The sequence below is a fragment of the Canis aureus genome, chromosome 5 (genome assembly GCF_053574225.1).
Source record: "Canis aureus isolate CA01 chromosome 5, VMU_Caureus_v.1.0, whole genome shotgun sequence".
Classification (NCBI taxonomy): Eukaryota; Metazoa; Chordata; class Mammalia; order Carnivora; family Canidae; genus Canis; species Canis aureus.
Window position 1 is genome coordinate 31,853,783 of NC_135615.1, and position 72,089 is coordinate 31,925,871.

The following is a 72,089-nucleotide window of genomic DNA, read 5'->3' on the forward strand; positions in this document are numbered from 1 at the left end:
GAAGATGAGACTGGCCTGAGCCAGAGCTCAGATGAGTGATTCACAGAAAAGAAGGCGAACGTCCATAGACTATCTAGAGCTGACCGTGTGCCCCGGCCCGGGCTCCTCAGCCTGCCCAGCTATAGTGATGTGGTGGGAAGCACTACAATAGCAGAAGCACTTCTGCTATATTTGAATAGTTACAGAAATGAAAGTCTAGCTTCTTGAGATCCAGAAATAAATCACTGCAAAGCTGCCCACATCCTGCTCTTTGCAAGGCATTATAAGATATGGAACACAGCCCACTTAAAAAACAGAGCAAGTAAACGAGTCAGTGGACGTAGGCTGTCAAGAGAGTTGTTTGCATTCTCTTTTGGGATTTGTCAACCCAAACTCGGCCCTGGTTGTGGAAAACTGGGACAGAATCTGTGTGGCTTTCGACAGGATCCCAAAGGCAACTAGTCTCATATACCTGGGCCATATCGGCAGCAGGCTTTCATAAATTCAGTGCTTTGGGGTCACTGTTAGTTGCATGTGTGTGGGGTGGAGATGAGGGGGGCAGGACTCATCATTTTTATTTTTATCTGGAGCACAAGCTTATTAGTTATTGGTGCAGACAGCGTGAGTGCTGGGAGCACACAGAGGGTTTGCACTTGCTCAGCCAGCTACCAGCAGTGTGACCTGGGTGAGTCCCCAGCCTCTGCAGGCCAAGGTTTTGTCCCCCCCACCCCCCGGGGTGGGGGGAGATGATAATGGCTTGACCCCCACACTGTTGGGCTGTTGTGCCAGTGAAGAAGAGAGCATGTCAAATGTATCATATGGGGTCTGATAGGTCAGGAGGACTCAGCATATTCTCACTGTTTCCACCACCATGTTCCAGACCATAGTCTTTGCAGATGTTGCCTCTAATCCTCAATACCTTACAGGATCGTTGCTCTTTTTAAAGATATTTATTTATCTATTTTAGAGAAAGAATGAGTGAGAGGGACAGAGGGAGATGGAGAGAGAATCTGACTCTGTGCTGATTGCAGAGCCCGATGCAAGACTTGATCTCATGACCCTGAGATCATGACCTGAGCTGAAAAGAGGAGTTGGATGCTTAACCAACTGTACCACCCAGGCGCCCCTAGCTAGTTACTCCTATTCTCTTTACCATAGAGATAACTAAGGTTCTGACAAGCTAGTTTGCCAAAAGTCCCCAAGATCAGCAAAAGTGGAGTCTGTACTCGAGCCCAGTGTGTGGCAGGTGAGGTGAAGCCCTCCTGGGAGTAGCCCTGAGAGCCCATGGCTCAAAACACCCTTCAGTTGCAGACAGAGCAGGACACTTGATCACCTTAGATTCGGCTCCAACTCCTTTTGTTTCCCACTCTGCCATAGCTGGCATCATCATACTCCTGTCTTAGGGTCTGTCCATTAAATTTTCTTTTCTGTTTCTGTCTTGAGCCACAAATATATCAACCAATGATAAGAAGAGGTACAAAAATGCTTTGGGACAAAGTTATATTAAAACACATAAATCTGTGTTTCTTATAGACTTACTCTAATGCACAGATTTAGCAAAGGCGGTGTGTAAGCTACGTCTACATCATTCAAGACTATGCACTCCTGTCTTATTTTTTTTAAGAGATCAAGATCATTTATTTTCATTTACATAATGAGACAAAGGGAGTGGCCACTTACTACCAGACATTTTTATGGGGAAAAATTCAAAGGAGTAAAAACATATGTTTTTAAAGGTCACACTACTCCGAGTTGAACTTGTCAGTATTCCAAAGCTGAAGTTATGGGCATGGATCATTAGGAAGGGTCACAAAGGTTAGTGATACAATCTGTGACTATTTAAAGGGAAAATGGCCTTGTCCCCACCCTTTGAGCACAGGGAGCAGAAACAGTGTGTTCACTTTGTCCTAAAAGTTCCATCACGAGTCGGAAAGGGCCACTCAGCATAGATACGTCCCAAATATTTGCTTTAAGGGTGGGCAACATTACCTAAAATAGAAATTTAGGCAGCTGAAAATTTCAGCCAAAATTCTCCCTGATTTCTAGCATCAACCTGTACATACAAAATATGTAGCCACAAAATATGATTTTGATAGTTCACATCCAGACAAAAGGACTAACATCTGTGAAAACACACAAAAGCTTAATGACATCATGCTTTCATTCCATGGAAAAAATGTGGCGTTGATTCATTCTCAAGCTGGAATATATTTCCACATTAAAGAAAATTTTGCCTTCAATTTTAGAGGGAGTTTTTATTATGAGAAAAACATATCCAAAGGGGAAAAAATAATTTTTCCCCTCGGCATGTGAAAAGTCATCAAACAGCATAAGAGAATGTGTCCAGCCCAATGTCACCACATCTAGTGAAAGAGCGCTCTTGGTGATGCAGCGTTCGCTTTGACCTAGACCAGGGAAGCATCAGGATGACCTCTGTCTGTCTGTGATTTAGTATGTTAACAAACATAAGTCAAATTTGGCTAGTACTCGGAAAATGTAATGTATTTCCTGCATATTATTATGGGAAAAAATAAACATATACATGAGTAAAGTCTCAAAGACAAGGGGAATTATGATGTGGTATTATTTTGACCATCGTCCCTTGGGAGCAAACCAGTGTCTTGTCTTTTCTTTTCTTTTCTTTTCTTTTCTTTTCTTTTCTTTTCTTTTCTTTTCTTTTCTTTCTTTCTTTTCTTTTCTTTCTTTTCTTTTTTCTTTTCTTTTCTTCTTTCTTTTCTTTTCTTTTCTTTTCTTTCTTTTCTTTTCTATTTTCTTTTTCCTTTTCTTTCTTTTCTTCTTTCTTTTCTTTTCTTTTTTTTTTCTTTTCTTTTTTTTCCCTTTCTTTCTTTTCTTTTCTTTTCTTTTTTTTTTTTTTTAAAGATTTTTATTTATGGAGGCACCTGGGAGGCTCAGTGATTGCACATTCGCCTTTGGCTCAGGTTGTGATCCTGGGGCCCTGGGATGGCAACGAACATGCTTCTCTCTCTCTCTCTCTCTCTCTCTCTCCCTGAGGGAGGAGCCGGACACGAGACTGGATCCCAGGACCTGAGCCAAAGGCAGACGCTCAACCCTGGAGCCACTCAAGTGCCTCCAGTTTGTTCTTTTCGAAGCCAAGGAAGACTTGTAGTGTGTATTGAATGCCCCCTGCTTCTCATTGTCTGTGATTTCTCATTTTCGAGTGGAATCGCAGGTGATTTTGCAAATCACGCCTGAGTAGTGAGTGCTGCTATTCCTATTTGCAAGTGAGGCATCTGGGCCGGGGTGCCCAGCTAGGCTCCCAGGACCAGGCTTCCAACTCAGACCTCCCGCCTCCTGCTCGCAGCTCTGCCGCAGCGCCACCCCCGCCAGTCAAGCCGCCGCCCCGTGGGCGAGCAGCAGGTGCACCGCTGGGAACCCGTTAAAATGCTCAGCATCAGCCCCCACCTGACCTCCTGCTTGGAATGTGCACCTGCCCCGGCCCCGGGTGGTGCGTGCGTGTGTGCACTTGCCTCTGCCACCTGTGTGCACCTGCCCCTGCCCCAGTGGGTGCGCGTGTGTGCACCTGCCCCCACCCGGGTGGTGCGCGTGTGTGCACAGGTCCCGGCCCCGGGTGGTGCGCGCGCACACACACGTGCGAGAGCTCCTGCACAGCAGCCCCCGGGGCATTTCAGGTTAGATACCCGCGAGGCCCCGAGTCCAGGCCTCCAGCACCCCCTGCCCCGCCGCCCGCCCGCCCCCCCCAGGCCTGGGAAGCCGAGCCGAGGAAGTCAGCCCTGCGCGGCTGCACCATTTCTCCAGCTCGGGGCCGCCGTGGGCATCACGCGTCTGCTCCGAATCTAGGTGTCGCAGACATTTAATCAAGTACGAGGATTCTGCCAAAATCCCGGCTACATTTGAAGTTGGCTGGAGGTGGCACCTGCCGCAGCCCGCGGGGTCCTGGGCGGGAGAGGGGCCAAGTCCTCGCGGGCCTCAGCCCGGCCGCCTGCTGCGGAGGGAGGACGAGTCTGCACGTCCTTCCCAGGCCCGCTGGTGCCACCCGCCCCAACCACTGGGCAGCTATGTTCTTGCCCACAGCTAGGAGACAGACCTCTTCCATTAATGCATTTTTTTTATTAATGTATTTTTTAACCAAACAGCCTTTGGGTACAGAAGGCGTCCTGTATCCCGAAATATAACTAATTCACTCTGTTGGTATTTAAAATGTTGCTTCAATTTGTCAAACACTGAGATTAATTTTCATAGCACACAATTTGCCTATAATGCACATTAGTAGGTTACATTTTAATTATCAAAATCGACTTGAGTGAAATTCCTTCTTTACCGATGCTTTACCTTCTAAACTGTGTCATTACTTTATTTCTAAAAAGGCTGGGTGAAATTTCCCAAACTCTGACAGCCTACTTCTAGTTTTTAGTCTTATGAAGATAGTTTTTTTTAATTATTATTATTTTTTATGAAGATAGTTGATTATTGCTGAGGAATGACCTGAGGATCAACATCCATAAGATATGTAAATACAAGCATTAGCCCAATTGGCAAATTTGCTTTTTTTTTTTTTTTTTTTTTTGCTACTGTACAGTTTTTTAGAAAAGGTATTTACTTTTTTTAGGACTGTACTATTATCAATCTCTGTCTTATCTAGCAGTTCTGACACATTAATATTTAGAATCTATCAGATAATGGCATAAAAATACAATAAAGCCAAATTATGGGGGATCACGTGTTCCTAGAAATGTTCTTTTTTTTTTTTTAAAGGAACAGAATACCTGTGGTCAATTCTCACCTCCAGTGGTGAAGCTGGAGAATCCCTCCTCCTGTTCTTTCCATTGGACCTGCTTAGTTGTGTTTTGATGCAATTGGAGATTTAGAAAATAGAATCTGCATTTTTCTTCTGTTGTTAATGTATATTTCAGTTCAAGAATGTTCTGCAGTGACCCTATGTCTATAGGAGCCCCGCTGTCTGTGGGAGAACTTGAATGGACAATGAGTTCATCTTCCCGTTATCTTCTATGTAATCGGACACTTAAAACTTTTCCTATTGCCTTGGATAAAGTTTTAATGACAGATTAATTAAGGGCTGAAAAGAAACTAAGTCTTTTTTTTTAAACAAGTTGCATGAAAAAATAAAAAAATAAAACAAGTTGCATGTTTTATTAGCTTCTTAGAAACTTGTTAAGTCTCCCATAAATTTTTTTAAAGATTTTATTTATTTATTCATGAGAGACACAGAGAGAGAGAGAGAGAAGCAGAGACACAGGCAGAGGGAGAAGCAGGTTCCATGCAGGGAGCCTGATGCGGGATTCGATCCTGGGACCCCAGGATCACACCCTGGGCTTAAGGCAGATGCTAAACCGCTGAGCCACCCAGGGATCCCCAAGAAACTCATTCTTAATTTTTATGGAGACACTAAGTATTCACTTACTGTAAAGGGCAACATTTAATAGACCCAAGATCAAAGGGTCAGTGGGCTTGACGGTCGGTCTTCCCACCTCAGACTCACCATGTAGGTAGAAGGGAAGCAGTTCTTTTTGGTAAATTGTGGCCTTGATTCCTGCGATGGACCTGTTCTCTCTGCCCAGGCAATCCTACAGTGGACTTCAAAGCCTTGTGGGCCCACAGAGCTGTGAGCCCTCGGGCGGTCACAGCCCCAGGGGCTTGAAATCCCTTTGATCCCATAGTGTAGTCACAAGGGCTTTGAAGTGAGAAGAGGAAGTGAATTAGAGCGAGTCTCTTTGTCTCTCTGGCTGGGGATCTGCAGATGGCACCCCTAGACACTCACCAGGGGTTATCATCAGCTGCACTTCATAATTCCCCAGGACAGCTTTTAAAGCACACCGGCCCCCACCGATTCTGCTTTAATTGGTCTAGGGTGTGGCAATTGAAAAAAAAAAAAAGCTCTCCAAGTGATGCTAGAATCAAAGTGCCTGAACTTCCAGGATGGAATGATAAGCACACCCAAGAGACCAAGACATAAAATCCCCCCTCTTGGGGAAGAATAAAGGAACACATTTATTCTAGCTCATGATGTGTTGGCGCAACCCCCTTCCCCCCCGCCCCCCCCCAAAAAAAAAAAACAAAACAGCAGCAGCAACAACAATAAAACATCAAAACCAGACAGAGAGAAAGATAGACACAGCCTTGCAGGGCTTAAATTGAAGATGGAAACCCTGACACGTGAGTAAATTAGTAATTTACTAATTACAGGGGGAGCAAACAGGGTGAGTTAGTCCTTCTCTGGTACTTGTGCCAGGGCCCTGTTACCACCGAGAGGTGATGCCTGCAGCTTGAAGGAAGGAGCCTTTCCAACACGCACGTGTGACTGAAGGGAATGGACATAACCCAATCTAGACAAACACCAAGAAACATAGATATCTGGAAGAAAATAGCAAAAAGCTGATACTCCGTCTATGTAATGATTTATCTATGTGGGGCCAGTTAAGTTTTAGGAAAGCTGTGTGCAGTTAGGTGGTGGCAGCTTGAATTAGTTACTTGAAATAATGACAGTTTCTAAATTCCAGTGGAAGAGGCTCACCCAGTAATTTTGGAAAGATCATAAATATATATATATATATATATATACACACACACACATACATATACATATATATGTACATATATACATATATGTACATAAATATATAAATACATGTATATGTATATGTATGTGTGTGTATATATATATATATATATATATATATTTATAAACCCAGATAGTTCTGATAATCTTCAAGTCATTCCCAAGGAGATTGCTCAGAGGCGACTACTCAATGGGCCTTCCCCAACAGAACGGTTAGAGAAATTATACCTGTATCGTTATGAAACCAGAAACCCTCCTCTCCAACCTCCTACCCGATGGCGTGCAATTGGCTTTCTTCCTTAAGACACAGAACACCCACGCCGTTGTGTCCTGCCTTCATCCAATCTCTGTTTCCACATCAAGCCATGCAGACAGCTTCCACTCTAGTTCCAGCACGGCGCATTGTTCTCAAATTCCACCTTGCATGAGTCATTCCTTACTACCCTATTGGTTGGCAGAGAGAACTGACTTTGATTGATTCCTGTGATTCAAATGTACAGACAGCTAGACAAATAGAACGACTTTCGGACACCTGATGTCAATAGGTACAGCAGAAGAAATAGCGAAAAAAAAAAAGGAAGCCAAATGTATATTCCATATTCCGAGTTTCCCTAATTTACTGTCTGCCTTAATTCTCTCTGCTTCTACTTTCCTAGGAGAGAAGCATGCTCCTCATCTCATTTTCTTTGATCTTTAAAAGACCTAGAGGGTCAGTGTTGGCCATGAGCACCTCATGCTTCTTGTATCACAAGGATTTCAAGGAAGAGGAACTTATTCAGGACAGCAATTTGGGGAGGCAAAGCCAGTGGGATGACCCCCTGACTGCTTGCTGTCCACTTTGCTTCATCCCCTCTCACAGAGCATCCCCTCTGATCTAGGGGCCTGGCTCCTTCTCGTGCTTCCTCACTGCCTCCTTCCCATCAGAGGCCCCTGCCTATGCCAGAGCCTCCCATCCTCCCATCCCGCTTTTAGGAATATAAGCCAAATCTGCCAAGAAAATGAGTCAGTGTTGGTGGTGGGTGGCATCTTGGTTTGATCTTCTCTATCTGATGAGTGTGTTAAGGGAAATGATCACATTGTAGACAACTTGGCATAGAGCATAGCCTCCATACAAGGTAAAGGGCTCACTGCTTAGTCTCCCAGGTTCCCCAATTTCGTGTTTCCCCTTCTCTTTTTCCATTTTGTTTCTTGTGATAGCTTCGGATGCTTATCAAAGTCACGGTCACAAATTAAAAAAAAAAATTTCCAACTGAGGGTTATCGCGTCAGCCAGTTCAGTAAAATAACATGAGAAGAGAAAATGGTTTGGGTCCAATTCAAAATATCATCTGGTCTGGAATTCCTGTGAAGTGCCAAGTGTATAACAAATGTTAAATACATAAGAAATGAGGGAAGGCGCCAATCTATTAAATATGGATGCTGTACTCCTTTATTCCTCTCAGAAGAAGCTCCACATTTTGTTTGTTTGTTCATTTTCAGACATTATTTTGGGGCTCTGGCTCAATCACAGTCCCATTTCTTTACCAAAATAGCCAAGTTGTACATTCTCTACTGGCTGACTACAAGTCCAAAGTCTTCTGGAAAGTCATTATTAACCATTCTGGACTGCCTCCTTTAATGCTTCGTGTGTGTATTTTCTAAAAAAAAATAAATTACTTGGTGACATCTTCTCATACTTCATCTAACACTTCACAGGACACATAATAAACATGTTGAATAAACTCTTCAGTTAAAAGGGGTGTGTGTGTGTGTATGTGAGTAGGGTGATGTCAAGTGAAAAGAAATCTAGACCAAAGTGAAGAGAGACATATTAGAAAACACTATCACAATAAGGAGAACACATCAATCTGCAAGTGTCTCAAAATCAAACAGGCACCTGTTTTAGGGAGAGTAAGGAGGACCGTAGGACTTGGTAGGGCAGGGGATGTGGACAGCAGACCGCACAATCAGGGTGGTTTCATTGGAGATCTTTTTGTGCTCAGTTGGTTCCAGACTCTCAGGATGAGCAGTTGAGGGGGATTTCTGTGTCCTTAGTTCTTAGTCCTTGCTCACTCATGCAGGCTACCCAAAGTTTGGGGCTCTGTGGGGAGAAGAGAAACCTCTTTGCTTTGGTCAAGCCAAGTCAATGGTAAGTGACAGATGATAGTGAACCCTTGGTCAACGTGCAGTCCTATATTCTAATAAATCCATGGACATGAGCCACCAAACACACTCATCATACTGTGGATGCCACGGAAATAAATACTCTGCTTTCAAATATGACGCCAAAGCAACTGGATGAACAGATAGCATGTATTTACACGTATCAACTTGTTATTCAACCAAAGCCTGCCAAAATTTTATTTTAAAGTCCTTAATTACTGCATGTGGACAGCTTTCAATACGCTCTAATATTTTCATGAATTCTTATAAATATTTGTGAAAATCTAGTTTATATATATGTATAAAATGCATATAACTTCTTTTAGTATTATAATTATAGTGAATTTTTGTTGAAGTATCAGGAAATTTTTCTGTGTTAAACAGTGGGTAGGGAACTCTTTGAAGGAAGGAATCAGTGTCCTTATGGAAGATCATTTGAATCGTTTTCATTACTCACTACAACAGAATCAGGTACCATAAAAACATGCATTACAGAAAAGCCTGCTATTTGTTTGACTGATCGACCCTCTTCCCCTCCTGTGGGAAATAGCTGACCTTTCGAAAAACAGATTTTTCCTTTCACATTACCCAATGTTTTGAACAAGAGTTTCAGCCTGAAAAAAAAAAATAGAAAAAAAAACATATAAAACTGTATACTTTTACAGATATTTATATGTTTACCTCAAATATTATCAAGACTTAGGTGACAATTGTTCTTAAAAACCATGCAAATGTGTTCAGAAACATTAGCTTGTCTGTCTTTCTAATTATGAACTATCTTGTCTTCACTATATAGATAGAATATAGTTCATGGCACTGTTTCCTAAGTGGGGTTTCATGTTATCAAAATGTTAAAAGTGGTGTTAGTGAGATACTGAAAATAGTTTTTTTAACATTAAAAAATTATTTCATAGTAAAAGGACCCCATGGTCAAATATGCCTATTTCCTAAGCTGTGGTACCTTTTGATGCCTCATTTATACTAATGCAGATTGAGAAGTTCTAGTGTGGGGATAGATGATACAAATGTCTTGAAAATTATTTAACAATGCAGAGTATAGCAATTGTGAAAACCTTGTCATCTTTCATAATGAGCCTGAATTACTACATTTTAAAACCAGAAAAGACCAAAAATATTAAATGTAACTTTAGACTATGTCAAAACACCTTAGTAGTAGATGAGGAAGGTATAGCTTGAGTTTCAAAAATACTCAGGGAGTGTTTCTTACCAATAATGTCCCAATCAGAAGTAAGGGGCTGTGTTTTAGGAGCAGGGAATTTTTCAAATAATGGAGAGGTTTAACTGAAATGTAACAATCTACATGTTCCCTTGATCTTCAAAGAAGAGATTTTCTGGACATATTTTCTCAGCAAAGAACTTCTGGGTGTCACTTTGTGTCACACTTTCTCCTGGTTGTCACTTCTAGTGCAACTGCCACGTTGGTCCCCAAGGGAAAGGTTAATTTGAGAAAGAATTTGGATTCTTCAGTGTGTTATTTCTTCCCAGTTCTCTCCATTCTAAAACTCTCATTTTAATAAAAATAATCCAGTGTCTTTGCTGAGAGCATAGAAGCCTGCAGTGTACTTTGGAAGTGCCAAGATAAATTTGAGAAAGTACTCTAGGATATTTCCCAAACTCCTGGTAATAGCAATCAGAGTGAGACTTTCCTTGCTTTTCTGGAATTGATGGCTAGGACTAGAAGCTGGGGGTCCATGTGAAGTCTTAAGAATCCCACATGGTAAAGCAAGTCCTCCATGAGTGAGGCCACAAACCTCTTGAGAATGAACCAGCCTCCTGTTCTCAATCATCACCCCAAGGTCCATTTTATAAAAGGAGAGGGGAGAGGGGATCTTTGTTGTAGGTTTTATTTATTTATTTATTTATTTATTTATTTATTTATTTATTTATAGGTCTTTTGGCAAAAAAGAGTTAGCAAGAAGTGAGTGCTTCTTTTGCTTCCCTATAGCAAGGGAGAGGGGCTTCTAGATTCTTCCAGAGAAATTTCAGGGCCTCCTTGCCCTGGAGAGCCAGTAGTCAGCAGCCTGGCCAGCCTATCTGGACCTGAGAAAGGGAACTGTCATGGCTGGGCTGGGAGGCATAGGTGCAGCTGTGCTCTCACCTGCCGTGGCAGGGGTTCGGGGCATCGCTGCCTGTCCACACTTGCATTGTCTCACTGGAACTGCACTCAGGAGGCCCTGAGATGTACTGAGCAGCTGTGAGCCGTGCCAGCAGGAGCAGAGAGGGTACAAGAGGACATGCCAGCACCAGCCATGGGGTCCTGCAGCAGAGTCACATGAAGGCCCCCGTCGGCCCATCAGTGCTACAGGGCAGATAGCAAGTAAGAGAAGAGACTCCCCAGTGAGCAGTGAACGAAGAGACATTTGCCTTTCCTCCTCTGAACAAGCCCCTTTCGAGTCTCAACACAAGAGTTAGGCAGCTGAGTTGATAAAACAACTGTGATGTACCCACACAAATGCAGGCCTCTCAGCTTCTGAACAGGAGGGGCCCCTGCAGTAGGTGACCACACAGATGAACGTTGAGGACCTTGTGCTGAGTGAGGTGAGCCAGACACAGAAGGACAAATTCTGCATGACTCCTCCTATAGGAGGTATCTTTAAATAGTTGGACTCATAAAATCAAAGACTGGAATGGTGGTTAACAGGGGCTGGGGAGGAGGCAATGGGGAGTCATTAATCAGTAGGCAAAATGTTTCAATTAAGTAAGATGAGAAAGTTCTAGCCATCTGCTGCGTCACAGTGCACCTATAGTCAGCGGTGATGTATGGTGCCCTTAAAATTTGTTAAGAGGGTAGAGCTCACATTAAGTGTTCTTACTACAATTAAATTTTCTTTTCAAGAGGAGTTGGGGCGGGAGAGCACATATCTCATGACTCCTTTTATGGGCTGGATTGTGTCCCCTCTTAAAATTCATGTTGAAATCCTAACCCCTAGGAGTTCAAAGTGGCTTGAACTACTGTGTTTGGAGACAGTGTCTGAGGGAGTCCAGGACGTGCCACCCCAAATGTGTAGCGGTGACCTACTGGTTATTTGAGTGGGGAGGCACTTGAAACACAGCAGGTGCAGGGAGAGGCTTTCTCTGAATTCCCTTCATTGGCCTGAAGATGGATCCTCCAGAGAGACCTCAACCTCAATGTCCTTGGTCCCCTCTCTGAGAGCTTCACCAACCAGGAAGATGGACACTCATTGCACAAGAACTGAGAGGTCAACTGCGCACCCACATAGACTGTCACAAACTGTCACCCTCCCCTCTGTTCTTCTATGGACCCAGCCATCTTCCTGGACCTGATCACATCCCCCTGAGATGCCTTCACTCCCTCCAGTCACCTACAAGGATGGTATGTGAGTTTTCAGCTCTCATCTCCTTTTGGGTATTTATTTTTTGGCCTGTGATGCCCTTGCACACATAATATTAAAAATTAATAAATGTGTCTGTCTTTCTGCTGTTATCAGAAGAGGGACTGCCCTTCCATCCTAGCATGTCTTCACAGAGATCATCAGGTTGAAATGAGGCCATTAGCATGAGTCCTAATCCAGTGTGGCTGGGGAACTATCGGGAAGAGGAAATTTAGACACAAAGATATACACAGAGGGAGACCAAGTGAGGACACAGGGAAAACACTGTCATCTCTATGCCAGGGACAGAAGCTTCCGAAGGGACGAGTCCTGCCAACACCCTGACTTCCAGCCTGCAGAGCTGGGGGATCGTGTGCTTCTGTTATGTCACTTGGTCACCAGCTTTGTCATAGAAGCTCTGGCAGGTAACCCACCTTCCCTCCCCACACTCCCTGGTGTCAAGGTGGTTGGAGGGTTGGAGAGTGGGGGATGGTGGTGGTGGGAGGAAGCAGAGCACATGCCCCTCTTCCCTAAACCCTAGAACTCAGACTCCCCTATGTTAGGGGGAAGGAGGGTAGGATGACAACCAGCTGAGATGAAAATCACATATAAGATGGGAACCTGCAGGTCAACCCACTTAAAAATGACTTGAGAAGTTAAAAAAAGATGATAAAAGGGATTTAGCAAAAACACAACAGAACACCATCACCGGAAAACTCACCTTATTACCTTCTATGGTTTGAGATTGCAAAATACACCATCCACGTACGTCAACATATCAGAACAGTGAGAAACTAAGGAAAGAATGATTCCTTGAGAGCCACGGTGTGCTCGTCAGGCCTGTGGTGTCAGGAGTGCAGGGTGTTGAGAGCACTGACCTCGTCCCCATCCTGTGAGTGCTCCTGTCCCTCAAGAGAACCCACTGTAGGTCTCAGTTGAGGCTTCTGGTACATACTGAGATCTGATTTGTGTAGCTTTTGTTTTATTTCCCATACCCGGGATGCACATATCAGGCAGGCTTGCTCTTCTGATTTGTTCTCGTGGTTAGAATGGTTATGACTCAGACATTCCAGAAGGGAGAACATGGAGGCCTGGGTTGGGTTGGGGGGGGAGGGGGGCAATGTCTGTGCAGAAGGCGCTGACCTCCTTCTTTCCCTCCGTTGGCTTATACCAGCCCTTAGCCTTCTGGATAGCTTCCTCCTCAGAGGCCTCCCTCTCTGCTCTTACACCTTGACTGGCCCTAACGTGATATTAAAAATGTAGTTCAGAGCTCTATTTCCTGCTCTCAGTCACATGGTGAATTGACTGTTCAAGAACCTGTTGGTTTGGGGGTTTGGTTGTTCATTACTGTTTTTCTCCCCATCCTCTTTATATAATTAGTCCACAGGGTTTGTTCATTCCATGGCTAGTTTTTGTAACTCAACTGACTTCTTGTCAAACCGGTCAGCAGTTCTTGGTAGGAAAAGTATATATTCTCCACCTTGGGTGTGTTGACACTCCTCCCAGGGTGCGGTTCTAAGTGCTAGGGACGTTATAGGACATTGCTAATAATGCAGACTGCGATGTTTTTACTCCTCCATCTACTCCCCAGCGGAGCCTGTGCGTGTCTTTTCCCAAAATGTGGATGAGAGGGTGCTCACGGACACAGTCCTGGCTGGCGGGGCAGAGGGAACTCCGCATACCTCTTTCTGTTTGTGTCCCTGAGCAGGGCTCTCCAACCTAACTTTTTTTTTAATAGGATTTCTGCCAAATTCAACTTGTTGGAAGGAGTGGTTTACTATTCTGAGCATAAATGTTAACAAATTGTGGCGTGAAGCTACACTTTTCATGACATTTGCCAAGAACATGTTTCAACCATGAAGTCTCTCTGTCTCCACCCATGAAAGCCTCCAGGGAAAAGCCATTTCATTTCTGGAAACAATTTAGCATCAAGCATGAGGCTGCAACTGGTATCTCTTCGTTCAGCTAGTTATTTCCTTCTTTCCAATAACACAAATCCATTATTATTCTAATTTAAGAGCAAAATGAATTCTCAAGTGGTATCTGACCACTTCCAACTAAAAATATAATTCTACTCGAGCCAAATTTTAGGTCAATAAATGAAGTTCGCTGTGTTAACAATTAAAAGAAACAAAGTGGGGAGGGGAAGTATGTAATTGGATCAGGTTCAAGGCCTTTTTAAACTCGTTTGTGTTCTTAGGGCCGAGTTATAATGTCTTGGGGAAATATATAAGGTCCAAGGCAATTACTGAATTTTGTTTATAGTGGAGAATGAAAGATCCTTTTGTGAATAAATGTATTTTCAAAGAAACAGCTATTCTAAGCCTTTTAACTTGGTGTTTCTTTTAGAAAAGAGGTTTAGGATACAAGAAGCAAGAGAACCCAAATTTGACATCATTTTCTTTCTTTGCAAGAATTTCCTAAGATACTCAAGTAGATAACTACACTCTCCTCCTCCTCCTCCCCCTTCTTAACTTTCATCTCATTCCTTATTCTCCTACTACTCAAGTTTGCTCCACATCACAGACTAAAATAGGATATTTAACCGGGGAGTTCCTTTTTTTAGTTTGGAATTCAGCTGTTTTCTTTGAAAATGGGAACTGAGAAATGTATTGACAATGGACAAAAGGGAACCTTATTACCATTCCTTAAGCTTGGGATATAGATTCTCACCTTTGTACCTACATTTCTAGTCATCTGCTTCCCTTGATCAAGAGCTCTTATTATTCAGGTACATGTCTTCGGTGACTTGAGTCTGAAGTCACGATTTTACAATAGCATCGGTCCCAGGGCTCAGCTAATGGTTCCCAGATTGTGCATCTTAGCGGATACATCAAAGATGAGAAAGTCATCTCTCTGGGCATAGGCAATTTTTCCCACCTAAATCCTGTTTGGAATTCCAGTATTCACAGCAAGATGGTGTTCCTCTCCATTCCTATTTACTTCCTACACTCTTATCCACAGCCAAGAAAATCGAAAGGATAGTATTTGTATAGTTATTTATAAAAACAGCACAGTGTTCCCTGAAAGCGCCACCCTACCCCCAGCTTATTATTTTGATGCTCTTCTTTTTAAAGCCTTGAAAAGAAAAAAAAAACTGTCTAATTTGAGGCTCCTGCTGGAAATGACACAAGTCTTTTGGACTGGCCCCCCTCCCACCCATGCCTTTCCTTCGGGCTTCCTGAGGGTGATGTCATCTGGACACATGGAAACTTATTGTTCCAAGGACACTCTCTGAAGTGTCCTTTGTTGGGATGCCCAGGCCCATGGTTCACAAGCCAAGGGGATTGGGTGGTGATGGCATTCTGTGGTTGGACCCGCTTCCCCGGCTGAACAGGATCGCACAGAAACATCTCCACGGGATGCTGTCGCTCAGGAGCCACATGCATGACATTCAGCCACTGGGTTTTTGTCTGGTTCCATTCCCATAAATGTTACACTGACCAATATTATGACAAATACCATTTTTTCCCCTCCCTCGACCACCGCCTCCCACGGCCCCATGCCAGCTTGCCACATGCTGGCTCAGCTGCCTGAATGTTCAAATGCTCAGAGGACAAAGGGAGTCTGTGTGGCACACACGTAGCTCAACTCCCTTCCTCCCCAGACTTACTACACCATTGCCCTGTAGATGCTGTCCTGCCTTAGAGCTACTTCTGCTATTTACTTTTTTTTTTTGTAATTTTTTTTTTTGAAAGAGATCATCTATTTCTTAGAAAATTCTCCTTAGGTCAAGAAAGATTGTCTGTCCTCTGAGACTTGCCTTTTAGCAGAGGCCACAGGAAAGAGAAGAGCCTGTAGATTTTAAGTGTAAGAACTGCAAATGGAAATATTTTTTACTTCCCGCATATTACACTAGAAGTAGCGACAGGCCTCAAGGGACAGGAGTTAGTGTCCCACGGCCAGGTTCAAAGAGGCTGAGTGGTCTCCCCCACCTAACCCGTAGCTCAGAACACCCAAACAATACAAGGGCTAGCAGACTCTTTAGCTGTAAAGGGATTTTCATTGTTTCTCATAATAATTCTTTTTGTTTTTATTCTTTCAACTGGAAAATTAGTCCCATTGAAAATTTTCAATCATTACGCATAAAAAGATGTTTAGCAAGAACTGTTCAGCACTTGGAAGCTGTGAAAATCTACTTGCACTCTCAAAACATCTGTAACCCCCAGTGGAGTTTTGGCTCTCACTCCTCTACTTGCCTTCCAGTAAAAACACAGGAGAATGGCAGTTTCCCATCGACGCTGCCGTGCAAAGACATAATCTTGGGAAGAAATGAGTAAACACATCACTGAACAGCAGCATGAAAGGAGAGACACAATTGCCTGGTTGTTTCAGTAAAAAAACAAAACAAAACAAAAACAAACAAAAAAACAAAAACAAAAACACAGGGAATTAGCTGACTGCTTGTGTAGATTTGGATTTATGCACCTCTGCCCCACCCCCATGCACACTAATAAATATCTTTAAGAATAAAATCATTATCTCTGTTCTTATAGGGGAAAAAAATGCTAGGCTCAGAGAAGTGAATAGCTTCTCCAAGGTCATGTAGATTTATACAAGTATCGGGATATTTATATTATATTTATATTATCTCCAGATAGCCTGAGATAGTGTATGTGGATGGGAAGAACAGAGGGAGGACTCATCACAGGTTTTGCACTAAGTAAGACTGACGACAGTCTGCTCTGACACAGTGACTATTAGTCTTTAGATTTACAGATCAGTGAATTAGCTAGAAAAAAAAAATCCATGTAATAATGTTTGTCATATTTAAAGTCCTATTTTTCTAGATATTTTAATGTGACCACATATTAATTTTATGTTTTAAAAATATTTCAAGACATAACTTGTGGTTAGGTAATGAATATTAATTTTACATCAATTACATAATAAGGTGATTCTGAAGTAAAGCCAAAATGTAGAAAACCTTCACTCTATCACATAGTGAAGTTGAAGCTAATATCTTGTTAAACTTGTACAAGGATGAGTGACAAAAGGGTTTTAAATGGCCAATTGCAGGTTGATGGCATAGGTTTGAAATTCTTTCAATAATCTCTGAACAAGAATGAATATTGATGTTTCGTCAGATGGTTTTGCACGCTCTGACCGAAGCCAATTAATGCTTCAGAACTCAACAAACAATGAAATTGTTTGCAAACACCATTGCAAGAGAAGACTGTCTATGTCTTAGACTCTGTGTATGCCTAAAGATTCAATTATTAAAAAGGGGGAATGCTTAGCGGACATTCAAAATATGCACTGTGGTGACATTGGGAATCCATAATGAAGCAAATCTGAGGTGCAAGTCATGAAAGAACCATACGTCGTTGGGATGTGGTCTGGGATTGCCTAGGAGCTGAGACCTGTGTACTATGAAGCACGTTCAGCTTAAGCCCCCAACAGATTTCCAGACAATTCCCTTTCTCATCTTCTTTCTCTCCTGGACCATTCTCCTGCAACCTGCTTCTTCCACTCAGGAGAATGATCCAAGGATCGAGTTCCACTTGTAGTGGAGAGCAAGAGAGGACACACACATTAATTAAGGATTCCCTTTTTAACAGGCATTTTATATATATTATCCTATTTAGCAACAAATCAGATCCACAATAACGGATAATGTAATAATCTCCCCCCTTTTATGCGTGGCCCAGGCAAGGCTGATGTCACTTAAGTAAATACTAGAGAAAGCCTTTAAAACATACTTGTGTTTTTTTGTTTGTTTGTTTGTTTTTTCTCTCCAGTGCTTAACCTCTTTCCACCGCATCACCCAATTTGACATAAATCATACAGGATTGTTTAGGACCACATGGAGAGAGCAGTATTTGACCAAAGGGAAACCATTGCTCAGAATAAAAATTCAGTCTTTGGGACAACAATCTGTTTTGGGAGAACTTGGATGGTCAGAGGTTAAAGCTTTTTCCAACTAATCATTTGGCCACTGTCTCCTTTTATATGCTGTCATTCTTAAAATGTGTGTGCGCTGAAACTCCTTTACGCTCTTTAAATTTATAGACGACCTCAGAGAGGCTTTGTTGGTATGATTTGTATCTATCAATATGTACTGTATTAGAAATTAAAACAGAATTTTAGAAATATATTGTAATGTGAATATTGTATATTGTAATCCATTTAAAAATTACCATAATAAACTAATTACAGGTTAACATAAATCACATTTTAGTCTGTTTTCTAAGATACAAAAACAAATGCAGTAAGAAGAGTGGCACTATCTGAAGTCTGTGAATTTCTTGAGTGATAGCAGATAGCTGGATTTTCCTACCTGCTTCAGCATTCCACCTGTAGAATACATTCTTTTCATTGGAGTATATGAAGAAAATTCTGCCCCCAGAGACATGTAGTTGGAAATGCAAGAAGTATTTTAATAACTAATCTATATATTTGTGAATATTCTTCTTTGATATTACACCAAAGTTTCACAAGTGGTCATTTCTTAGCGATTAGTTCTGATGCAGAAATAGAAGCCATAATGGGATGGACTTTTCACCCTCTTTATGTGAAAATCCCCTAGAACTTGATTGTGCGATAGCCTGCTTTACTCATTTATAAGGTATTGGCTCACTGGCTTACAAGGGTTTTCCCAGTGATGAAATAATCCTGTTAGTCATTCTCCAAGTAAAAGTGGTGTCTCTCGGAAGAAGTGCCCACTGAGCTGGCCACTCAGTTGCACAGGTGACCTGCCTCGTGACAACCATTATATTTTGACACAGCAGGAGTGCTTTATATGCGTTTCCTAACTTTTAGTCCCAGATAATGAAAAGACATACTCAAGAATGAAGGTTTAATTAACTCAATATTTTGTTCTGATTCATCAGGAGCATTCTGAAACACAACTGGCTTTTTCTACTTCTATGAGTACACCAGTGGAGAGAATACAATGACCACCCAAAGAATTCAATGCACTGTCTTGATTTTATTCTCCACTGGCGTTGAATTTTAGCGAACATTTGTAAAACCACTGTGGCAAGGACTCAATGTCTGTTCTTTAAAAATTTACTTATTTTATTTTTTTATGAGGGAATGAATACAAAATACTTAGGTGTGTACTTCAGCCAATGATCTCACAAGTGTTACTATGGGATCTCAAGAAAAAAAAAATTATAAGCGGCAAATAAAAGGACACAAATGTAAAATACTTGAAAGTTGGTCCTGTGTAATCATTCAAGTTCCTTTTGATAATATTCAGGAAATATCTGGGATCAAAAGTAGCACATTTCATGCTTTTCATTTGTTTTATATGCATTCCGTTTCCCACCCCCTACTTCTGCTCTTGGTTGTGTGGGTTGAAGTACTTTTCCTACTTATTCCGTGAAATGTTTTGAACATTGAGTGAATGCAGAGCCACAAAAGCACTCTTGCAACATATCTTTGGATCCGTTTACTGAATCCAAAATATTATATGATTTTAGACAATGGTAATAATGAAGAATAGTGTTAAAATGATGAAATTGGGGAAAAGAACTCATAAAAGATAAGGCGTTTGAACTTTTTGAGACTTAAGATACTAGCAAAGTCAAAGACGTGTGATCATAAGTAGCAATGTAGGATCTGGATTTTAGGGGTGGTTGCACCCAGGTGATATCGGCAAGGGAGGACTTAAGTTGACGCAACCTTGACAGATTTAGGATAGCAGTCATGGAGAGATGATCATATGATCCAATGTGTTTTTCATGATGCTTCCCTTCTTGGTAGTGTGGGTAACAGATGAAAGACATTTGGTAAAAGGCAATAAAGAAAATATATTCCATACATGAAAGGATGGAGACACGGTAAATGAAAAATATTAAAGTATTTTAACTTAGGAAGAAAATTATTATTGTGACCACTGGAAAACAGAAACACTACAATAATAGCCTTTCTAGATGAAGTAATAACTGGTACCTTTAGGGTGTTTGATTTATGGGACTGCACTACACACATCTGGGCTCTGATGGGGTTTTTGGTAGGCTAGAAGAAGAAACAGAAGTAGTAGTTCCTAGTCACAGACGACGGACGCCCCCAGAAGACAAATGGGAAATCGTGTGTCTTTTTGAGCAAACACCTTCACTTGCTCACTAGCAAATGAGAAGTGCATTCCATCCCTGTTCTCGACCCCTGCACATAACAGCAACAATAATTTCAAGATGCAAGGCTTCACACTGCGGGATCTTAATCCATGTTTGTTGTTAGCCGATTGTGTTCCCTCACTGGATGGAGAGCGCTCTGATTAGCATAACACTCCACAGCATGTCTTCAGCTTCAGATCACTGTCAGGTTCAGAATAATCATAGCAGCTATTTTTAAAATGCTGTAATTAAAAATAGTCTTGCAGTTGGACTACTGATTGTCCTAATGCCTCTTCCTTTTAGACATTCATCAATATTGCTGTTTAGATTACATACATAGTGCATTTATGATTATGATATTTAAAATATCTCATATTTATCATTTTGTAGGCATTAGGCACTGGGCTGAAGACTTTAAGGCCATTGTCTTATATGACTTTCATGAAAAGCCTAGGAGTTTGCAGAGGAGGACATTTGTAATGTGGAGGTTAAATAACTTGTCTGACATATCACAGAACTGTGTTCAGGTTTCTGATCCCAACAACTGTGTGTGCCCTTCTAGAGAGGATATTTATGCTATTTGTAACAAGGCATGTGTGCAAAATGCAGATGATGTAATGTCTAAACCTCAAGAACATGGCATATATATTTTCACATTCTTTTAAATAAAGTTAAATAATTATATATATTCAATGAGTTAGATCAGTATAGTCCACAATAAAAAGAGACCATATTTAAATAATTGTTGAGGACCTACTCTATGTCAGGCACTGTGGAAGTGACTTTGCCTCTTTCATGTCACTTAATACATGTGCAGTGGAGATCTTTGTCATTCTTTTCTGAACAGGAAAATCTACACTCAAGTGCTCACAGCAGAGCCAGAGTTTGAACACAGATGCGTTGACACCAAGTCTCTGTCATGTAAATGATATTAGTATAAGCCATTTTAGGAACTGGCTTTATTTCTATAACCATCTTCATCATCTTTAAAAAGTGCTACCATTAGGGTTGGCTTTATACATTATCACAAAAATTAATAAAAGAGTTTATTAATAAGAAAGACAACTGGGAAGATCTGAAGCTTCATAAGGTGCAGGCACATGGGACATAATAGGGATTCTCTTCTGAATTTGCCCATTTGGCCTTTGCCAACTTTCTGCAAATGATCCATGTTCTTTGGGGGCAAGAGAGAAAGAAAGAGAGATTTAACAGTTAAGTTAATGATCACCGTGTCTCCAGAACAAGCACTCCTCATAATGACCCTCTGGAGTAGAAAAAATAATTCTGTCCAATTTACAGTGGAGGAAAATTAAACACGTTAAAATCAGGAACTCACTGGGCACTCCATCAATGAGGAAGTCATTCATCATGGTGAATCAGGCCAGAAAATGTACATCTTGATTTTGCTTAAGACAAGATTTACATTTTATTTGCCAGGACATAGGAAGTTATTGTTAAATATTGAAAATAAGCAAGTGAAGTACACTGAGTTTTTCAGGGAGAAAGCAAAGAGTGGGAAATAGAAATCTCTCTTCATTGGTTAAAATAATGAGTTGTGCTTGTATTTATAGAAATTAGCCTCTAGAGCTTTCTACTGGGATATCTTCCTCTTCTCTACAAGGAATGGAATGGTTGAGAAATTGGAGAAAATGCTGTCATACAAAAGATTCAGCCACAGTTCTAAATTTCTAAGAAAATTTTGAAAAAAAAAATGTAGATGGTAGCATTGGCAGAGGCTTTCCAGGCTTGCTCATAATGTCATTCATTCTTTTGATGCAATTTTTTATACCATACATCAGTTCTTTGTTAACAGCGCCCTGAATTCCAAGTAGATTAGAGAAGTACATTATGTACAGTTTTGCTTCATATACTCAATACATTATTTATACTTCTATTTTCAGAACATAAATTATTTGCATTTTGATACATTCTTTCATCTACCCTAAAAATGCTTGTGGACTCAAGTGTACTCTTAGACAAGGGGGCTTGTCCACTCTACTCCATTCTGGACATCTGCACAGAAATCTCTTCTTACCTTGTGTTAATTAGGAAATATGTATTGTCTTTCTTAACACTTGGATCTTCAAGACCATGGATTTTTTTTAAGATTTTATTTATTTGGGGGAGAGAGAGAGAGAGAGAGCACATGCATGAGAGGTGGTGGGGGGAGGTGTGCAAGGAGAGAGAGAAGACTTCCTACTGAGCGGGTATCTTGATGCAGGACTCGATCCCAGGACCCTGGAATCATGATCTGAGTCAAAGGCAGATGCTTAACCAAATGAGCCATCCAGGTATTCCAAGACCATGGATTTTTAAAAATCCTCATGTAGGGAAGCCAGGGTGGCTCAGCAGTTTGGCACCTGCCTTTGGCCCAGGGCGCGATCCTGGAAACCCAGGATCAAGTCCCATGTCAGGCTCCCTGCATGAGCCTGCTTCTCTCTCTGCCTGTGTCTCTGCCTCTCTCTCTCCCTCTCTCTCTCTATCATGAATAAATAAATAAAAATCTTAAAAAAATCCTCATGTAGTCCTGTGCTGTATGCAGCTCACCATAAACCTCACACTGAGGAAGATGGTTTTAAGGGAATCACAGGAGAACAGAATTAAATTTTAGTGATTTAGGTCCCATTACTTGCACACTTAATCATTCTGCAGGTGGTGGTATGAGAATCAAGGGGCAGAGTTAACAAGGAAGCGGATCAGATCTTTATCCCTATAGAACCTTATATCCCATCAATGAACGCAAACTTCCTAACGTCTAACTACAAATTTACTTGCTTGTGATTGCTGTGAGTTTTCTAGAAAGATGAAGCTTACTTCATGAGTGTATATCAGGGAGCATGGGGAAGTTGTTGACTATGAGTCACAAATGTGACAATTGATCTGAGATCTGAAATAAGAGTAGCTGTAAAAAACATGGAAGAGTGTGAAGGTGGTGTTCTAAATTGGAGAAATGGCCTGTATGAGGGCTGTAAATGCTGGAATTGTATAGTGTTTTTAAAGCAAAGAAAAGAAATCTGGTTTGGGATTCTGCTAGGGACCGAATGTTCATCTTCTCTTAAATCTGTATGTTGAAGTCTAACCCCCAGTAGGATGGTGTTTGGATGTGAGGCCTTTAGAAGGTATGAGGTCATGAGGGTGGGGCCCCCACAAATTTATTAGTGCCCTTATAAAAGAGACCCCTAGGAAGCCTAGTGCCCTTATAAAAGAGACCCCTAGGAAGCCTCTCTCCCTTTCCCCCATGTGGCGACACAGCTAGAAGATGTGGCCTGTGAACCAGGAAGAAGGTCCTCACCAGACAAGAGACCTGCTGGTGACTTAGTCTTGGACTTGCAGGCTCCAGAAATGTAAGAAATATATCTATTCTTTATAAACCTCCAGTCTATGGTCCTTTGTTGAAACAGTTAAAATAGACTAAGACAAAGGTCAAACCACAGAGAGGAAACTCCAGTTTTGTTACAACAGCTAGAACACCAGTTACATTTTGGGGGTATTTTTGTCTTTATCTAACAAGAGGTGAGTACTCATTGTGCTTTCTCAGCTGGAGAGGGACATGGTTTGATTTTTGTTTTTTAAAGGTCACCCTGGCTATAATTGGAGAATGGATTAGTGGGAGGCAAGAGTGAATATAAGGATACATGTTAGAATGTGGTTGAGAAGGGACAGCTAAGAGAGATGGCTTGAGTGATAGTGGACATATTTGGAAATTACCAATGAGATGATGCTGACAAGCCATGGTGGGCATATACACGGGAGTGAGAATGTGGGATTTGCAGAGATGACTCCCAGATAAGTGGATTGTTATATGAGAATTGGGTGAATACTGGCGCCAATCACTAGACTAAAATGGGGCAGGGGGTTTAATTCAGGAGAAATGTAAGGAAGATCTAATGAATGAGCTATAGATGAATCTGATATACTTTAAAAAATGTATCAGGTAAAATGAGTCCAGAACAGTGGAATTAGATTACTTCTGAGTGTCAACAAAATTAGAGGTTACTTCTACTTCATAGATCCATAACCTCGTATCAATGAAACATTTATGCCAATGTTGTTAATAAAAGATAAAAGTAAGCTTAGGGATAGGCCCAATAATTTTAAAATGCTCCTTCTTCATTAAATGAGTCTGAATGGCCATATTAGTTGGTTTTAAACGATATTCATAATACAAGTTACTGTTTTTAAATAAAAGAGACTAATGTGTCCGTTTCATAAATTATCATTTGATGAAGTGGAATTCTGTTATGAGGATTTCCCCCAGATAGATATATTGACTTCGAAGAGAGAGTCTGCAGATATAATCAGTGAAGATAAAGTCATTAAGATGGACCCCAATGTAGTATGACCTGTGTCCTTATGCAAAGGAGAAATGACCCATGAAGACAGACATACAGGCAGAGTGCCATGTGACTAGGGAGGCAGAGACTAGAGCAACGCTGTAAGTCAAGATGGACAAGCATCTCTGAAGCTGTAAGTTGCAAGCAGGGACCCTATTTGGTCTCACAGGAAGCACAAGACTTAGATTCTGGGACTGTGAGAGAGTAAATTCTCTTGTTTTAAGCCACCCAGTCTGTGACCATTTGTTTGGCAGCCCTAGGAAACTGAGACAAAATCTATCAATGTTATCAATCTTACAAGGGATTTTTGGCTTTATTCTTTACTTCAGGTACCCCAAAAGGCATCATGAAAGAAAACAAAAAAAGGCATAGCTCAGTAAAGTCTCAAACAAGAAAAAAGGAAAGAAAGAGAAGGGATGGAAAGGGGAGTGAAGGAAAGACTACGTAGCTCCATTCTTGAACCTTGGCACTCAAACTAGGTTGAACCTGTTTGAAGCGACTTGCCATCAGTGAATTTTTCCCTTATCCTCCCTCCGTGAGTCAGAGAGATCCTCAGAAAAAATAAGATATTTTAAATATCCTGAAAGTCGTAATTTGCTTCCTTTGGAAGTAGCATCCGAAGACTTCAGAGCACAGTATGATTGACTGAAGATCCAGCCATCTATTTAATTCAAATGATTGCCCTTCTAAAGAAAAATATCACTGATAAGAAAGGAAGTCATATCAATTCAATAAAATACTCAAACATTTTTGAGAGAATCAGTGCCATTTTAACAAGAGTCTACATTTTACTTAGGAAGTAGAAAATAGTAGAAAATACACATTTTTTTTTTTATTTTAAAGAGTATCTAAACTGAAGTTGGTCTTAGGATTTTCCGTTCCTAAAATGCTCACACTTAAAACTATTAACTAAACATGATGGGCTGTTTAAAGAGCCGACTGTTTCTCTTGAACTAAAGGCTAGTATATGAATGAAAAATAATTATGAGAATTTTGTGTTCTGTCTCCAGAGGCATCAAATAGTGTGCTTTATATTACATGTTAAATTATTCCATTTAAAATGAACTAAATATAGCTATTACTAAAAATGAAATCAGTACTGGGCATATTTATTATCTAAATCATTCTCTAAACCAAATCAGTTATTTGCTGTGCTTTAGATTCCTAACCGCCTGCATGAAACCATGCCCGGTTCTTCCAGTAGTAAGCTCTTTCTAGGAGGGAAGTGCTGTCTCTTTAACTCTTCTCCATTCTAAATCTTCATTTATTATTTATGAAGTATCAAGTGTAAAATTTAGTAGGGCAACCTGAACCAAAATGTGCAATTCATTTGCATGAAAGTAGGCTCTTTTGTAACTTTATCTCTTCTGAGAAAATTATAGGAAACAAAAACAAAACAAAGCAAAAATCTCTTAGAAATGAAGTACCTGACACATTACATATATTGAAGCTATAAGGCCTGATGACTTATGATTTTTCATCCTCAACAATGGTTTTCACCAGAATGCTACTAGACTTGGAAGGGATGGTTAACAGAGCAGACACTCATGTTTAATGGCAGCATGCTACTAATTCATTTCAGAATAAATTCAGATTTGCTAACAAGAGGAAAGAACACAACAAGAAGACATTTTCCAAGTCATCTCTCTTCTAAAATCATCCATTTTCAATATAAGCTCAAAAGCTCACACAAAATCTGTGTAAGTCCCAAAGGGTCTATCAGTATAAAAGCTGACATATTGTAATAAAAATATAAATGTTTCACCATAAGCCTACAGTGCTTTCAAATATGGGACTCTGCATTCTCACCCAAATTGATACAATAGATAAGCCAAAGCAAGTAAAAAATTGTTTAATGTGTATAATTACTCCTCATTTTAGTAGGTTGTTCTAATTTGTAGTTTAAAAGGAGGGACAAATGAAAATAATTACAACTGCAACAATTGCATTAAGGTGCAACCATTGAAATGCTATCAGTGCTGGACTGCTGATACCCATTTCTAAAACACAGGCCTTGATTAATAGGACACATTATGCTAATGATAATGCTGAAAAAGGCTCTATTGACCTTAGGAAAAAGCATTTAATGACCATGTTGGGCGAATGAGGTTGCCCTAAGATCAGTTCCAGAGGTAAGTCAGCAACACAGTTGTCAGGGAATCTCCTAACATGTAAATACAGTCTATTTATAAACCACATGAACTCACATCTTACAGAATCCAAGATGCTGGACCAGTGAGAACAAATATTTGTTTGTAAAACTCATAAATGGGGCAGCCCAGGTGGCTCAGCGGTTTAGTGCTGCCTTCAGCCCAGGGTGTGATCCTGGGGACCCGGATTGAGTCCCGCATCGGGCTCCCCACACGGAGCCTACTTTTCCCTCTGCCTCTCTCTCTCTCTCTCTGAGTCTAAATAAATAAAACCTTTAAAAAATAAAAAAAAAACCCTCATAAATGGAGGCAATATCATCAAATGATAGGCTTTGGTTAGATGTGAGAAATTAAAAGAATAAATTTAATTTTAAATTGGAGGACTGATTCCACTTTTGGCAAAGACAGAGTAACAGGGACCAAATTTACTTTCCTTTGTGAAACAACTAAAGGACTGAACAAAATATACAAACATTGGACATCAGAAAATAAAGTGATCCTTGAAAAGGAGAAAAAGTCAGATAAGCCCTATGGTCCCTCTAGGTTTCTTCATGGGTGAGCATCTGGGCCAAAATCTGAGGGAGGAAGACCGACTCAAGCATTGCATGGTGATTTCCCTGGGTGGAGGAGACAGCGCTGAGATACCAGGGAGGTTAATGTGAGTCTGTGAGGCAGAGTATGGAGGGGGGACAGCAGCCTGTAAAGAGAGTCCATGGATCTGCAGAGGCCCACTTGAATGTCCAGCTGAGTCATTATGAGCTCACACATGTAGAAAAGTACACGAAGGGAGGAGAGGAAATAATCTGAGAGCTCTCACAGGGCCAGGAATGGTCTGTATTTCCACCAGCAAGACTGGGAAACTCTATAATCCATGGGCATCAGATAGAGTTTTCAAATTTTCATTGCTCAGTAATGGAGTAAAATTACACTGTTGATTGCCTAACACTTTAGAGGAAGACCTCAAAAGGATCCAACTCTTTTAGTGTGACTTACCTGCATGCCAGAACAAAGGTTGAGAATATTATAGGAATAATGTAAGAGCTTGGATCCAACCAAGTAAACTTCACATTGCCTGTCATTCAATCCAGATACTGGACAAAGAAGCAGGAAAATGTGACTCTAGATGAGGAGGGAAATCCATCAGTAGAAATAGATGCAGAAATGACACCAATGATAGAACTGGTGGACAAGGATATTAAAATAATATACAACCATAATTATCTTCCATATGTTCAAGAGTATCGAGAAAAGATTGAGAATGCTAACTGGAGACACAAAAATATAAAAGAGAACCACGTTGATCATCTGGAGATTAAAATGACGAGTTCAGCATTACTCTGAAACTGAAGACCTTATAAGGAAAGAAAAGTACTGACCTACATCCCTCGTCAACACTGATGCAAGAATTATTAATTAAGTGTTAGAAAATTGAGTCCAACAGTAAGATCAAGTGGACCTATCCTAGGAGTTCAATTTGGTTGAATAAATCCATCCATATAAATCACAATATCACAGATTAAAAAGACAAACCATAAACAGGATCATTTCAATAGATGCAAAATTTAGTTTTCATTCCCGATAAAAATTTTCAGCAAACTAGCACTAGGAAGGAATTTCTTCACACTAATGAGGGAATCCATGAAGTGTCTAAAGCTGATATTGTACTTAACTGCAAAAGACTGAATCCCTAAGAACAGGAACAAATCCTAAGAAGAGGATTCTTGCTTCCCCCCAGTTCTACTCAACATTGTGCTGCTGGTCTTCATATTAGGCAAGGAAGAATAAAAAGCAACCAGATTGGAAATAAAGACTGTCTTCCTTTATAGGTAAATCATGATCATCTACATAGAAAATCTTATGAAATCTACAATAGATTTGGCAATGATACGATACCAAAGGCACACACAACAAAAGAATAAATACATGAACTAGACTTCATGAAAATTAAAAATTTTTTAAATAAATGATTGTTGAGTTTTAGGAATTCTCTGTATATTCTGGATGTTAATTCCTTATCATGTATATGACTTGCAAATATTTCCTCTCAGCCATGTGTTGCCTTTTCACTCTTAGATAGTGTCCTTTGGTGCACAAAAGTTTTAAATTTTCATGAAATCTAATTTGTCTATTTATTCTTTTGTTGTGTGTACACCTGAAAATAATATTATACTGTATGTTAGCTAATGAATTTAAATAAAAACTTTTTTGAAAAAACCTCAACAATCCAAAACAACCCAATTCAAAAATGAGTAAAGGACTTTGATAGGTATTTCTCCAAAGAAGATAGATGGCCAATAAGGACATGAAAAGAAGCTCAACATCACTAACCATTAAGGAAGTGTGAATCAAAACCACAGAAAGATACCACTGCATGCCCACTAGGATTGCTACTATAGAAACCCCAGAAAATTACAAGTGTTGATGAAGATGTGGAAAATTGGAACTCTTGTGAACTATCGGTGGGAATGTAAAATGGCGCAGCCACTATGGAAATACTATAATCGTTCTCCAAAAAGTTAAAAATAGAATTACCATATGGGCCAGAAATTCTCCTTCTGCATATATACTCAAAACAACTAAAAGCAGGGTCTTATGGAGATATTTATACCCCATGTTCACAGCAGCATTATTCACAGTAGCTAAAATGTGGAAGCAACCCAAGTGTCCCCCACAGATGGATGAATAAACAAATGTGGTCTAGCCATACAATAAATATTTATTCAGCATTACAAGGGAAGGAAATTCTGACTCATGCTACAACATGAATGAACCTGGAGGACATTGTATTAAATGAAATAAAGCAGTCACAAAAAGACAAATACTGCTTGAACCCACTTACATGAAGTAATTAGAGTAGTCAGCATCATAGAGACAGAAAATACAATGGTGGATGGCAGGAGGTAGGGAGAGAGAAGAATGGGAAGTCTTTGTTTAATGGGTGTAAAGATTCAGTTTTACAAGACAAGAAGAGAGCTATGGAGATGGATGGTGGTGATGGTTGCACAATGTATGAATGCACTCGATACTAGTGAACCATAAACTCAGAAGTGGTTAGGATGGTAAATTTCATGTTATACATGTTTTACTGCAATAAAAACCTGGACAAATTATATTTCTGTATACTAGAAATAAACATTCAAAAAATAGAAATTTAAAAAACAATGCCATAGTAGAATAAAAAATATGAAAAAATATGAAACTTAGAGATATATGTATATATCTAATAAAATATATACAAGTTCTGTACCCTGTGACAAAGTATTACTGAAACAAACTAAAGAAGACATAAGTAAATGGAGAGATAGACTCTATTCATAGATCGAAAGATTCAGAATTGTTAACATAGCAATCCTCCACAAATTCATCTTTAGATTCAGCGGAATTTCAAGCAAGATCCCTGTAGGCTTTTTTTTTTTTTTAATGGAAAGCTGATTTTAAAATTTATGTGAAATTTCAAAGATATACAATAGCCAAAACAACTTTGAAAAAGAAGAAAAATAAAAGACTTATAATACCTGACTTTGAAAATTATTCTACAGCCACAGTAATCAAGATAGTATGGTTTTGACATCAATAAGCTAACAAATTGATCAATCAGAACACAGAGTTCACAAGAGACTCACACACTTATGCTCAATCAAATTTTCACAAAGGTACAAAGGCAATTTAGTGGGGAAAGGGTAATTTTTTTTAAACAAATGGTATTCTAGTAACTATATATTCATATGGAAAGAAAAGAAAGAAAAAAAGATTAACTCAGAATGTGCCTAGGTCTAAATGTAAACTTAAAATCATAAAATTTCTAGACTGTAACAAAGGAGAAAAATTTTATTTCCTTGAGTTAGGCACAGATTTATTAGTTAGGAAACGAAAACACAATCCACATCCCCCTCTCCCACCGCATACACACAAATAAAAAAATGGTGTTAGACTCGAGTGAAATTAAGAACTTATGCTTTTTGAAAGATACTGTTAAGATGGCAAATAAGCACATGAAAAGATGCTCAGCACTAAATAGTCACTATTTAGTAAAATGAAAACTGAAACCACAATGAGACACCACTATATATATACCCATTAGAATGTCTAATGTCAGAAAAAGTAGACTTCCAAATATTGTCAGGGATGTGGAGCAACTAATAAATTGCTGATGAGCATATAAAATGGTGCTGCTACTCTGGGTAACATTTTGGCAGTTTCTTAACTTAAATATTTACCTACTCTATGATTTGTAGGTATTCAGTCAAAAAGAAATTAAAGTATATACTTAAGAGATTTGTACATGAACTGATATAACATTTTTATTTGAAACAGCCAAAAACTATAAACAACCAAAGCCCCTTAATAGAAGAATAGATAACCACATTGTAATAACTCTTTTTCAGTGAATATTATTCAGCAATAAGAACACATGAACTACTGATACATATCAAAATGGATAAACCTCAATATAACTATTGAATGAAGGAAACCCACCTGCCCCCCCACCACAGAGTTATATATTCTGTGATTCCTTTTATACAAAATTGTATAAAATTCTGATGAATGTAAAATAATCTTTACTGAAAGAAAACAGACCAGCTGTTGCCTGGGTATGAGGCATTGGTGGGAGGAAAGGAGTGATTCCAGAGGGCACAGGAGATTATGGGGGTGATACGTATGTTTATTACTTGATTGTGAACATGGGCTCATGGATTTATTCTTATGTCAAAACCCATCAAACTGCAAACTTGAAATACATGCGATATATTTTAGGTTAATTATACTAAAAAATAACACACAATTAGAAAATAAATTAGATAAAACTAAACAAGAAAAATAGACATTTAACATCCGATTGCTTATATAATGCATACGTGCAGGCTTATATCTTTACCCACACTTATTATATCATTACACCCTCACATGCAAATAAAGAGTTCTCTTTGCTGAAGGTCCTTTTTTGAATGAACAAATAGCAGGGAGTGGTTGCTTTTAGTTTTGCTTTTTCTAGCTACTTGATTCAATCTAATCATTCATAAAATTAGGAGGAAGGTTAGTTGAGTTCTGAAGCCACTTCTAGATCTGAATTCCATGTGTCAGACTGCTTAACACAATAGCTCATTTTAGAAATATTGAAGAATGACAGTGATAAAACATAGGCATCTTCATGTTTATTCAATTGTTCATTCAATATGTAGGTTTGTTCAGTTTATGAGGATGAATGGCATGTAGCTCTAATATCAGCAAATACATATGCCAGCTGAGGAGTGGATTTATTGGATAATTGCAGCTACTCTAAAAAATTAACTCCCAATTTTAGTGGCTTCACATGATTGAATTTTGTTTCTTGCACATGACAGACCAGTGTGTATGTTGGTTAGGTGTCTGCTGATCCGGAGACCTTGAGGCCTCTGGATTCCTTCACTTACCTTCTCTTGACAGAAGGAGCCATGAAAGATGGTGGGAGGGGGATTTTTAAATGAAGGAACTTTCTATCTTTAGTTTTGGAATTCTGCTTTTGAACACTGGCTTTATGATTTCATATCCTTTATTTAAAGAGAATAGTATGGGGAAGGTCTTTATTAGCCAAACATTCATACTCCAGGTCTCTAGAAATTCACAGAAATTTTTGTGAGATGTAATACTATTTGCCACAGAGTCAGATTTCACCATACCACTCTGATTTCTCATTTTGTAGAGCTGGGAATTGCATTTGCCCTTATACCCATCTTCTTGTGCACTGAATTCTCAAAGTAACTCTAAAACAACATTAAAAAAAAACTGTAGTGATTTGGGAGAATAGGACCAATAAAGCAAAAAGAGGATTAATATCTATTCAATGAATTAATTCATATTTATTAAATATTTATTAAATAAATTAAATATTTGCTAACCCCCTGATAGAGGGTAAGCAGTCTTCTGGACTATGAGAATGCATCAGGGGACAAGAAAGAAAAAAAAAAAAAAACCCTGTTCTGATGGAACTTACTTTCCAATTGGGAAAGATGGAAATAAACAATAAATAAATTATGTAGTATTTTTAAAAGTTGGTGAGTTCTATGGTATGAAGAAGTTGTGGAATGGTATAGAAAGTAGAGAGGAAGGGGTAAGATATTACTCCAAGTATAAATAGGTATGAATAAGATATCAGGGAAAGGCCTGCTCAGAAAGTCACATATGATCAAAGACTTAAGGAAGGTAAGAGTGTTAGAAGCAACAGTGTAACAGCAAATGGAGGGATGTCTAGAATGTTCTATGAACAGCAAAGGGACCAGTATGTATAGAGTGGTGTAAGCCATAAAGAGAGTAGTAGGATTTGAGGGCAGAGAGCATACTAGAGAAAAAAAAAAATGGTGCATGGCCCATTAGGCGATTGAATGTGCTATGCCTTTGACTTTGACTCTGAGTCAAGGATCATTGGAGAAACTTAAACAGAGGAGTGAAATAATCTGACCTGTTTTTAAAAGGGGGCATATTCTAGCTAATGTGTTGAAATAAATTGTGCAGTTGAAGCAGAGAGATAAATAATTATGGCAAGAGATGATGTTCACTAACACGAAGGTGGTAGCAGTAGAGGTGATGTGTAGGTAGACGAATATGGAAGTTTGATGAAGACAGATCCAACAAAATCTGTTGATAAGTGGGGCATGGTATATGAAGAAGGAGTTGGAGGTAAGATTTTGTTCAGGGCACTTGTTTACATATGCCATTCCCTTAACTAAGAAAGGATAGAGTATGGGAGAATGGGTTCAAAGGTAAAGACCAGGAGCTCATGTCAAGATAAGCTAACTGTTATAGGTTTGGTGGAGATGTTGAGAACACACTTATATTTGTGGCTCCTAATCAGGGGCAATATTAGTGATGTAAATGTGGGATCTTTTAGCTTCTGGACACTATTGAAAGCCAGTGGACTGGCTGTGATCACCAGACAAGTGAGTGTAGCTAGAGAAAAAAAGGTGCAAGGATTGAACCCTAGAGTCTTTTAACATTTAGAGATTGGAAAGATGAAGCTGAATCAGGAAAGACAGCTGAAACCTGGTAGAGAAAAGCCAACAAATCGTGGGAGCCTGGCTGCCAAGGAAGGAAGGACAAACACAGCAAAGACTGAGGGCTGATTAATTATTGATGACTTCCTTCCCATGAGCAGTTCTGATGGTGGAGTTTGAGGGAATGCCTACTCCAAGGAAGGTTTCAGACAGGATTAGAGGGGGAGAAGCTTAAAGATTGCCAATATATGTGAGAGTTTTTTTTTTTTTCTGCATATAATAAGACAATTTCTGTTGGAGCAAGTGGAGTCTAGACAGGGTTTTTGTTTGTTTCGATTTTAAGGCTGGAGAAATAACAGTTTGGAGACACTTCCAGAAGAAATGGAAAATTGATGAAGAATCAATAATTACCAAAGCCATATTCTTGAAGGGATGAGAGAAGTAGGAATCCAGCTGAGAAGGAGAGAGTTTGGTTTTGCATGAAATCACAAATACACATTCCTTAGTAAGAAGGGAAAGCATATCTGTGGATGACATCCTAGTGGTTGGGTACATGTCCTGGTCAGAACTTCCAAGTGTTGCACTTTGGTGGCTGTTCATTTCATTTCATTTCATTAAATGTATTTTATTTCATTTTCTTAAATAAAAGACAAGACATTAGCTTACAATGGGAAAAGAGATGCTAGATGTTTGGATAGAGAGAAAAAGCAGACAGTGATTGTTTATGAGATGAAGTGTGGAAGGGGCCCTGGAAACAGAGTAGGGAAGGTGCAGCTTTAAGCACAGCTGTGCCCACTGTCTGGATGTCAGAGGAGACCAGCATGGATGGACCTTTTGTCCACATGCAGTGTGGAGGGAGGAGAGAACAAGAGTCAAGCTGGGATGGCTTTTGCCAAAGAAGCAGCATGAGAGCTAGAGCCCAAGGTGGGGGGAGGGCTTCCAGGACCTAAATTGGGGAAGGGAAGAGTGGGAGGGAGAAAGGCAAGGAGAAGCAACAGTGGGGGGAGGGGGGAAGCAGTGCCAGAAAGTGGTATGGTGAAGAGAGTGGGGTCTCTGGGGGACTGAAGGGTTACTGTTGCCTTGGAGACCCCAGAGCCAAGGGAGCCAGGAATGAAGCAGCCATTGGGGAGGGGCTGCAAAGACCACCAGTAACCAGGGCTGCGAGAGGAGCTCACAGGTGAAGGGTGGAGCAAGCTGAGCAAAGATCTAGGAGGACAGAAGTTGGAGAGTGAGAAGCTAACCTGTGTGAAGATGACTTCTGTGTGCCTGGAAATCACTAATAATTAGCACTAGAGCAGTCCTAAAGGTAGTGATCGGGAGCCGGAACCCGAAAATACAGAGATTTGAGGAGGAGCGATCCACAGGTGACCCACAAGGGGGTTGGCAGTAGGTGATGGTAGCAGGTAGGGCTATGTCTGTGGGTGTGTGCAGGTTCATGTGCATGGGTGCGTGTTTGTGTGTGAGTGTGTGTGCATTGTGCATGCGTGTGTGTGTGTGTGTGTCTGCATGTGCTTGTCTGTTCCTGTGTGTGATATATGTGTATAGGTGCATATGTGTGTCTGAGGAAAGTGGGAGGTGCTGGAGTGAATCGGAGAATGTTGCAGAAAGAAGAAAGTGTCCTTATGAATTTACATTCCAGTATGATTGAAAAGTCAATATACAAATAAACAGATGTTCACAAAAAATCTATTTTAATTTACACATCAATACTCTTTTACCTCATGGGTTTAAGGTGGGAGGTCAATATGTAATCTGGGGAAATAATTGATGGGAACTGAAGTTGAAATCTTAGATAGACAGCCTGGTCTTTGGCATAATAATCCACTGGGGGAGGTGATCATATGTTTTATTAAATCATGACAAAAGAGCCATACCTAAATCTAGTTTCAGTGTACTAAACAACTCAGTTCCCAGTTACATTTGGAAGAAAATTTCTCATCAGTAATAATTTATTAGAATCCACCCCCCCATAAAAGAATAAAAAGTTGGCTTGAAATAAGAACACCAAGAAACATAATAAGTTCATGGTTCCTTAACATCTGCACCTCAAGCAAATTTAATCAAAGAGACATGGTCTTATTTTAGAATACATGACATAGAAGGGGAGGTATGGATTAGCATTTTGTTTTCTGAAGTTGATTTAATTCAAACCAATCATTTTAATAAATGTGGTATAACTAATGACTACTATGTTTTTTTTTTTTTTTTTAATTTAAGATAGGCACACAGTGAGAGAGAGAGAGAGAGGCAGAGACATAGGCAGAGGGAGAAGCAGGCTCCATGCACCGGGAGCCCGACGTGGGACTCGATCCCGGGTCTCCAGGATCGCGCCCTGGGCCAAAGGCAGGCGCCAAACCGCTGTGCCACCCAGGGATCCCGATGACTACTATGTTTTTAAAGTACCAGAAAATTAAAGCCCAAAGAAGGCTGCCAAAGAGTACAGTGGGAATTGTGCTCTCCCAAGGAGAAAGATGGAGACTAGGAAAAGAGGCATATTGAAAACAACCAAGTCTGAGAGAAATGCAGACATCAAGAGACAACCGGAAGCAGAAGAAGCAGGCAAAGAACGCAGCTATTTGAAAGAAAAAAAAAAAATGTACCTAAATTTGACATTTGTTTCTATGTGTGAATTGCATCCTAAACTTTATTATTGCCTCACATTTTTCCTGCAATCTTTCCTTCCTTATTTTATTCCTTTTAATATAATTTCTTCTTATGAACAACCTCAGGTTCATTGTGAAATGAGGTATATGTAAATAAATACACGTACAGGCATATCTAAATTTATATCTTCATAGGCACTTTCCTATTCAGTGCTAATGATTTAAAGACATGCGTAGTACAGTTAAGACAAATATATTAGTTGATTTGAATTAATAAAATTGTAGAGGTGGTAAAGAAAAACAAGCATTATAAAATTGAGAGTCAAGTTAGTATATTAGATGATTACAGAGAAATATTAGAAGTGGCATTTTTGTTGGGAAGGGCAAAAGCATGTTTGAAAATAAATTTACTCATGTTTTCACTACTGATTGGAATGTCCTAAGTGCCCTGATAGCAGATCTCCTCCTAAGATGTGGCTGAGGTCCCAGCTTCCCTGAGAAGACTCCCTCTGGGCTACGCCTACTCTGCTCTTCACATAAATGCTTTCAGTTTATTGGGTTCATTGTCCTTGGTTTTGGGGGTTTTGTTTTGTTTTGTCTTTTGGAACTTAATCATAACTCCTATTACTATAGAAACCACCACTTAGTGCTAATATTCATATTTACGGGGAACTTACTGCATGGGGAGCTTTGCTCTAAGGGCTTTACATTATTTTATTTAATTCTTTAATTCTCACAATAACCTTGCTATTTTTCTTATTATGATCACCATCATTTCTAATTTACAGACGAGATGATCTTTTTTAAAAAGTCAATTTAATCGAGATTGTTGATGACCAGGATGCTTATGTAGGTAGTCGCTAAAAGATGAGCCAAGGTGAAGGAGACTCAGGGTGGAAGATCCTTCCCAACTCTGGTCATGCTCTGTCCCTTGGCCTGGTCACACAGGGGTTTGGTGTACAGTTGCCGCTGTGCCCTTGTTGTATATCTTTCCGTGGCATTATATTTCACAAACAAAAAGTTGTAACTAGAACACAAGCTCATGTAGTACGTGACACAATGCTAAACAGTCATTCAGTACCTGGTTGATTTCATTAAAGACAAATTGATGATAATCAGTGATTAATTGCAAAGGCAAGGTTGATTTTGAAATAAAAGCTAGAGTTTTCGAATCTTAGATGGGAAAGGGACCTTTCCAGCTCTAGCTGAATTCCCTACCTAGTCATGGACCCCCCTGTACCATGTCTAGGAATCGTACAACTTAGGGGGGAAATGACAAACTAACTTGGTTAAGTCAAGCTTGATTTCAGATCAGAGCTAATATTTAGGAGATAGTCTTCTTTATGTTAAATTAACTCATTTCCTATTATTTCTTCACACTGATACAAATTCTTCTTAAGATACAGAAGAAAAGGCTGCTAAAAAAATTAAACGGAATGATATTTTACCTATATCTTATTTATTCCCCTGCCTCAAAAGCAGGCAAGAGGAGAGTGTAGAGTATGGAATATTGTCCTTCAAAACAAAGAAATCAGGTTAAGGTCCCATACTTTTAATAGAAACCAGTGGGAAATACTTATAGGGGCCTAACACTGTGCTTGCTATGGCTTGACTTTTTGTGCCTCTTCCTCAACTGCCCAGATTCCTATGTTGAGAGCCTAATCCTCAATGCGATGGTATTTGGAGACGGGGCCTTAGGAAGTTATCAGGTCATGAAGGTGGGGCCCTCCTGAATGGGATTAGTGCCCTTACAGAGAGACACAAAGCGATGATCCCTCTCTCTCTCTCTTCTCCTTGTGAGGACACAGCAAGAAGGTCACCGTCTGCAAAGCAGAAAGAAAACTCTCACCAGGAATCCTGTGTCCTGGCACTTTGATCTTGGACTTCTCATGCTCCAAAACTGCGGGAAATAAATGTTTGTTGTTTAATCCACCCAGTGTATAGTATTTTGTTACAGTGGCTTGAGCCGACTAAGACATGAATAGCACAGTGTTAGAGTGAATGCATTGCTGATGTCAAGGCTGAAGGTGATTTTTCATCAGATTGAATCTCTGGTACACAAGCTTACATCTGAAACCTGCACAACCTCCAAACAATTACCATGGCAATTTTATTATAGTTTTGCACCCATATTTTCAAAGTTAGACATTTTATTCAAGAATGGTAATACTCCACTGCCATCAGCTATGGATTTGCACCTGCTGACATGCTTTTCATATTTGCTACACCAAATAGAGGCTCAATTCCAACTGGCACATTTGTTGATATTATGAGCTTTTTGGTGCACAGCTGAATATAATTCAGGGAAAAGATTTTCAGAAACCTTTTTTTTCTAGAACAAACTTTGTGCTAAGGATTTACTGCTTGGACAATTATAAAATGTGCTTTATCTCTAGCTGCTGAAAATGATTCAGTGTTCATAGCAATAAGTTAAAACTTATTTCATAAACTTCAAGGAATTTTCTCATTGTAATGATTGAAATACAATATTGAGAAGATTAATTGGGACAATAAATATATTCCTCTTTTTTTCCTATCATTTTTTCTTTTCTTTATACTTTCTGTAAGATATACTTGTGCTCTATTCTTGCTATGTCTTTCCCATACTAATTTTATCATGTATGGCATAATTTTGGAATTTTTCCCTATTGAGAAAGTTTAACATGGTGCAGTTGTTATGTTTTTGACTTATCCTCATAAAATATGAAACATTCTCTAAAGGGGATATTTCCTCTCCTCTTTCTTTTTTCTTTTCTTTCTTTCTTTCTTTCTTTCTTTCTTTCTTTCTTTCTTTCTTTCTTTCTTCTTTCTTTCTTTCTTTCTTTCTTTCTTTCTTTCTTTCTTTCTTTCTAGAGATTCATGTCTATATTAGCCAAACTCAATATAATTCTTAAAAGTTACTTTATTTTCCACTATAAATGCCAATACAACAGATATTTCTTTCTTTTTTTTAAGATTTTATTTATTTATTCATGAGATACACAGAGAGGGAGAGAGAGGCAGAGACATAGGCAGAAGGAGAAGCAGGGTCCATGCCGGGAGCCTGACATGGGACTCGATCCCAGGACTCCAGGATCACGCCCTGAGGTGAAGGCAGGCTCTAGCTAAACTGCTGAGCCACCCAGGGATATCACAACAGATATTTCTAAGGAGATTAGAACTATAATTTAACCAAATCTCTATTAACCTACTTTGCATTATTATTTTAAGTATTCAATTTAAATGTTGTGACTCAGAAAGTTACAATGGTCTTACTGATGGAACATTCCAAAGGATTGCTCCTTAATGCTACGTTATTTTAACGTATTTTTCTATTCAACTATTCAGAAGTTCTTAAAAATCATACCTATGTATACATCAATTAGTAGTTTCACAAACATTATTAGAGATATGTGTTTACAGACAGCAATAATAAATACATATTATACTTTAAATTCTCAATGCATTTTTGGACATAAAGCATACGGATTTCTTCTTAGAGGTTACAACTGCATTTGACAGTCAATATTCAAACACTAACAATAAATCAGAATGGCATACCTTGTCCAAACAATGGATATGTTTACTGATTTAGGTAGGATGGAAACCTAGAGGCTCACAGACATTACTCAAGCTCGGAGACACCAGAAATGATGAAGTAGGCACTTACTTTTTGGCCTCCTGAACAGCCAACAAACAGCAGCAGATTTTGGCAGAGCATTGAGACCAACACTAGACTTTAATGCTTCCTTACTTTTACATATTTTAAAATACATATGGCTCAATGAGAAAAAATATTTCTGAAAACTTACATACTATGGAGACTTTTTCTGACCAACAAAACAAAACAACAAAAACTTCACATTGAAAAAAATAATACAATACTGAATATAGCCTGTGCCTGCCTTCAAAATGCTACCAAGATTGAAGTGCCCGGTGACCTAAATAGAAAGAATGATTTTTTTTAATTTTTATTTATTTATGATAGTCACACACAGAGAGAGAGAGAGAGAGAGAGAGAGGCAGAGACACAGGCAGAGGGAGAAGCAGGCTCCATGCACCTAGAGCCTGACATGGGATTTGATCCCGGGTCTCCAGGATCACGCCCTGGGCCAAAGGCAGGCGCCAAACCGCTGCACCAGCCAGGGATCCCTAGAAAGAATGATTTTATGAAGAATTTACTATAATGATCACTTATAATAATTTTTTTTATAGAATCAATACTTATTAATTCATCATAGTGGTAGACATTGCAGTTAGTCTGAAGAATGTAACAATCACCAAAACCAAAGCCCTTTATTCAAGGAATTTCAAAATGGCAAAGAAATGAAACCCCAGTTTTGGTGTTTTCAGAATATAATCCATAATCTCAGCATCCCATGGTTCTACAAATGTACCCACATACGTACGAAAATAAGAATTGCTTTCTGAATTTTTTTTGAAAAAATGCAAATAAAGCTTTTTGTTGGCAGCCATAGATAAAACTATTTTCCATAAAAATAAAACAGATGTCTAACACTTGATTTACAATCTATTGTGTAAAATGACTCAAAATTGGGCATCTCACTCCAGGGTTCTATGAAAACAGTAGCATAACAGAGAGTAGAAGGGACAGAGAAGACATACAAGCACACATTGCATTCTCTAATCTACCCTCAGATTCTTTGCTTCCTGTTTTCTTTTTGTTTCTGTTCCATTTTACCTGTTTTGGGTGTAAATAAAATCATCTCTGGATTTCCATATAAAGATAAGCTCTTAATTCGTTAGGTAGAATGGATGCTCACACGCACAAGATTATGAATGGGTGACAGAGACAGAGATAAAAAGACAGATACTCAGTAATCATAGCTGTATTTCAAGAAGCACTTCTCTTTTTAAAGCTGATTGTTTCAGGTTTTAACTTCATATGGGAAAAAAAATCCATCCATTTCCATTTGTAGGAGTTTACTAAGGCTGCTATAACAAATTACTATGAAGTACATGTCTTAAAACAGCAGAAACTCATTCTTTCACAACTCTGGAGGCCACAAGTCTGAAATCAAAGTTCATCAGGCTTGGTTCCCTCCTGGGGGCTCAGAGGAAGAATCTGTTCCTCACCTCTGTCCTGGCTTTTGGTGGCTGCCAGCAATCCTTGGCATTCCTCAGCTTGTAGATGCATCCTTACAGTCTCTGTGTCTGTCTTCAGATGGCCTTCTCCTCGTGTCCATGTCTCTTTGCATCTTGTAAAGACATCATCATACTCCAGTATGAGCTCACTTTACTCCGTTATCTGCAAAGGCCTTTTTTTTCCCCCCCAAATAAAGTCACATTTACAGGTGCTGGGGGTGAAGATTTAAACATATTTTTGGGGAAGCACAATTTGTCTCAGTTTCTCAGGCTGCTACAACAAAATGCTGTTGATATCCAGTCTGGCTTATAAACAACAGAAATATATTTCTTACCGTTTTGGAGTCTGGAAGGCTGGGATCAAGGGACCAGTGGATCTGGTATCTAGTAAGGACCCACTTCTTGGTTCATGGATAGCATCCTCTCTCTATGTCTTCATATGGTGGAAGGGGCGAGGGAGCTCTCTGGAATTCCTTCTATAAGGATACCAATCCATTCATGACAGTTCCCTCTCATGACCTAGAGGACCGCCCAAAAGCTCTGCCTCCTAACGCCATCACATAGGGGTTAGATTACAACCTGTAATCTTGGGGTGAACACAAATATTTAGACTATAATACAGTTCCATTCATTACAGTCAGTCAAGTCACATATTATTATATGTGTATTACTGGATGAAGCATTCACTGAAACTCAGATAATTAAGACCAGAGCATAACAGGCAAACCACCTAAGATCAAAGGCAACTCCTGGTCAGTCATGAAGCTGGACGTAGCAAACATTCTGTAGTATGTGGATGCATAAAAGTCACCTTGTTTTGTTTTTATGTTTTCTACTCCAGAATTGATAAGATTAGTTATTTGTCTGGGTACTGCTGATGAGATCATGATAAATAGCTTGAAGTATTTCAATAACCTGCCATAATCTAAAGGCTTATGCACAGAGAATTATAAATGAATCATTTGTGCTACCACTTACCATGTGAAAACAATGATATTGAAGAATCAATTTCTCTTTGTTCGAGGACATAGTGAAGCATGGAGCACCTTTCGTCAGATAAATTAATCGTTGAACTCATTCAGAGTCAAGCTGTGGAGCAGCTTGGAAACCTTTTGTTCAAGGGAGGCATTAAATGTCAAAGGAAAATTGTTTCAGTTAACCAATTGTTCTTTAGATGTATCTCCAGTGAAAGCAGTTTATTTTTCCTTTTAGTCTCTCCATATTTTTCTTGCCAAATCCTGTGAAGACAACCATTCCAAACAGTTTGTTAGATATAGTCACATTTTCAAAATGGTGTTAATATTTTAGTTTAGTAGTCTCCTTTCAGAAAAACAATGACCATCTAGGAAATTAGTGTCTCTTGAGACAAGAATAGCTTATGTACTTTTAAAGGTTAGCCATAATTTCTGTTAGTATTTCAGCTTCCACTGCTTGCTACAGACATTGCCTCTTGACTGGTCTTGTTCCAAGACCCCCAGGGAATGTCTGAAATCAGGGATAGTTCCAAATCCTAAGTGTATTATATCTTTTCCCATGCATATTTACCTATAAAGTTTGATTTATAAATTACATTAAGAGATTAACAATAGTATCTAATAATTAAGTAGAATAATTGTAACAACATACTGCAATAAAAGTTATGTGAATGCAGTCTCTCTTTCAAAATATCCTCTTGCACTGTACTTTCCCTTCTTCTAGTGATGATGTGAGGTGATCAAAATGCCCATGTGATGAGATGCAGTGAGGGGAGTGATGGGTTGCTGGGACAGAGGGGTAGGCTGTTGAGGGTCATCTGCTTCTAGAGCGTGGTTAGGTGTGGGTCACTGAAGCCATGGGAGGCAAAACTGAAGATAAGGGGGAGCTAGTGTGCCCTTTTCCTCTGTAGTCTCAGACCTAGTTCCTGAGCAAGAACATTTTTGTAGTCTACAGGTTATAGGTTACAGACCAGCCTATAGCTTGCTAGCCTTGGGTCAGGTGCTTACCCTTAATCCCAAAACCATATATAAATGATTACGTGTCCAAATACATCAGCCTTTGGGCTTCACTTTCAGTGGAAGCATGCAGGTACTTTGATGAACACACTTAAGACAGTTAGAGTCGACGATCTTGAGTGTTTTAGGAGTATGTTTTTAAATGATTTATTCAGTATTTAGATCTCTGGGGTGGAAAATAGAGTCCTGCTTTTTGTAGTCAGTCAAAATGTCCATGGCAGTGCTCCAGAAATGTTGGATATTGTCATGAATGTATGACAGTAAGGGCGCGGAAGGTAGTCAAAGAAGGACTGTAAAAATATGTTTCACGTGGTAGGTGTGATAAAACTCAGTAATAGGATCATCTCAGCCTTTTCTCCATGTTAGACTCTGATAAGAAAGAACATTTTATTTTTTTCCCCCTTCGGTAAGTTTAGGAGGAAAAAGTAGAAAATGGAAATAAAGTATTTGGAAGGACGATGATTACATTTTACCTATTAAATAGGAGTGCAGTCTATCTCCATAAAATAGCCATGCTCTAACTGGAGAGCACTTCAGTTGTGTGGCGCAGGAGCATGATGATAGAAGGACACTCTGGTGCTGGTGGGGGAAAGGAGTGAGTGATCATTTTGGTTCTATTGGCCGTGGAAGAAAAAAAAAGGGGGCCCCACTGCTCATACCTCATAGTTTCACAGAAAGAGAAACTTTCCCCTGCATAAGCTCAGCTTAAATTTGAAACAAGAGATGTTTAAGAACAGTGATCTGATCAAGCCATGGGATAAAGAGAGAATAAAGGCACGCAGTAGGGAGTGGGGACAGGAGTTCAGATCTCCCAGGAGCAGCTCACCAAGAGAATCAGGTGATTCTGTGGCCCATTGCCCATGGAGATGATGAAAAATGCTTGACAGGAGCTCAGGTCAGAGGGAATGATGACAGAGGGACATCTTCTCCAGATCCTGAGTGTGTCCTAGCGATGAAGCAAACACAGGGCCTGAGAGGCAAAATCTCCCCCGAAACCAGGGAAGGGCAAAGCAGGTTGGCTACTGCTGGTGGCAAAAGCCAACTATGAGCCTTGGAAGCTAACCTAAAGCTGCTGTGCAGTGTGGTGCTGACCAAGATTCTCACTTCCTCCCTTCTTTCTGCTCTCACTGTGCCCACTATCTCTTTGACCTTGGTGACTTGGCTGGCATTCAGGGTTTAGGATCATCTGTGATCACCGTTAAATTGCGTTTTGGGATGGACATGAGAAAATACCATTCTGTGTTTATGATTAAAGGCCTTGCCTGGCATAAATAAAACCATAATCTTCTCTTATTATGAAGGCTTTTTTTTTTTTTTTTTCCTCTCTCGCTCTCTCTTTCTAATTCTGAGAAGGATAGAGTTCATTTACAAGTTAAAATGCACTGCAAAATAGCTAAATGCAGCATCTGGAGATTTTTAAAGAATGAAGGAATCATCTAAAAGCAGCTTAAAGGAAGAGATTCCTACCTGTGATAAGAGACTGTTAAACACTACCATTGTCCTTCCATTTCATTTAAAGCTTTTTGTAGCTGAGACAGAGAGAGAGAAAAAGAATATGTCCCATCGCACCGGTCTTTTCTAAGGAGAGAAAACATGATAATCATTTGCAGAGATGTCTACCGGCTTTTGGAATTAAACTTAAGCAGAAAATTATTACATAGACTCAAGAACATTATCACAGTATCACCATGGGCAAAAAATCAAAGGTGATTTGGGAGTGCCGTATCCACAACTCTGCTCAGCATTCCACAGAAGCCCACGCTTCCCTCAGGCCGTGTTTACAGAAGAAACCATGTAATTACTAGGCAAACCTCAGCATCCCAAAGCCCTTCTTTTCTTTGTGGTCATAAACAAAGCACCTGTGAGACAATACTGTTTATTACCAGGTATTTAAGATAAAGGTGTCAGGATGAACTCGTGGTAATGACTCAATGCAGAGAGAACTTAAGTTTATATTGGCATTGTGTAGGTCAGGAGATATTTAAATTCTTCCCACTGAGGAGGGCACTTGATGGGATGAGCACTGGGTGTTATACTAGAAGTTGGCAAATGGAACTTCAATACAAACAATAACAACAACAAAATAAAGACAAAACAAAACAAAAAAACAAAACAAAAAATACTCCCTTCCCTACCTGTGGTGGCACCCCCAGAACCAGATCATCACAGACAGATGGAGTCTTCTGGAGAATTGTGAGCCACTGCTTCAACCCCACGTTATCATGCTAACGAAAGGTAATCATTCTGCGTTGAGCTGCTCCCATCAAAGCAGTGGGAATCTGTCCAGTGTTGGCTAAAAAAATTCATACAGGCCACTAGGGAGTGAGTGGGTTTGGGGAGAAGAAAATGTAGAAAGTGTGAAGGCCGAGAATGTTGTGTTTTTCGGTGAACCTAACTAACCCTGATTAGAAGGAGAAAATGGTAGAACATAAAGTATTATCTGGATTTTCAGGAAATTTATGTTTATACTGAAGCTGTCATCTGAGTAACCCAGAATATTGTTTCCCTTGGGGCGTTTCCACAGGCTTACCCCAAACCAGAGCTAGAGGCACACAGTCCTTGAGGACACGTCATTTAGCTGTGGGTGGACTTCCTATTTTCTACATTTTAATTTAGTGATGCTTTTCTTATGGACGATCTTATCTTGATTAACATACTCCTTGGTGAGCATGGGCTGTGTTGTCTAGCAGGAGACAACACAACCAACCCCAGAGTGCCCCTGACCATCAGCTCAGTGTTGGCTGGGCCTCAGTGCTGGAACTGTTGACCGGCCAAAGGAAACAGGAGTGGCCGTGTCAGAGTCTGTTGGTTGTGGGCCCCTACCAGAATACAGTAATTACAAACACTTATTCCCTTGGTGCGGTGGGGGTCAAGCGCAGAGTCCTTGCAAGCTATTTATATTGCTGCAAGAATTCTCTGTTCTCAACATTACCAAGGTTTATATAAATGGTCATTAGGAAAAATTGACTGCACTGAAGAAAAGTACATTCTGTACTTGGAAGTGTTTTGCACGTATTCCAAAAGGCTTGAGAGGAAGGAGGAGGGAGGGCGGTGGCGGGGGTGGGGAGGTGGGGGTGGGGGGGCGGGGTTCTCACATTTTTGGAGAACTCTCCCATACATAAGGCTTTCATTAACGTCAAAAAAAAAATTCCTGACTGTAATTAATATTTCAAAGTTGTGCGTATCTACGCTGAGGTCCTCAGACCCAAACATGAGAATGTGAAAATAATAAATTTCACAAGAAGACATCCCCCCCCCCCCGTATTCGAATTATAAAGAAGGGATTCTTTCCACCCCATTCATTCTCATGTTGACCTTACGTTTGTTTCTGTTTGTGATCTTGTGCGCAGTTTTAACAATATTTCAATCAAAACACAGTAAATATCCATTCCGAAGTCCAGGGCCACAAGACAAGTTTAATATACTGATGGCTTCAGTTTGATTTAAACTGACAGTGTCACATGTCCCACCCCTAACGGCTTATCTGCCCTTCTCACTTCTCAGAAATACCTTGCTGGCATCCATCCCAACAGCACTTGTATTCTTAACGGGAGCTCTGGTGATAATCTTTGGGTTTTTTGTTTGTGTTCTTAGTAATTAAAGCTCCTTGAATAGCATCTTATTCTTTATACTAAATTATACACGTCACTTGAAATATTTGGTGTTTCCATGAGTTTTAGTGATTTTAATAATGTTAATGTACTACCTAGTAATTACTTGCTTCCTTTAGAAAGTAATGAAAAAATAAATATGCCCTGGAAAACCAAAAGGCATTGAAAAGAATTGTTGTGATATATACTGAAATATCACTTTTTATTATTGCAACCATATTACATGGCATCAGGGTGCACGGGTTGAAGGATCAGAAGGGCTCTGTGCTTGGGGTCCAAGGCTGCATCTCCTTCTTCAAAGTCCCACTGATTATACCTTTGAGGTGGTCCTTCCCACCCGCCCTGTAGGTCCCCCCACCTGTGCCCCGACCCAGCACCCTCGGCACATAGCCCCACCAGGTTGTGGGTCTTGGTGCCAACAGAACTCTTCCAAAGGGGTGTGTGTGTTGAGCTGCTTGGGCAGGACATGGGAACAGGAGCATCTAAGTGAATCACTTGGTCTCTGAGCCTCAGCAACCTCAAGAGATGATGGAGTAACACCCACCTCCTGGTGCTGTTGGGAGAAATAAGAGGGGACCTGTGTAAGGTTGTCAGTACCAGGCCTGACCTGGAGTAGTTGCTAAATTACCCTACTCACCTGTGGCCTCTGTAGTCTCCATTCCATGGACCTGGCCACCTCCTCTTACCTGTTCAGTTCCTCACTCCAGGCAACAGTTTGGGGAAAAGTAATTCACATCTCTAGCTCACAAGAATAATTACAATAGTAATTTCATTACTGAGCTGTAGACGTATTGCCTGCTTGATGACAAGAAATCAAAATATGAGGCAATGAATTAATTTACTCATTAAACATTTTTTTGGGTGACTGCTATGTGCTAGGTACCATGCTAAGCTCTGACAGTCCCAAAATAATTCAGACTTAATGTCTGGCCTACAGGAATTTATGGTCTAGCCAGGGGGACAAAGCTGCAGGAGGACTCTGGAGGAGGGCCCACCTTGGCACACAGATATACCAAATATACAGATGGTGGCCTGGACCCAGACTCTGCTTCTCTGAGGCTGAATCATGTCCTGTGAATGCCCGAGGGTAGGACCGGATATTGTGCAACAGCCTGGCATTGACTACTCAGGTCTGTCCTCTGGAAGCCCAAATATCCCTTTTGTGTTTGGAGAAAGAAGGGCAGTGGTCAAATGGAAAGGGTCCTTCCACTAACACTATGAAATATCGTGTACTGTGGGGGAGAAAAAATAATCGCCCTCTACTTTTCAGAGTTCTTGGCTGAGACTCCTATGATAAAAGACAGATAAACAAGGAAAACAACCCAAATAGGTTCATGAATATTTACCCCTCACATGTACATGGGAAATACTGAGGAACATGAACAATGCTGCAGGTGTCTTAGATTCAGGCCCACACACCATCCTAGTAGGGGACGGGGAGTAAATGGGTCAGGGGAGATGGCTGGGCTCTTAGGAGAAGAGAAGGGAAGGTGACAGTTTGTGATAGTCTTTATAGGGTGGGATCAACTCCATGTCTTCTTTCCTGAGACTAGAGTCAATCTTATCAGTTGTGAAGCTCCCAGGGAGGGGAATGAGGACATTGAGATCCTTTTGGAGGATCTGTCTTCAGCCAGTGAGGGGAATTCAGAGAAAACCTTTCCCAGCTTCTGTTTTCAGAACCTTCAGCTCAAAATAACCAGTATGTCACAGCTGCACATTTTGAGGTGGCAGGTTCTGCTGTCCTTCAGACCAAAGCAACAAAAAAGCAAGCCTCTAAAACAGAGAGCGGCCAAAGGGAGCCAGTGTCGTCTGTTCTTCTCAGGCTGTTCACCTGGTCTCTCCTCTGTGGGCCTGTGTGTGGAGAGGGGCTGCACTCTGGGTCCCAGGAGCCCTCATCTGGACGCAGGTATCAGTGTGCTTCCAGTGAGAAAGCAAGACCTCCTGCACCCCGAAGGCCACAGGCAAGTGCCAGGGATACCCCCTACAGGTGGGGGCCGGGAAAAGAGGGGGGGCATCCATTCCTCAGAGCCCAGTTGCAGTTTCAATCTGGGGAAGTGAGGCAGATGGTCTGATAGTCAGGATGGATTTCAGCAGGGTAACCCAAGTATGAAATTTGCATTTCAAAAAGAACACTCAGCTCACAGAAGAGGCAGTAAATCTAAAGAGGGCAAAATCTGTGACAGGAAGAGCCAGCCTGAGGCTGCGGGGGCAACCCCCAGGCTATGGGATGAGGAGCTGAGCTCAGGCAGTGACGCAAGAGGAAGGAAGAAGGTTTGAGGAATGCAGAGTCAGAGCTGAGGGAAATGGAGCTGTGATTGGGAAGGAGGTGCTGAGGGATGGACAGGAATTGAGGGTAACCACAGCATGTTGGCAGTGGGGGCTCTGTAGCTTCCTCTGCGGGGGCAGGAGGGGTGCCAGGAGGGAGCAGATGGGATCTGGGGGGCTCCCATGGTGGTGGTGGGGGCTTGCCAACAGGACTGCCTCTGGTGTGCATGCACCGCTCTGGAGTTCCAGGAAGGGATGTGGGCTCTGGGCAGAGTCAAAAACAAGGGAGTGGAAGGGATCAGTGGGCAGGGTTGCAAAGAGAAGAGAGAGATGAATCCCCTGGGAGACCTCAGTTAAGTGGAGGAGAGGAAGGAAAGCTTTCTACGGACACAGAAGGAGAAGATCTCAGAGGGCAAAGGACTAAAGCCACATGAATGGAGTCGTTGGTCAGGGGTCCCTTCGGCATTTCACATGGATCTATGGGTGTGGCAGCTACTGAGTGGCTCTGGGTGGACTGATCTCTCAGAAAGCATCGAAGACCGTGAAAGGGGTTCATACGATGGCACCCCAAATTATGACACTTCAGTAGAAGGATTATTCTGAGTTGAAGATAATTGAGAAGAAACAGGTAGAAGAAAAGCTCTCTGCCTTTCCATTTGCCTCAAAACAGGACGGAAGTTTGTAAAAGGAATTCCTCCCCCGACCAGGAAGGACAGAAGTTAATCACCAGAGACAATTCTAGACCCTGATCACCCCAGAGATGGCACAGAAAACCTCACTAAACTAGGCTTTACTTCCCACTAGCTCCCCCGAGACTCACCTCCCTATAACTTGCTGCCCTAGGAACTCAGAATCCTTTTCCTTGGTCTTGTCGCCTCTCTACAAGTGTATTGGTCTTTGCTAAGATTCTCTATGAACCCGAATTCTAACCACCCTCTTGGGTTGCTGCTCTTTGAGTGCTCCCATGTGTATGCACGATGCTGGTGTCTGAGCCTTGAAGTTAGCTACCTGCCCCAGCAGACGAGTGACCTCCAGTGCCACCCATCAGCTCAGCACTGGGTGAAGGCGGACTTCAAGCACCAGTAATAGCCAGTTCCCACGGAGCTCTTCAGGAAGGCCAACCTCAGCCAGACACTTTAGGCCAATATTCACTCTGGGCCTCGAGCCTCCCATTTCTCCCTTAATTCTCAGAGCATATTAACGAAGTAAGATTCATTTGATCTTAGTTTTATAAATGCTGAAATTGAGGCATAAAAATTCTAAGGGGGATCTCAAGGCCCTACAGCTACTGAATGCAGCAGATTCAGGTTCTGGCTGACTCCAGAGCTAAGATTCCCAACACCACCATCTAGAAAACTAAACAGCACAATCGTGGAGGGCGGGGAGCACTCATCCTGAATGCACTGGTAATTTTAAGGAGTGGGAGGTCCAGTTTGTGTTTCAGAAATTTCCCTGGAGTTTGAGTTTGGAGGATGGACACACTGGGGAGACCAATTAGCTTTCTTCAAGAGAAAGGTGAAGTCCTGAACTAAGTGAGGCAACCACCAAGCAGATGGGGGAGAGGATGCTGGGCTAACTTCTGTATACGATGAGATGATGCGAGGAGCCATGGCACACTGTGGACTCCAGAGCACCCAGCATGTCCCCTAGAATGGATGGTCAGTAAATGTCTTGATTCCACGTGTCAAAGAGTTGACTATAAAACTTCTCTCCCCACCTTCACCCCCCCCCCCCCGCATCACAGCTAGCATTGCTGCTGCTGACTAGGGAAACATGTTGCCTCTTGTCCACTGAACCCGTTCACCTTCCTTTCCCTCTCCCAGCTGCCAGCTATCTCTGATCATGCTCCCGTCTTTGAGAAGTACTCTGAGGAAATGCTCTTACAAGTCAGGGAACGCCAGAGCTCCTCATTAGTGCTTAAGTGCTGTGGACATTTATGGCTCTGGCTATTCCTTTGTCGTGAATATTATCCCATTATATCGAAATGCTTTATAGGCCTTAGTAGGAAGACCCTACAGACTGCAAGTCCTAATTATTATTATTGCCATTATTACCATTGCGATTTTTAAAGTATTTGCAGAATGGTCCCATTAAAGGACAGTTTATTACAAGTTTACTATCTTCTGTTTCTCTTTTCCAGCGTTTCCAATGCTCTTGATCTCTCTTACAATGTTTTATTTGTTCCCACTAATGAAAAGAGAAACTATTAAAAGCATGCTCACAGAATACAAAATCATATATTTATTTTGAATAATCTCCTTATAATAACCCTATTTCTTGCAACAACAGAATATGAACATCTTGTTGATTTTCTGTCTAAATATCTATCTAAATCAAGTAATATGTATTAAGTGCCCTCATCTGCTAAAAGATGGGCTATTCAAAGAAAGAAAAGTAATCGCAGATAATTGATAGTGATGATGTCTTTGGCATATTGTTATACTTACGCTTCCTTCTATCAGCATATTCAGACATACAGACTCACTGTTAGTGGCTATTAATTTTAGGTCAATTAAATATTTTTAAAGATATTGGTGTTTTCTCCTATATCTTTTGACATGTAATCTCAAGGAATTTCAAGGGTCTTTGAAGTCCGTTCACAAAACTCCAAATATCCTTGCATTCCAATTTCAGAACATTAAGTTTTAGCTGATCAACATCCATTCTCCTACCTTTGGTAATAAAAGAACGTAAAATTTCATTAAGGAAAACAGAGTTTTCCTGTTTTGGGGGGCACAGACTCTATGACCAGCTCCCCGAGTTGGATCAGTTCGCTTAAATTGATCAGTACATCCTAAGCCCCTCGAATATAATGATTGGTAAAGCGACACTTAACACAGTGAGAGTCAAAAAATCGAGAAAATATGTGCTGTTGCTTGTGGTGAAGAGGAGCCTTCGCTCTTTCTCCGGGCTTGATGGCGTTGGCTGAGAGGCATGGGGCAGCCCCAGGCACCCTTGGATCTTAGTAATACAGTTCGAGTGCTGAATTGGATCTAATCTAAAACAGCCCTACCTGTGGATGTCTCTGTTACAGGAGCTGAGATTTTTCCCATTTCCATTAAGCCGATTTAAGTTGGGTTTGTTGACATATACAACACAAATAGTCCTGAATGATAGGCACTAGCCTGGAGACACAGGCCCTAAAGAGGTGGTTTCACTTAAAAATTTGCAAACATTTTTGGTTTTGACTGTGTCTTATTTGAATGTGGTGTTATTGGGGATTTTCATTGAGTTTTTCAATTTTTTATCCTTTAGTGATAACTAAAAAAGCTAAAGAAGTTACAGCAAATTCAGTAGAGCCATCACGAACTTCTAGAAAAATATTGAATCCTAGAAAGTGGAGAAGTGAAGCAAAGCTAAATCATAGGAGAAGTAAGATGTTAGAAAAATTCTGGGCCGATTGATATATAGCTGAAGATGTAGCGACATCCAGAGGGTTTCCTCCTGTAAGACCTAGGCTTGAAGAGAATTTAATTTAGGATTTCAGGTGTAATCCTTCCTGCTTCCATGATACACATGCCATTGAAAGGGACAAGGAAACATTTTAGTTAGGGTAGATTTCCTAGACCAAAACCAAAATGAAGAAAGATGATTCCTGAAGTCTTCACACAGGATTACTTGCAAGGAGAGAGAGCATAGTCTTACCGTGTGTGCACTGCTCACTTCAAATGTGAGGTCTGATGCAGATTCTGGAAGTGCAGGATAGGGAGAAAGAGCAAAGGCTCGCTATTTTAGTTCCATTTGAGTTTTCACTTGATTGAAGTGGAAGCCGTGTGAATAAATCTTTTCAATTCTCAAAATAACATTAAATAAAATAATACCCAAGACTTTAAAGAATTAGTAGATATATTGATATTTTACAGACCACGTATGATGAACCTAAGGTTTTTTAAAAGATTTTATTTATTTATTTGAGAGAGAGAGAGAGAGAGAGCGCGAGCAGGAGGAGGGGCAGAGGGAGAGGGAGAAGCAGACTCCCCACTGAGCGTGGACCCTAATGCGGGGCTTGATCTCAGGACCCCAAGATCATGACCTGAGCTGAAAGCAGATGCTTCATAGACTGAGCCACCCAGGTGCCTCAGTTTTGTTTTGTTTTGTTTTGTCTAAATAGAATAATGACCGTTACTAATACATCAGAAAGTAACTTGGGTCAATTCAAAAGCAGTTATCACAGAACCTCTGATGTAATGTAGAGATGGTTAAATGATATTCTCTCAAATAACCATTTCCTATAACATTTAACAAATTCCTTTATTCTAGAAGTTTGATTTTTTTTATTAGAAAACGTCATGATGGACACTCTTGAAAGAAAGAAAGGGGAACTGGTTACTTAGTTTTAAAAGTTGTTTAAGATACACAGTTTTTCAAGTCACAGTTTTGAACCAGTTTCCTCTTTTTAAAATTTTACTTCCCTTATTATAGCATAAAAGCCTATTATGTACTAAGATGAGTCAATATTTGTTTTCTTATCTCAGCTTCTCCTTGGACATTTTAAAAGTGCATGGTCTGAATCTTGCTTCCTTTAGATATTAATATTAAATGATTATTGTATTAGAGTTCTCCAGAGAAACACAACCAATGGGTTACATTGCAGAAGATTTATAATGAGGAACTGGCTCATGCTGTGATGCAGGCTGGAAAGTCCCATGGTCTGACAAGCTGGAGACCCAGGAGTGCTGGTGGTGTCAGTGTCAATCCAGAGACATGAGAAGACTGGTGTCCCAGCTCAATAGCCAGGCTAAAAAAGCAAATCCAGCTATCCTCCACCTTTTTTTTGTCCTATTCAGGCCCTAGAGAGATTGGATGAGCCCTCACACTGAAGATGGAGATCTACTTTGCTCAGTCAACCCAATCAAATGCCAGCCTCATCTGGAAACTCCCTCACAGACACACCCCAAAATAGCATTTAACTGAGTAAGCTGAGAACTCTGTGAATCAGTTGAATTGACACATAACATTAAGTGTCACAATTCTGGAGAAAGTTCTTCTAGGCAAGCAGGTCTAGGACTTACTGTAGCTCCATCAGGGATGCCTCCTTCACCAACGGCTCACTGTGGATCACTCCTTCCAACCAGACTCTTCTTTTCCAGCACATATATAGCCTACGAAAAGCAGAAATATCTTTAGAAGTAAATATTCTTGAAGAAACTTCATCTCCAGTTTCATAGCAACGGATATGCAAACATTGAGTTTTATGGTAATCAACAAAATACATGTCCAAAAAGCTGCAAACAAAAAGCAAAAAGTGACAAAATCATCTTGTCTCCTATAATTTTCCACAATAATGACCAAATATAATTTCTTCATTTTCCCAAGTTAAACTTCAGCAGATAGTATATAGATAATATAATAAAGATCTATATGCATACTTATATATCTATCTATACAGAGATAGAGAATTTGGATGATAAAAATGAAAAATCATTTCATAATTGAACTGCTTGATAAAAATAGTACTCCATTTGGGTAATGAAGTGTTAGCCTTTGATGGAATGGCTTTGGCATGGGTATGTGTCCATATGACCCAGAGAGAGAGAATAACGATAAATATGTTTCTGATTTGGTCCAAGTGAAAAATCTCGTTACAAAAATCAATCACGTTTTGTTTTAAAATAACACAAATTCTTCCCTCATCTTTCAAAATTTACCACTGAAGATTTTTCTCAAGGAAAATGAATTGAATTCATCCTAATTAGTTCTGATCTTTCAAATGAATATCCTAGTCCTGCAAAGATATTCTTTCATGTAACTGCCCTTTAGAAATGCCAATAAGCATGTTTCTGCTTTCCCAAGAGAATATTTCACATTTTCTAAGGACAGAAAGTGCCAGCATGTGTAGTTGAAATAACTCTGTGGTAGCATGGGGCTTTCTCATTTGTATTACAGGATAAACAGATCTAGGCAGGGTATAAAAAAGAGAATAAAAGATCTTTTACTGAAACTCACCATACATTTCTTTTCAAAGGATCTAAAATGATGAGTTCTACAAACAAAAGCAGGAGAAAATATTAATTCACTGCCCTGTTCTTATTTGCTAGATTGAAAAAATATATATACAACAATTCTGAAAAAAATTATTTCAGTGAAAAAAAGAAACTCCCCAAAAAGAAAATATGTCTTATCCAAGAAAGACCAAAGTAGATATTAAAGATCTAAAAAAAAGTAATCAGTTGAGGAGAAGACTTTTAAAAAAAGGGTGCATCAGTCCAGAACCAGATAAAACACACGATGTTAAAGGGGGCTGTCATCCAGGGCATTCAATGTATGAGACTCATTACATGAGATGTAGGAAAGCCAATGTGAAGGTGTGGAAGTGCCGTGTTGTGTCCTGGGCGTTGCTGATGACCAACCCCAGTGGGTGAGGGTGGTTACAGGAATGCTCTTCCCTGCTCAGGACAGTGACTTGGTGCAGGCTTTTGGAGAACAGTTTGGCAGCATCCAATAAAACTGAAGATGAACATTCAGTTTTACTGAGAAATTACATTTGTAGATATCTGAGGAAAGCCTGGAACTTCACTTTAAAAAGAAAATAAGCAGGCAAACTGTAAAAAAAAAAAAAGAAAGTGTGTGTGTGTGTGGGGGGGGGGGGGGGAATGTCTCACAACAGAGCCTTAAAAGAAACATGAGAAATCTTGTTTACAAAAGACTATAAATATCCATAAAAATATGATAAAATGTTGCCTTTCTGAAATAAGGACAGAACCCAATAAAAGATAAAAGGAACAATCAGATAAGAGAGGTTTGTGAAATGAAATACAGGAGCAGAAATTTTTCTCTAAGTCTGAAATGTTGGAAGGTGACTTGGGGGAGATGGCCCAGGAAGCAGAACACAGGGAGCAGAAGCTGAACCACAGGAGAAGGACTGGAACTCTGGGAGCTGGTAACCCTCACTAGGATACACGAAGGTACAGGGTGGTGGTGGAGGGAGCCCAGCCTCAGAGCTAGAGCTTACATTGCAACAGAAGGGCAGCAGGTGGCCAGGTGTCCCCAGTCCAGTGTTGCTCTCATTACCACCCTGTTGTAGTGACCTTTGTGTTTCCCTTCTGGGAGCATTTAGTCCTTCCCTGAATTCTAACTGAACACATTAAAATATAATCAGCCAATATAATGCACTGATTTAAAAAAAAATGTAATGGAGCATAAACTCAATTGCTTCTGGAAAAAGAACATTTTCTGAGATTTCACATGTACAAAATACTGTGGGCCATCTCTTCAGTTTTTGGCACCTTGGAAGCTGCCGGAAGAATCCCACCATCTCACACTTGCACATGTTATGTGAGTTGTGCAGAGCTCCTCCTGGATTCTTCTTCCAAAACCAAGGCTGTAAGAGCAAGCGTGCTTGGCCATGCTGCTCTCTTGGTGGAGTTGGGCCCAGTGTACATCTGCCTGTGTTCTGGACTGCTTCTATGCAGGTAAATCAGCAAATCCTGGACACATGGTCTTAAAGAGGATGGCCTGAGAAAAGATCCTTTACTATCAGCACAGATTAGAACTGGCCCATGTGAGTATAATAGAAGAACAGACAAACAATTGGGAATGTTCATATGGCAAAAATACTGTATCACCCTAAAAGGATTGCCCATGTAATAGAATACATTCTCCAAAAGTTTGTGAAAAAGCTACTTAAGCAATGGAATATACAGCACATTTCCACTTAAATTAAAAAATGGACAAAACAATTTTAATCCAATTAAAAGTGGGCAGAGGATCTGAACAGACGTTTCTCCAAAGAAGACATACAGATGGCCAACGGACACATGAAAAGATGCGCAATGTCACCCATCATCAGGGACATGCAAATCAATAAGGGGCACCTTGGTGGCTCAGTGGTTGAGCATCTGCCTTTGGCTTAGGTCATGATCTCTGGGTCTGGGATCGAGTTCTGCATCTGGCTCCCCACAGGGAACCTGCTTCTCCCTCTGCCTGTGTCTCTGCTTTTCTTTCTGTGTCTCTCATGAATATATAAATAAAATATTTAAAAAATACCACAATGAGATATCGCCTCACACCTGTCAGAATGGCTAAAATCCAACAACACAAGAAACAACAAGTGTTGGTGAGGATGTGGAGAAAAAGGAACCTCTGTTCACTGTTGGTGGGAATGCAAACTGGTGCAGTCACTGTGGAAAACAATAGGGAGGTTCCTCAAAAAAAATAGGGGGTGCCTGGGTGGCTGAGATGGTTAAGCATACAACTCTTGGTTTGGACTTAGGTCATGATCTCAGGGTCATGGGATTGAGCCCCGAGTCTGGCTCTGTGCTCAGTGCAGAATCTGTCCCTCTCTGTGTGTTCCTCCTCTCCACTTGTACTCTCTTTCTCTATCAAATAAATAAATAAATATTTAAAAAAATGAAAAATAGAATTACCACATGATCTAGTAATTCCATTACTGGGTATTTATCCAAAGGGAAGGAAAATACTCATTGGAAAAGATACTTGCACCCTTGTGTTTACTGCAGCTTTATCTATAATAGCCAAGATATGGAATCAACCCAAGTATCCATAGATAGATGAATGGATAAAGAGGATTGTAAATTGTATACAGAATATTCACCATAAAAAAAGAGTGAAATCTTGCCATTTGCAACAACATGGATGGACCTAGAGGGTATAACACTAAGTGAAGTCAACCAGTCAGAGAAAGACAAGCACCATATGATTTTACTCATGTGTGCAATGAACAAATAAAGGAAAAAAAAAAAAAAAGAGACAAAAACCAGACTCTTAAATATAGAGAACAAACTGGTGGTTTGTTCTCTATATTTAAGATGGGTGGGGGGGGTGGGTAAATTACATGGAGGGAATTAAGGGGATTATTGTGATGAGCACTGAGAAATGTATAGAATTATTGAATCATTATATTTTACACCTGAAGCTAATACAACACTGTGTGTTAACTGCACTTGAACAAGAAAATAATATTAATAAAAAAAACCAGACAACTCAGTATAGGATCTGCGAACACAATACATAAACGTAGCATAAAGTAGGAATGGGATGACAAAGTGTTGGCTATCTCTAAGGGGGAGGAAAAGGCCAATAAGGGACTTCAAACTTACCAGTAAATTTTAATTTCTTAAAAAAGTCTGAGTTATGTATATTGAATCGTGAAGACTTAAGAAATCTGGGAGTTCATTTTATTATTTCCTGTATCTTTTTTGGATTTTATAATGAATACTGAAAATCCCAATCCTGTGTGAAATGTAAATTGACCCCATTGTCATCAGCACTAGCGAACTTTGGACACTTCTGGGCAGCTGTGCCCTCTGAGGGTCGGGGAGAAAGGCTGACTACCTTCTTCAGCTGTTGGCTGAAAATGCAATCAATGAACATCTTTTTAATTGAATGAAAATCCTGACTGCTGCAAAGCTGGAAACCAAAAATAACATTCCTTTTTAGAATTATCATTGCCATCTAGTCCCCGATTGGCAAGTCATTGCTCCCAATACTTATATGAGTTCTCACTAAGTGATAATTTCCCATATAAAACTCTTTGCCTTTTGTCAGCCTTTGGTCTCTGTAATTCTCACGGCTGTGCACTGAATGTTTGTGTCCTTTCAGATTCTTCCTTCTGTGGGGACCTACCCATCCCCAGTGTGATAGTGTTAAGAAGTGGCACCTTCGGGGGGTGACTTCATGGGGGTGGAGCCCCTAGGATGGGATTAGTGCCCTTATAAAAAAGACCCCACATAGTGCCCATGTGAAGACACAGTGAGAAGGTGGCCATCTGCCAGTCCAGGAGAGATGCTTCAGAAGAAGTCAAACCCACCGACACTCTCATCCACGACTTCCAGCCTCCAGAGCTGTGGAAAATAAATATTTGTTGCTTAAACTCCCCAGACTATGGCATTTTGTTAGGGCAGCTTGAACAGGTAAGACATTTGTCCTTCCCCAAGTGTTGGGGTCCTCTCACTGTGGCAGTCCTTGGGCAGGGGACGAGCAGTCCCCAGTCAACAATCCTGGGTTCAAAGTGACTGAGCCTAAACTCACACTCATTCAACAAACATACAATGGAAATAACTCAAAGAAAACAAAAACATATATCCTCATCCCCTCCCACCCATTCTCGTCTAGACATTGCTAACAGTTTTACAAAATATAGCTGAGCCAGGGAAACATTAAGTGCTTTCTCTAGACCCACGGTGGCCCACTTAAAATCCTCCGATGCCTAAAGGCGAAGAAATACATAATACCTTTTTGTCTGAAATAATCTCAGAGCTATCACAAATTGATTTATTAGAGAGAAATGCAACAGATAAATTCATTTCCAAGAAAATCACATGCTCGTTATCATCGGGGATCATTAGTAGTTGCAAGTAGGGAATCAAATATGGGTTTGTGATTTTTGGACATTTTATCACCTAAAAAAGAAGGATTAAAGGAAGTGAATTTTCTAAAAATGTCCATGTGTCCATATAACGTTCCTGAGGTCTGAGTCTCATGGCAGCCCTGGCCTGCTGGGGGTGCTCTCCCGGAGGACGGCGTGAGGCTCAGGTGCACACAGGCTGAAGGTTCTGATGTAGTCACACGTGGACTCTGAAGTCTGATTATCTCAGGCCTAAGCCTTGGGTCACCCTTAGCTTGATCTCCCTTCCTTCCCTGGAGAGAAGGCCTCCTGGCAAAGGCCTGTGATCAGCGTATGTCCACAACACGCATGTGTAGACATTTCCCCACTATAAAATGATAGGAGTTATTTGGGAACAGAAGGTGAAATAATTGACCGTTCACAAGATCATTTATATCCATTTTTAAAGCCTGACTTAGAATCCTAATTCAACTAAGGAACGGGAATCTTCTACACCATTCCATGCCAGAGAAGACATGTCAATTGTGCATCTCCTAACAGTCCTCTTTTAAACCACCCTCCTGGATTTGGTCCCACCAGGATGGCTTCCCAGGTACTGCTGTGAGGCTCATCATGCTGTCGTCATTTTGCAAACTAAATTTACCATTGTGGCTTGAGCCCCGAGGACCCCATTCCCCTCTTCCCGTGTCAGTCTGCTGGATACAGCTGGGGTTCCCCGCCTCTGGGGTTGCTCTGAAGTTCAGATGCAGTAAGCGATGCCAGGTCCTCCCAGAGCTTCACACGCCAGGGTCTGCTCTTCTAAGCCCCACTTACATCTCCTTGTGTCAGGCATACAGCTTTATCATTCCGACAGAGGAGAACCGGATTTCTGTCTGTTGCGATAAAGCTCTTCCCAGAGGAAGTTCTAGTAAAACCCTGGGGTTTTCATCCTGCAGATTTAGCCTGCATCGCATTGTCTCAATGTCTTACTTCTTGATGTTTCAGGCGGCTTCTTTCTTTTTATTAGGATTATGCTCCAGTCAGACAGTGACTTGTCTGAAATCCCAGCTGACGGAGAACAGCAACTTCTCCAAAAGTGGCATTTCCTTGGGACCTGGGGACACCCATATTCATCCCCCTCCTATTTAATACCTCTTTTTAGGAAAGACCAATCATCCATCCTTCACAGTATTGAAACCCACCCACTCTGAACTCTTACTCTTTCAGGCCCAGTCTCCTAAGCTCATATTTCTTAAATTCCTTGAAACAGCTCAACAGAATAGGTACCACTTCCTACTTGAGTAGCACAGAGAAGAGGACGTAATTCATCCCAGGAGCTGCCATCATAAACCGAGTTTGTAAAAGGGTGGCAGGATTCTTGGAAATGGTTCAAGCACTCAGCCTACATCAAGGAAACCCAGAGAGAGGCTGATTCACATGCAGCTCTCCTCAGATGCTTACAAAGGACTTCTCCATTTCCTTTTTTTTTTTTTTTTTTTTTCATTTTTAAATCCCATCCATTACAGCAAGATGCAGTGAGGGAGAGTCTAGCTGGAGAGGTATGCCGAGGGCTGACCTGGGCATTTTTCCTGAGGCCTGGGACAGGGGAATGACAGACTCAAATGCGCAGAAGGACATATGGAGCCCCTGCTCCACGGAGCACACCTTGGTTTCCCCTTCTTTCTAAGCCAGTTGACCATGTCCGGGTGCCCTGGAAGGCGTAGGCAGAGGATCCTAACACCCATGCACATCCCAGCAGGGCTAGAATCGGTTCATTTTGATGCAGCCTTCCTGGTTGCAGTATGTAACAGAACTCACTAATCCAAAAACAGACAAAAAGAGCGATGCCCCATTAAAAACAAAACAAAACAAAACAAAACAAAAAACCCCCCCACAAAACTGGGCAAAAACTCCAGAAACTAATCAGCAAGCTCCTTCTACTCAACACTCAGATTTGTCATCAAACTAATCACCATCTTCAGTGCAGAATTAAGTGGCCACATCTGCAGGACGCTGGGCCAGACATGCTTGAAAGCAGCTCCTCTATCCCTGCGCGGCTCGGGCGGTGAATAGTGATGCACCAAGGCAGGGCCATTGGGACTGCACGCCACGCACACGCACACACACACACAATCACCCACACACTCATGCACCTCACCCACTCACGCACCCGTGCGCACCATCTAGCTATCACATACCTATTTTCCAATCAACTGCGGTGCCCTCTGTTTAATAGAACTCAGAAAAGAATCTGACTGTGTGCCATCGTCTTGCACAATTTTTATGAATTAAAATCAAGCAAAATTTCGAGGTCGATGGCAGAGAACATGGAGCGGCGACTCTGGTTTCCTCTGGAGAAGAACAAATCCCGCTTGAACTGCTCCAGAGAAAATCGTTGTGTGTAAGTGCTCTTACACCGAACCATTCGGTATGTGGTGCAGAGTTGTTTAGGGTAATGGTTGCTCCCTGATTTATCTATAGGGGGAGAGAGAGGTTTCTCTATTTCTATATTAAGTTTTACGATGAAGCGTCCCACCTAAATTCTCCTTCACTGTCAATTTCTAGAACCCAACATTCCGACATTCCCCCAGGCAAATCCATAACTTACTAAAAAGGCTCCTGTAAGAATAACAGGAATTGTATTATTTGGTTGCTATTTACTATTCCGTGATGAGGTGTCACAGAACAGGTAGGTCCTACCCACCATTTCCCCTCACGAGCAGTCTTCTGTGTGTGAAAATCGATCCTCTTTTACTCGGTTAGTTGCTGAGGGAAAGTAACCGGGGCCTCTTCAGCCTTTAGTAGATGTGGCCTCAGTAACACAACTTCAGCATCTTGTCTCCCACCTCCCTGCTGTGGACACAGGGCCTTTGCACCTCCCGTCCTCGCTTCCCACAGATGTTTGCAGGGACTGCTCCCCGGCTCCCTCTACCTCTGCTGAGACGACACCCGCTGGCCGCCGTGTTCCTTCCACATTAGTCCTGTCACTACCACTTTTCCCGGATGGCTATGGTTTTTAGTATATGGTCATTGTCTCTCTCAGCCAACAAGAATATAAACCAAATGAAAGCAGTGAAGGCATCTGTTGTGCACACTTTTATATCTCAACATCCAGACCAATGCCTAGGACATAGAAAATGTGCAATAAATCTTTGTGGAAATGATAAATCATCTGGCTCAGTGTGTCACCAGACACAGACTTAAAAATTAAATGTAACTTCCTTTCTTCTACAGAATCTGTCACACACCTTTGCTAGGTCGTCATAAACCTTTGCTAGTCCTGAGGCAACCTCTTGACTTGCCCCTGTTCGCCTCTCCCCCACCTTCCCAGGGAAGCATAGAAAACAGACGCCTTGGGGGCTGATCACCAGGAGAACTGGCCTGTTCACACACCACTTTCCCTGGCAAGTACCCAGGGCCCCGGGGACGATCAGGGATGTTTATACACGTGGTCACACCAGTTCTACTGGGCAGAGACAATCCCTGTGCTTGGCAGTGATCTCACACTTACTAATGTGTAGTTCTTCCATGATGGTTTATATCTGGGCACGGGATAGCCATTGGGCAGATCTAGCCTACGACCAGAGGACACTATATTTCTTGGCCTACTCATTCCTCCTCTCGTGAATCTACACAGTCTCTGTGCCGACCCCAGGAGCCTGGACCACAGCTCACCATTCTCAGTTCTACGTGGGGGAGGAGACGGTCAAGGATCCAGCGTGGAGACATGAGACCTCACGTGGAGAGAGGTCAATCTTCTTCCATTTCTAGACCATCTTTCTACTCCATCCAGCAGTGAGACGGAGAGCCTGCCTTCTTGTAGGATGTTCTTAGGACCAGAAAGCACCATAGTGAAGGAGAAGAGGCTGCTGTTTTCATAGAGATATACCATGGTGGGGAGAACAATATTCAATTAAATGAGGCATAATCTTAGAGAGCACCAAGTGTCATAAAGTGAATAAAGCTGGACGATATAAAACATGTAGCTCTGAGGAAGTCATCCCCTCAGATTCTCTGGATGTGTGAGCTGCAAAGTCCCTTGGGACTTTGTGGTTGGGGTTATGGAGGTGGCTTTGGAGATGTCCAGATGTTTTTTTCTGAGCTCACATGCCTCAGAGGCATGCCTGGAGATGAGGATGAAGATGGAAGTTGCCTGTCAGAGACTCCTTCCAAGTCAAGCCCACTGGAGAGCTGGGGAGCCAAATCAGAAGAGAGAAGAGGTGAGGCTCAGGGGAGTCCCGGCACTGGTCTGTTTTCTTAGTGGGCTCCAGAGACCAGACTGCCCCCCAGAGTTGGCTCCTAGGATGGAAGGAAGCACAGGAGAAAGGGAAGGCACAGGTGCCTTGAGGAGGGAAAGGAGGGGGTACAGGCCGGGGCAGCAGCTCAGTGAGTACAGGGAGAACCGTGAGAGGATGGGGGTGCTGGGGCCCAGGCTTTAGATCAGGGTCTGAGTTTGATGGGATGACTTTGGAGGGCCAGGAACAAGTCTGCTTTATTATTATTATTTTTAATTATTTCAGAAACTAAAGGGAAGAGGATTTGTAAGAGAGCAGAAGTGAAAACTGGGAGTACCACACACAGACGTGGAAGATTCAGAATAGCTCAAAATGTTTACTTTTACATGCTTCTGGATTTACGTAAGAGCCAAGACTTGAAAATACATGGCAATTGAGGGCCTCTGAATATCTGCTTGTCTGTCTACGAACCTACCAATCCATATGCACCCACACACACTGATTATTTCACTTCACTAATATTTTCGTGGAATTCCCTTATGCCAAACCAGATTTACATTTCAAATTTCAGGAGCTAAAAACGATGACCTCTTCTCAGATCCTAAACACATCAGACCCAGTGTCACAGGACCCATGAGTGAACTTTAGTGCGTATTGGGTTTACTATCTCTTGCAGCAAACATGTTCAAGAGATTATAGAGTAAGATGCATGTTCCTCAAATGACAGACTCTCAAAAAATTTTGGAAACTAACTCACCCAAGAGCTCAGGAATAATCTAAACGATTATTAAAACCAGCTGGATGCCATGACAGCTTAATATTTGAAAGCAGAGAGATACGTAACGGCTCATTATCTGTGTCTTCACAATGAAAAAGAAATGTGTGTCTGTGTTTTCATGGAAAGATGGACACTCGTGGGTTACGTGCTCCTGTTTCTCGCCTGCTGGACACAAGATCATTTTGACATGAATCTATGTCTTTCTCTGGATCTGCTGGTCCACGTTATTTGAGAAAGGTCAGAAGTATTTCCGTGGCCATTGCCGTACAGTGCACACTGTACGGCAAACCCACTGACATACTGGGTTTCGCTCTTGCTTTGTGATGTATGTCTGTTATAATGTGAAACCTCAAACGTTCATGGCTAAGGAATGCTTTATTGCCTTAATTAGTACCGAGCGACACACACACATTATTTGAAACACGATCACACGCATGTTAGAACTTTCTCCAGATCTCTGTCTCGAACCCTTTTTCTCGACAGGCTTCTGTCTTATAATTAGTGTCCCCATTTTTAGTTTAAACAGAATGTGTTGTAAAACCAGAGGCACTTGTACTAGCCTCTTAAGATTACAGTCAGGGGTTGATTTGATTAATGGACTGAGTGGAAACACCATTTCCAATAGGGTTGATCAAAAATGATAGTTTAGCCTGTTGATGCCTTTAGCCCTACATGATATGGGAATATATTTGTTCAACATAGGAACTAAAATAAAGACACGACAGACAAAACAACAACAGCAACAACAAAAGATTGTGCCAATTGTGTCTGAGGAGCAACAATCTTTTGTTCCGTCCGTGCCTGTGAAGTGCACCTCTATGCTGGTGTTGATTTACAGCCTTCTGCTGAACGGGAAGCCTGCCTGTTGCATATGAAAATAGAGCAAGTGCACAAAAACATTTAAGTCTCACCAGGGTGGCTCCAATCACTTGCATACTTATTATGCCTGCAGCTACTTCTCCTACGCAGACAAATATAAACCACCTTCCCAAGGTGTGCAAGTCACCTCCCGCCCCCCTGCAAAGTGAAGATGAGGGACGTCAATCCCACATTCCAGTTACCAACACTTTCCCCATCCTTTAGCCTCTCTTGTTTTTGAGAGCAAACCTCAAAAAGTCTGTACAAATTACGGTAGACTTCAATCTTCTATTTTTATTTCCTTAATTATCTCTTGTCTTCTTAGATAGTGTACATTTTGAAAACCTAGTTTTGTCCAAAAAAAAAAAAAAAAGAGGAGAAGATTTAATTGAAACTTTTTAGAAAGCATACTTGTCGCCGAGAAATTAATCAGCAAAATCAGTGAGCTAATTTTAATGATGATTACTATTTTAATGGGTGCATATTTTTAGCTCTATCTGGAATGCAAAACTGCTCTCTGACTTGGTGAGATTTAAAGTGAGCACAAACTGCATTTTGCCACATCTAACAAGCACCAGATAGCACATTATCTTAATTCAAATTAGAAAAGTATTTATAGACCAGCCTAAGAAGCTGCAGTACAGGTACTGAATAAATGATGCTGGCGGAGACCAAACCCTGATAAGTGGGTAACGAGTCCCCGCGATGGCTGCAGCCGTCCTGCTGACAGCCACAAGGATCTCATTCTATACCATTTCCCTTGTTTTATGAAGGAAAAAAAAAAATACATCTGCCTATTCAGGCTAAAGCTGCAAACTACCATATGATACCTGTTGGGGTGGGTTGATGGCTCTCGTTGATCAAAAGTGACCGCTTGTGTGTCTAGCATTTAGTCCGAGTCGAGAATGAAATTTTCCATAGGACATCGTGTTACGAATTGCCATGACTCATACTGTGTTCCCATAAATAAGCCCTGTATGAAAAGTGTACTGTGATTGTGGCCCTGTGGAGTATCTGCACCCGTAGATTTTTGACCTCCTCTCTGTTATGTGAACTACATTTGCTGCCATTTGTTTGCACAGTTGAAGCATTAGATGAAACCATAATATTTACTACGCACATTTGTTCTCTGTCGGTGTGATAGATGGTCAGGCGGCGTCCTGCCGGAAAGGCCAGGGCCCGGGAGCGCACAGAACGGGGGGCCTCACCGTCACTCACTCCATTGTAGCAGGCCCTGGCGAGGAAACTCGATATTTTGGAAGATTTCATTTTTAAAATAATGAAACTAGAGCTTTGGAGAGGAGATTCATGGAATTGGACACCATCAAAATCATAATGACAACATAGCTGTGTCTTATCTGACCCAGGCCACTCCATGGCTTCTGGGCACCCTCCCCCGTCTCCAGCTTCGAGAACAATGACCTCGGGGACAGAAGGCCTCTCTCCAACCATGCCATCCTTTCCTCACCCAGAAGACTGTGGATAAATGAACAATTAGGGCTTCTGACTCCGGTAGCAACTGGCCTGAAACTAAGAATATTTCAACTTTGGCAACTAGCATCCATCAGAGTACAGAGAGGCATCCACTATTGATTTACCTCCACGCAGCCCAGAGATTGTCCCCAAGATGAACCTCCAGTGGCAAAAATGGAATACAATTAAATGAAATGATTCTCCTTTCCCTGAGAGACATTTTTGTTAGCAGTTTCTATTACTGAAAGTATTTATTTAACCTTTTATCATAAAATAGCCACCTTATTAGATAAACACACACTCTTATTTTCAGTACTAGGATTTTAAATATTTCCGAGCTCCTCATCATTTGCAGAAATACCACACAGTCAATGCTCTTAGGACTTCGTTTTTTTTTTTTTTTTTTTTTTTTTTTTTAACATTGCTTGGATGGCACTGATTATACTTGCTGGATGTCAGATATATCCCCACACAGGCGCATCCTCAAATCCATGTGCCTGTACCTACTTCCCCGTCTTCCCCATCATTTTAGAGATAGAACTTATGTTATATCCACAAAAGGGAGATTTTATTCTTTTTAGACACATACCTACTAGTAAACGATTGTATTTATATATCAGAATTGAACTGTGGCTTGCAATTAGAGGGTATATTTCGGTGCTTGTAAAAATAGGCAGGAAAAGGAACACAGTGTCTTTTCTCCCCTGCTATAGACACACATTGTTTCCTGGCACAGGAGGGAAGAGTTGTTGCCCCATAAAAACAGGTGCTGTGACCATTCCTATTAAGGTCTTATTATTCAGCTTGTCTCGCGTAGCTTTTATATGCAAGATGTGCTAAGCACAAAGGAATATAAATATTTATACAATAAAACATCCTCTTACCTTAGAAGTCTGTTAGGAAAAATACAGGTGACGGTCCCCTCCCTGACATTGGGTCACAGTCTCCATCCTGTTTGCCTGTGCTGTCGTGACAGCTTCACTAAAGGAGCTCAAAATTTGCCCAGACCCATTTGTGATTCCAAACATCTTCCCAAAGGATCTTTCTCACTCTGGGGTCTGTGGGACATTTTGTATAATGAGCTTGTTAGAATCGAGCTTCCACCCACCCCCCACCCCCCAACTCCACACCGAGGGCACCCAACAGTGTGGACCAAGAGTCTTGTAAGGACGTCTAGACTTCCACCTGCCTTGTTGCTGTGGATCCCTGCACGGCCTCTTCTTTCCATTGGCACTGAGTTTCTGCCTCTACGCTTAACCTCTTCCCTTTCCCTTTCTTTGTATGCTTTCACTTTAGGTTGAGTTGTCTGAGAAACAGATCTCCAGATGAGGGCTTAAGGCAAATATTTATTATGGAGATTCTTCTGAGGGAAACCAACTGGTGAGGGAGTAAAGGAGGTCAGTAAAAGTGAGTTTTGGGTGATCCCACAGGGAGACCCAGGTGGCACCAACCGTGCAGTGTTGTCCCTGCTGGAGACAGAGGAGGGGCATTCTGTCCTCTGGGGATCTGTCCTGGAAGCAAGGCTGTGGATAGAACGAAGCAGGTGGAGGGCTGGACTCTAGGCTTTTCCAAGGTAACCGTCTGAAGAAGGCCCTTGTGAGGCAGAGCCCAGAGCAGTGGGGAAATACAGGGCTGGCTAGGAGTGAGAGCTGGCCGTCCTGGATGGTGAAGACTGTGTGCCACCACGCTCCTGTTGACCAACTAATGCATTCTCTTTCTGCTCCTTCTTTAGGAAATCAATGCATTTGTGATTCAGTGTTTGCCTTAGATAGCAATGAAGTGCTAGAACCCAGAGTGTCACCTGCTTGACGTGGAGGGCATCATCAATCATGCCCGTCTCTGAAGCATTTTTCAAATGAAGAGCTGCCTCCAGGAATGAATAACAGAAGTTGGGAAAAATGAAACAAGACTCAAAAGTATCCTATTTACACCAGCCCAGTTCCAGCCTCATCGAGCCAATGAGTGGTGTAAATTACATTTAAAATTTAGGTTGGGTATTTTTCTTGAAAATAGAGAAACATGGAAAATGAACAGAAATAGCAAGTCATAGGTTTTCCTGACTGGATATTTATGATAAACTTAAGAAATCTTATTAAGCAGATGGATGACATGAGCAAGCACCTAACATTTATTGAGAGTCTCCTGAGTCAGTGCAGAGAATGGACCTCATTAGTTTGCAAAACAATCATTATGGTTGAATTAAATTCTTTATTTTGTTGATGAACAAACTAAGGCTTAAATGGAAGTACTTGTCCAATGTCACATAGCTTGAGTAAAGCTGAGATTTAACTCTGCGTTTTCCTAACTCAAAAAGGGCAGTTGTGGTTTTTTATTTTTTTAATTTTTAAATTTTTAATTTTATTTTTATTTAAATAAAATTTTTATTGAAGTTCAATTTGCCAACATATAGGCAGTTGTGTTTTTTAAATTTATACTACTTACATCATAAATAACTAATGGGGAGGAAAATAGATAGTGAGTGACTCAAAAATATTACTTAGCAGCTAAACTTAAAACATTCACTAGATACCTCGCAATGTCCTTACTTTTGTCAAATATTTAAGTGATGTTATACTATGCTCTATACTCTTAAATTCATGTTTTTAGTATAAAATGTGACAGTCACAGAGCCATGATTGAGAATCATATTATGTAGGTACACATTCATACACATTCATACAGGTACACATTCAGAGGATTATGCTCCATCTCCCAGTTTGTTGAATGAATATTCAACAAAGAAATATCTAAGCATTGACTATGTTTTTTAGGGAACTGCAATAAAGAGATGATTAAGCATAATCCCTCCCATCAACAGAGCTTCCTGTCCTGAAAATGCAGTCAGATCAGTTTACTGAAATGCTGTGGGACTGGCCAGGAGGTGTGCTTTGTGCCACAAGAGCATGAATGGTCAATTCTACCAGAACAGGCTTCATGAAGAGAATTATGTTTAATAATAAAGTCTTTAAAACTTTATTAATAAGTTTTAAATAATTTATTTTATTAATTTAATTTATTAATAAATTCTTAATAGGAATTTATTTGCCTGAGTGGGGGACAAAGAAATTATAAGAAGAGGGAACTGAAGGGAGAAAAATCAACAGGATCCAAACACGTGAAGCACCATGATTTGTGACTAAAAGTACAAATGGTAACCCCAGGGTATTTGTGATACATATTCAAAGCCATCACATATATAGTACACAACTTAAAATTATAATTTGCTATAAAACATTTGAGCAATTGTCAAGTGTAAGGGGACTCTTTTTTGTGTGTTCATTAAACTCTTTACTGAAGTAATAATGCCCACAGGAAAGTGGACTAGTTATGTATAACTACCAGCCAAGTCGACAAAAGAAGTGTCCCTGTCCCCTCAGCCCGACCCCCACGTCCGTAGGGAGCATCCACTGGCACACACTCTGCATGCTGGGTGTGCTCCCCAGCCTCTGTCGGCTTGTGGAGGATCAGCGTTCACCTCCATCTCCACGGTCTTTATCTCACTCCCTCCACCCACCTTTTGATTGCATAGATCAGCCTCATTTCTATTTTATTTTTAAAAATATTTTATTGATTTAGTTGAGAGAGGGAGAGAGAAGGAGAGCCCAAACAGGGGGAAAGGGCAGAGGGAGAAGCAGAGCCCCCACTGAGCAGGGAGCCCTACCTGGGGCTTGATCCCAGGACCCTGCAATCATGACCTGAGCCTAAGGCAGATATTTAACCCTCAACTGAGCCACCCAGATGCCCCTGTTTTCTTTATTTTTATAGACGTACGTAATGCTCCATATGCACTGAGGCTGCTCAGACAGAAACTTTGGTTTACCTCTTTTGGGGGCAGAGGATTATGCTCCATCTCCCAGCCCAGCCTTCCTTCAAAGACACGGTGGCCATGTGACAGTTGTAACCAAGGTAACATGGGCCAGTACGATAGATGTCACTCTCTTGGCCGCAGCTTTTCAGAAGTAGGCTTGTGTTTCTGTGTTTCTTTATGAATTTCACTAACGACATGTAAATGACCAGGGAGAACCAAAATGAGGTCCCTGAACCATCACGTGGCTTCCTGATGGGCAGGAATGCCGCCAACTTGAGCTTCTTTGTGAGGAAGAAAGACATGATTTCATCACATTAAAGCACTGAAACCCCTTTGTTACAGCAGCTAGCATTGCTCCCGTACCAACCAGGGACTGACCCAGTGAGCAGGGGATGTTGATCCTCTGTGAAAGGAAATGTTTTACTTTGATGAATTTGAACTTGTCTTCATGAATGAAGTCTGAAGGGAGGAGGGTGGGGCGGAGGACGCAGGCTCCTAAAAGAACAAGGAAGCAGTTTGCAGAAGTGTGATCCTTTCAGTCTCCTTTGTTTTTATAAAGCCTCTAGATTTCTTTCTCTCTTTTTTTTTAAGGGCTTACTTATTTATTCATGAGAGACACAGAGAGAGGCAGAGACACAGGCAGAGGGAGAAGCAGGCTCCTGTGGGGAGCCCAATATGGGACTTGATCCTGGATCTCCAGATCAGGACCTGTGCCAAAGGCAGACGCTCAACTGCTGAGCCACCACGCATCAGGCCTATAGGTTTCTTTGAGGGACAAACATCACAACCAAAGATCACTAGGGAGGAAAGAACCATGGTAATGTTTCTGTATGGAAATGCTTACCATATCTGCAGCTGAGATTAACAGAAGTGGAGACCCTGCCCCTTCATCTCTTGTAAACACAGGTGGAGCGTAGAGAGAGCATGAGTAAGACAGCAGCCCACCAGGAGGAGAGGGCGGAAGATCACAGAAGTGGAAGGAACAAGACTTGGTTGTTGCTGAAAAGAAAATGGAAGACAAAATCATGGAGATGGGAAACAGAGCAGTGGTTGCCCGGCTTGTAGGGGGTGAGGGATGTGGAGAGATAGACAGGTGGGGCACAGAGGATCTTTAGGACAGTGAAAGACTCTGTAGGATATTGCAGTGGTGAACACATTCCTCAAAACCTATAGAACTACGCAACAGAGAGTGAATCCTAATGTAAACTATAGACTTGAGTTAATAATAGTGTATCATCAATAATACTGGCTCTTCTGGCACAAAAATAGACACATAGATCAATGGAACAGAATAGAGAGCCCGGAAATAAACCCATGCTTATATGGTCAATTAATCTACGACAAAAGAGGCAAGACTGTACAATGGGAAAAGACCGCCTCTTCAATAAATGGTGCTGGAAGACTGGACAGCCACATGGGGAGGAATGAAACCAGACCACTTTCTTACACCATACACAAAAATAAACTCGAAATGGATTTAAGGCTTAAATGTAAGGCCTGAAACTATAAAGCCCTTAAAAGAAAATATAAGCAGTAAACTCTTAGACATCTGC

General features: G+C 40.9%; 1 long non-coding RNA gene across 1 annotated transcript; it reads right to left on the bottom strand.

Annotated features, from left to right (window-relative positions):
* Positions 1 to 7,927: 7,927 nt before the first annotated feature.
* LOC144313380 (uncharacterized) lies at positions 7,928 to 32,319 on the bottom strand. The gene is made up of 3 exons (XR_013379038.1): positions 32,234 to 32,319; positions 9,232 to 9,290; positions 7,928 to 8,614 (listed from the first exon to the last, which is right to left on the bottom strand). It is a non-coding gene; the product is annotated as an uncharacterized LOC144313380 (long non-coding RNA).
* Positions 32,320 to 72,089: the final 39,770 nt, after the last annotated feature.